The sequence below is a fragment of the Theropithecus gelada genome, chromosome 3 (genome assembly GCF_003255815.1).
Source record: "Theropithecus gelada isolate Dixy chromosome 3, Tgel_1.0, whole genome shotgun sequence".
NCBI lineage: Eukaryota > Metazoa > Chordata > Mammalia > Primates > Cercopithecidae > Theropithecus > Theropithecus gelada.
In genome coordinates this window covers 54,500,528-54,572,616 of record NC_037670.1, presented here as the reverse complement: position 1 = coordinate 54,572,616, position 72,089 = coordinate 54,500,528, and the positions used below count along the sequence as shown (strand labels likewise).

Genomic DNA, 72,089 nt, shown 5'->3' with positions numbered 1-72,089 from the left:
AGGAAGGGGGTCTAATTGAGCTGGTTAATACAAGCTGCCTATAGACGGGAAACTTAAGAGAGCATCCTGTAACACACGCCCACTGGGGCTTCAGGAACTGTAAACATTTACCCCTAGACACTGCGGTGGGGTCGGTCTCCCTGTCTGTACGCTTCCCTAGAGCAGTGGAGCACCGAAGAAGTGAACCACACCCACATCACATGCCCTGTGAGGGGGACAAGGGAACCTTTCCCGTTTCAATGCCAGTGGGCTCTTTCAACCACACTGCCTTTTTCCTCTAATTGATGTGGTTGTGTTGTGGTCTCCTCTGTTAATCTTAAGCTATCTCAGATAAGGTGATTATTTATTGCACGACTAAGACCCCCCTTTTTTTCCTCTGCAATGGGAAATTCTCTTCTGTCCTCCCTACTGGAAGCAACATGTGGGAGGCAAAAATGATGACAATGTACAAACATATTTCCTGCCATGTGGCCTCCGTAAGCAGCTTACAGCATGGCCCATGTAGAAGTCACTTACTTCCAGCCCACCTGGGATGTTTTTTTTTCATGCGTCCCTTTCTCTTAAAAGCAGCTCTGATTCAGTTTAGCCCAATCAGGATAATCTCCCTTTTGATGAACACAAAGGCAACACACTAATAACCTAATTTTATGAATGATTTTCCACCACAGTCACACATTATTTTACAATCAAGGAAAAAGGATTCCACAGCAGGTGTGCAACAGACTGGCAATACTGGGAAATATCTTTAAATTTTGCCTACCCACCTGAATAGACTTTTAAAATCATCTTTTAGTTGCTTTTGTTAGCAAACAAAGATATCATCTGCAAATAATAATTAACTACTTTCCAATTTTATTCATCAAAATATTAACTAACATATTTTTCTGGCTTATTTCTTATGTACCATTTGATACATTCGCAGACACACAGAACAATGAAAATGTATCTATTCAATTTTTGTTAATTTTTATTAAAAGTGAGTGTTGATTGTTTTTTTTCTGGTTAAAGAGGGTTTTCATTGTTGCACTCAGGAGTGTTATCTCTGGAGACACAGTTGCCTGAGTTTTAATATTCTACTATTATGAGCAAGTCATTTCTACCCATGGCTCCGGTTCTTTCTCCGCAAAATGAGGATAAGTGTAATACCTATGTTATTGAGTTACTGTGAGAATTACATTTATTAACACATAAATAGTATTATGGTTAGTGCTCAGTACAAATTAGCTATTATTAATAAGATATTTGTATGCTGAATTACAATATGTTCTTTAACACAGAAATATCCTTCCATAACATCAGGTTTTCAATAAATAAATATATTTAATTTTTTTTTTTTGAGACAGAGTTTCATTCTTGTTGCCCAGGCTGGAGTGCAATGGTGCCATCTTGGCTCACTGCAACCTCCGCCTCCTGGGTTCAAGTGATTCCCCTGCCTCAGCCTCCCAAGTTGCTGGGATCATGGGCACCCGCCACCACACCCAGCTAATTTTTGTTATTTTTAGTAGAGATGGGGTTTCACCATGTTGGCCATGCTGATCTTGAACTCCTGACCTCAGGTGATGCACCTGTCTCAGCCTCCCAAAGTGCTGGGATTACAGGCATGAGTCACTGTGCCCGGCCTTTTAAATTAATTAAAAAAATATTGGATAGATACACAATGGAATACTGTTCAGCCTTTATCATTTGAAACAATATAGATGAATTTAGAAGACATTATGCTAGATGGAATAACCCTGGCACAGAAAGACAAATACTGTAAGAATAAAGTTTAATTCAGAAAGTAGAAAGTGGAATAATCTTTACCAGAGGCTGGGTGTAGTGGGAAGAAAACAGAGTTGTTGATCAAAGAATGCAAAGTTCCAAATAGACAGGGTAAATACATTTTGATATCTATTGCAAAGCAGGGTGACTACAGTAAACAATAATGTACTGTATATTTTAAAATAACTAAGAGTAAATTTCAAGTGTCTCACACAAAAAGTGATAGGTGAGTTGATGTGTTATTTAACTCAACATAATCCATAATCATTTCATATTATGTACATATATTCAAACATCACGTTGTAGCTCATAGTGTACACAACTCTTATTTGCCAATAAAAATATTAAGTTTTTTAAAAAAGGATAATATCATAAACATTTGACTACTATTACAGCCCCGGACTGACTAGAATAAACCTGAGTTACAAATCACTGATGTGGCCACCTTGTTTTCAGGCTTAATATTGATCAGGATCTTACAGAATCAACAAATAAGTGCTAATAAATTTCCTGTACACTTGTTATGTGCTGGACAAACTTTGGGCACCTTTATTTGTACTAATTGCTTTAATTTTACCAAAACCCTACGATTTAGGCAGTATAATCCTCACCGTACGGATGAAGAGTTAAGCACAGAGAGGTCAAGGAACTGTATACAGCCCATAAATGGCAGAACTGGAATGCAATCAGAAACCACCTGATTCTAATTTTCAATTTTTTTTTTTTTTTTTTTTGAGACGGAGTCTCGCTCTGTCGCCCAGGCTGGAGTGCAGTGGCCGGATCTCAGCTCACTGCAAGCTCTGCCTCCGGGTTCCCGCCATTCTCCTGCCTCAGCCTCCCGAGTAGCTGGGACTACAGGCGCCCGCCACCTCGCCCGGCTAGTTTTTTGTATTTTTTAGTAGAGACGGGGTTTCACCGTGTTAGCCAGGATGGTCTCGATCTCCTGACCTCGTGATCCGCCCGTCTCGGCCTCCCAAAGTGCTGGGATTACAGGCTTGAGCCACCGCGCCCGGCCTAATTTTCAATCTTAACCATTATGTCCAAAACTCTCTCACCCAATTGTTATTCCTGATCTAACATTTTGGCTTTGAATTTTCTAATTTAGTAGAAATAAAGATGAATTTTAAAATCGGTTTTTTGACAAAAATAGCAGACAGGAGGCAGAAATAGATTGAAATAGATTGCAGCTCCCACTCAGAGCAGTGTGTGGAAACTCACATCATGAGCTTTTGCTTCAGAACTACTGCAGGAATAAACCAGGAAAGCTGAGAGAATCCACAGACTTTCTGAAGGAAGCAAATTTCTCCTGCAGGATCTCAGAGACAGCCCAAATACTATGAGTGCCCAAGATGTAAAAGTGGGAAAAAGGAATCATCTGCTCTCATACACACACCCTCACTTGGGAACCTGAAAGTCTAGATCATGGGATAAGGACCTGACCTTACCTCGAGCTGAGTCAATTTAGAGAGATGAGCTAAATACAGAGGTAGAGGAAGCAGAAAAAGCCCTGTGGGCTCTCTGGGTATTCAGGAAAGCTTTTAAGACTTGTTTCAAAGGGGTCCTTGGAGAAGTCTGTCAAGGGAAGTGGGAAAAGACCACAGCGAGAAGGAAACTTCCAGCTGAACTTTGTAAAAATTCTAACCAAACATGAATTCACCTGGCCAGAATTTGTGAGAGGGCATGAATCAGGTGTGCAGACTGCAAAGTCAGTGAGGCACAAAAGGCCTGCTCGCTTCTGCAGCTAGGAGGCTGGTAGCCTGGGGAAAGTTCTCAGCCCTGCTCACCCACTGCCTGAAAGAAAACTTGGTGCTCTTGGTGGGGAGCATGGTGGGAGTGAGTCTGGTCTTTCAGGTTGTGTGGGAACTGGGTGGGACCTGTAACTGTTGGCTTTCCCCCACATCCCTGACAACCTTCATGACAGCCGAGGCAGCCACAATCCTCCTGGGAAAATAACTACATCGACCTGGGAACCACGCCACCATTTCCTGCAGCAGCTGCAGCAAGCCCCGCCCAAATAGAGTCTAAGCTCAGATATGCCTAACCATCCTCAACCTGATGGTCCCTCCCTACCTATTCTGGTAGCTGAAGACAGATAGCTTATACTCTTGGGAGCCTTAGGGCCCCACTCACCACCTGATCCTCCCTATACTACCACAGCCTATGCTCCCTTGAAAGCGCCACCTTCTGGCAGGTGGCCAACCAGCACAAAAATAGTGCACTAAACAACCAAACCTAAGGACCCTCAAGAAGTCCATTTCACTACCTGCCACCTCCACTGAAGCAGGTGCTAATATCTATACCTGAGAGACCTGAAGACAATTCACATCACAGGACTCTGTGCAGACAACCCCCACTACCAGCCCAGAGCCTGGTAGACTTGCTTGGGGGCTAGATCCAGAAGAGAAATAACAATAACTACAGCTCAGCTCTCAGGAAGCCACACCCCTAGGAAAGCGGGGAGAGTACTACATCAAGGGAATACCCCATGGGACAAAATAATCTGAACAGCAGCCTTCAGCCTTAGAACTTCCCTTTGACATAGCCTACCCAAATGAGAAGGAACCAGAAAAACAATTCTGGTAATATGACAAAACAAGGTTCTCTAATATCCCCCCAAAATTATGCTAGCTCACCAGCAGTGGATTCAAACCAAGAAGAAATCTCTGATTTATCTCAGAAAGAATTCAGAAGTTCAGTTATTAAATGAATCAAGGAGGCACCAGAGAAAATGAAGTCCAATTTAAGGAAATCAAAAAACATACAAAAATGAGGGAAGAAATCTTCAGTCAAATAGATAGCATGAATAAAAAGCAATCACAACTTCAAGAAATAAGGAACTCAGAGAAATGCAAAATATTCTGCAAAGTCTCAGCAATAGAATCAAGCAAGCAGAATAATGAACTTCTGAGCTCAAAGAAAATGTTTTTGGATTAACCCAATCCAACAATGACAAAGAAAAAAGAATAAGAAAGAAAGAAAAAAAAACTTCCAAGGAATTTGGGACATAAGTGACCAAACCTAAGAATAATTGGTATTCCTGAGAAAGAAGAGATATCTAAAAGTTTGTAAAACATATTTGGAGGAATAATTGAGGAAAACTTTCCTGGTCTTGCTAAAGACCTAGACATCCAAATACAAGAAGCTCAAAGAACATCTGGGAAATTCATCTAAAAAAGATCATCACCTAGGCACTTTGTCCTCAGGTTATCTAAACTCAAGATGAAGGAAAGAATCTTAACAGCTGTGAGGCAAAAGCACCAGGTAACTTATAAAGAAAAACTTACCAGATTAATGCCAATTTCTCAGCAGAAACCCTACAAGCTAAAAAGAATTGGGGCCCTATCTTCAACCTCCTTAAATAAAACAATAATTAGCCAAAAATTTTGAATCCAGTGAAACTAAGCTTCATAAATGAAGGAAATATACTGTCTTTTTCAGAAAAACAAATACTGAGAGTAGTCACCACTACCAAGCCAGCACTACAAGAACTGCTAAAAAGACCTCTAAATTTTGAAACAAATTCTGGAAACACATCAAAACAGAACCTCTTTAAAACATAAATCTCCCAGGAGCTATAAAACCAAAATACAAATAAAAAAGGTATATAGACAACAAATCACACAATAAAAGGAATAGTACCTCACATCTCAATACTAACATCAAATGTAAATGGCCTAAATGCCCCACTTAAAAGATACAGAATTGCAGAATGGATAAGAATTCACCAACTAGTTATCTGTTGCCTACAAGAGACTGACCTAACATACAAGGACTCACATAAATGTAAGGTATTGGGGAGGAAAAGGATATTCCATGCAAATGGACACCAAAGCAAGTAGGAGTAGCTATTCTTATATCAGATGGAACTTTAAAGAAATACCAGTTAAAAAAAAAAAAAAAGAGGGACATTTTATCATGATGCAAGACTTTTTCCAACAGGAAAATACCACAATCCTAAATATGTATGCACCCAACACTGGAGCTCTCAAATTTCTAAAACAATGACTACTGGACATAAAAAATAAGGCAGACAGTAACAAAATGATAGTGGAAAACTTCAATACTCCACTGACAGCACTAGACAGGTCAACAAGACAGAAAGTCAACAAAGAAACAATGGACTTTAGCTATACCCTAGAACAAATGGACTTAACAGATATTTACAGAACATTCTACCCAACAACTGCAGAATATGCATATATTTTTAAAAGACACATGGTTTCGCCATGTAGGCCATGCTGGTCTTGAGCTCCTGACCTCAAGTGATTGTCCCACTGCAGTTCCCCTAAGTGCTGAGATTACAGGCATGAACCACAGGGCCCAGCCTATAGACACAAAAATCCTTAACAAAATACTAGCTAACTGAATCCAACAACATATTAAAAAGATAATCCACCATAATCAAGTGGGTTTTATAGCCAATGATTCAGGGATAATTTAACATACCCAAGTCAATAAATGTGATACACCACATAAACAGAATTTTTCAAAAAAAAATTACGTAATTATTTCAATAGATGGAGAAAAAGCATTTGACAAAATCCAGCATCCCTTTATGATTAAAAGCATCAGCAAAATTGGCATACCAAGGACATGCCTTAATATAATAAAAGCCATATATGACAAACCTACTGCCAACATAATACTAAATGGGGAAAAGTTGAAAGCATTTCCTCTGGGAACTGGAACAAGACAAAAATGCTCACTCTCACCACTTCTATTCAACATAGTACTCGGCATCCTAACCAGAGCAATCAGACAAGAGAAAGAAATAAAGGGCATCCAAATCAGTAATCAGTAAAGAGGAGCTGAAACTAATTGTTTCCTTATGATATAATTGTATACCCAGAAAACACTAAAGTCTCCTTCAAAAATCTCCTAGAACCAATAAATAAATTAGCAAAGTTTCAGAATATAAAATCAATGTGCACATATTAGTAGCTCTGCTATATACCAAAAGTGTCCAAGCTGAGAATCAAATTAAGAACTCAACCCCTTCTACAGTAGCTGCACAAAAAATAAAATACTTAGGAATATACCTAACCAAGGAAGTGAAAGACCTCTACAAGAAAAACTACAAAACACTGCTGAAAGAAATTGTAGACGACACAAATAAAAACACATCCCATGCTCATGGATGGGTAGAATCAATATTCTAAAAATGACCATACTGCCAAAAGCAATCTACAAATTCAATGCAATTCCCATCAGAGTACTAACACTATTCTTCACAGAACTACAAAAAAAAAAATCCTAAAATCCATATGGAACCAAAAAAGAGCTTGCATAGCCAAAGCAAGACTAAGCAAAAGAAACAAATCAAAAGGCATCATATTACCCAACTTCAAACTATACAATAAGGCCACACTCAACAAAACAGCACAGTACCAGTATAAAAATAGAGACATAGAACAACAGAACAGAATGGAGAACCCAGAAATAAACACAAATACTTACACCCAACTGATCTTTGACAAAACAAACAAAAACATAAAGTGGGAAAAGGACACCCTATTCAACAAATGGTGCTGGGATAATTGGCAAGCCACATGTAGAAGAATGAAACTTGATTCTCATCTTTCACGTTATACAAAAATCAACTCAAGATGGATCAAGAACTTAAATTTAAGACCTGAAACTATAAAAATTCTAGAAGATAACATCAGAACACCCTTCTAGGCATTGGCTTAGTCAAGGATTTCATGACCAATAACTCCAAAGCAAATGCAATGAAAACAAAGATAAATAGCTGGGACTTAATTAACCTAAAGAGCTTTTGCATGGCAAAAGGAACAGTGAGCAAAGTAAAAAGCAACCCACAGAGAGGGAGAAAATCTTCACAATTTATATATCTGACACAAGACTAATGTCCAGAATCTACAACAAACTGAAACAAATCAGCCAGAAAAAAAAAAAAATCTCATCAAAAAGTGGGCTAAGGATATAAATAGACAATTCTCAAAAGAAGATATAAAAATGGCCAGGAAACATGAAAAAATGCTCAACATCACAAACGGTCAGGGAAATGCAAATCAAAACCATAATGTGATGCCACCTTGCTCCTGTAAGAAGGGCCATAATAAAAAAAAATAAAAAAATAATAAACGTTGGTGTGGATGGAGTGAAAAGGAAACACTTCTACACTGCTAGTGGAAATGTAAACTAGTACAGTCACTATGGAAAACAGTGTGGAGATTTCTTAAAGAACCAAAGGGAGAACTACCATTTGATCTAGTAATCCTACTATTGGGTATCTACCCAGAGGAAAAGAAGTTATTATTAAAAAAAAAAATACTTGCACACGCACGTTTATAGCAGCATAATTTGGAACTGCAAAAATGTGGAAACAACTCAAATGCCCATCAATCAGCAAGTGGATAAAGTGGATAAAGAAACTGTGAATATTCGAATACTACTCAGAAATGGAAAACCAAACATCATATGTTCTCACTCATAAGTGGGAGCTAAGCTATAAGGATGTAAATGCATCAGGTAAAAGACTACAGATTGGATTCAGTGTATACTACTCAGGTGATGGGTACACCAAAACCTCAGAAATCACCACAAAAGAATTTACTCATGTAACCAATGCCACCTGTTCCAAAAAATTAGTGGAAATAAAAAATTAATAAAAAAAAAGACTGAAAGGGAACCCTGAGTTCATCCAGCCTTATTTTTCTCATTTTGCAAAGGAAGGACAGAGGTTGGAGACAGTGCCAACTTCACATAGCCTTTAAGAGATCAACTCCAGACCTCAAATCACACCCTCTGACCCCAAGCTCAAGGTACTTTTTTGCCTCCTAGTATTACTCCGTCTCTTCAAACAACAAGAAACAGCCAAGCTGAGAAGGAGAATGGTCACACCCAACCTAGATTCTATTCTCCTGGGCACTGCTTTCCCTGTGGGACCTACCTATTTAATTCCCAGTGCTCATACTATGCCTAAACCCTGGAAGAATGTGACCTTTGAATCTCTGTGCACCACAGGAACTAGCAGACATTAAAAGTAATAATAATGGGCTGGGCACACAGGTTTCTGCCTGTGGTCTCAGCTATTCAGGAGGATGAGGAGGGAGAATATGTTAAGCTCAGGAGTTCCAGGCTGCAATAAGCAATGTTTGCACCATTGCACTCCAGCCTGAGAGTGCAGAAAAAGTTATAATGACAAAATAAAAAGAGAAATTTACCAATTACTAAGGAAGTCTAGAAAGGCTAGGTGTACACCCTCTAAATCTAAAATAACAGTTTTAAAATAAAAATATTTTATTTAGTAAAAATAAATAAGATAAAAACCACTTTCTTTTTACCCTGAGATAGTAGGTAGAACTTGATTTTTGGTTCAAAGCGCTTATTACTAAGCCTAACACAAATAATTTGGCAAATAGGTTTTACCAATAATAAGTCTCTCATTACTTTAAAAAGTCACTAAATTATTTTTGAAACATATTTAATTTTTATATTAAAGCTAAGATGAGCCTATTCATACCTAGAAAATTTGTGGTCTGGAGGCAGTTTGAAGATGGCCAAATCGGAACAGCTCCAGTCTACAGCTCCCAGCATGAGTGACACGGGAGACAGGTGATTTCTGCATTTCCAATTGAGGTACTGGGTTCACCTCACTGGGGCTTGTTGGACTGTGGGTGCAGGACAGTGGGTGCAGCCCACCGAGTATGAGCCAAAGCAGGACAAGGCATCGCCTCCTGTGAGAAGCACAGGAGGTCAGGGAATTCCTTTTCTTAGCCAAGGGAAGCTGTGACAGATGGCACCTGAAAATTGGGTCACTCCCACACTAATACTGCACTTTTCTAAAGGTCTTAGCAAACAGCACACCAGGAGATTATATCCTGCACCTGGCTTGGTGAGTCCCACAGACACGGAACCTCGCTCATTGCTAGCACAGCAGTCTGAGATTGAACTGCAAGGTGGCAGTGAGGCTGGGGGAGGGGCGCCCACCATTGCTGAGGCTTGAGTAGGTAAACAAAGTGTCCAGGAAGCTCGAACTGGGTGGAGCCCACTGCAGCTCTAGGAGGCCTGCCAGCCTCTCTAGACTAAACCTCTGGGGGCAGGGCATAGCTGAACAAAAGGCAGCAGAAACCTCTGCAGGCTTAAATGTCCCTGTCTGACAGCTTTGAAGAGAGTAGTGGTTCTCCCAGCACAGAGTTTGAGATCTGAGAATGGACAGACTGCCTCCTCAAGTGGGTCCCTGACCCCTGAGTAGCCTAACTGGAAGGTACCCCCCAGTAGGGGTAGACTGACACCTCACATGGACTGGTACCCTCTGAGATGAAGCTTCCTTACAGAGGAACGATCAGGCAGCAACATTTGCTGTTCAGCAATATTCGCTGTTCTGCAGCCTCCGCTGCTGAAACCCAGGCAAACAGGGTCTGGAGTGGACCTCCAGCAAACTCCAAGACCTACAGCTGAGGGTCCTGACTGTTAGAAGGAAAACTAACAAGCAGAAAGGACATCCACACCAAAACCCCATCCATATATCACCATCATCAAAGACCAAAGGTAGATAAAACCACAAAGATGGGGAAAAAACAGAGCAGAAAAGCTGAAAATTCTAAAAATCAGAGCGCCTCTCCCCCTCCAAAGGAACGCAGCTCCTCGCCAGCAATGGAACAAAGCTGGATGGAGAATGACTTTGAAAAGTTGAGAGAAGAAGGCTTCAGATGATCAAACTTCTCCAAGCTAAAGGAGGAAGTTGGAACTCATCACAAAGAAGCCAAAAACCTGGAAAAAAGATTAGATGAATGGCTAACTAGAATAACCAGTGTAGAGAAGTCCTTAAATGACCTCATGGAGCTCAAAACCATGGCGTGAGAATTATGTGATGAATGCACAAGCTTCAGTAGCTGATGAGATCAACTAGAGGAAAGGGAATCAGTGATTGAAGATCAAATGAATGAAATGAAGCGAGAAGAGAAGTTTATAGAAAAGAGTAAAAAGAAATTAACAAAGCCTCCAAGAAATAAGGGATTATGTGAAAAGACCAAATCTACATCTGATTGGTGTACCTGAAAGAGATGGGGAGAATGAAACCAAGTTGGAAAACACTCTTCGGGATATTATCCAGGAGAACTTCCCCAACCTAGTAAGGCAGGCCAACATTCAAATTCAGGAAAGACAGAGAACGTCACAAAGATACTCCTTGAGAAAAGCAACTCCCAGATACATAATTGTCAGATTCACCAAAGTTGAAATGAAGGAAAAAATGTTAAGGGCAGCCAGAGAGAAAGGTCGGGTTACCCACAAAGGGAAGCCCATCAGACTAACAGCAGATTTCTCAGCAGAAACTCTACAAGCCAGAAGAGAGTGGGGGCCAATATTCAACATTCTTAAAGAAAAGAATTTTCAACCCACAATTTCATATCCAGCCAAACTAAGCTTCATAAATGAAGGAGAAATAAAATCCTTTACAGACAAGAAAATGCTGAGAGACTTTGTCACCACCAGGCCTGCCTTACAAGAGCTCCTGAAGGAAGCACTAAACATGGAAAGGAATAACCGGTACTAGTCACTGCAAAAACATGCCAAACTGTAAAGACCATCGATGCTAGGAAGAAACTGCATCAACTAATGAGCAAAATAAACAGCTAACATCAAATGACAGGATCGAATTCACACAATAATATTAACCTTAAATGTAAATGGGCTAAATGCTCCAATTGAAAGACACATACTGGCAAATTGAATAAAGAGTCAAGACCCATCAGTGTGCTGTATTCAGGAGACCCATCTCATGTGCAGAGAAAACATAGGCTCAAAATAAAAGGATAGAGGAAGATCTACTAAGCAAATGGAAAAAAAAAAAAAAAAAAAAAGGTAGGGGGATGCAATCCTACTCTCTGATAAAACAGACTTTAAATCAACAAAGATCAAAAGAGACAAAGAAGGCCATTACTTAATGGTAAAGGGATCAATTCAACAAGAAGAGCTAACTATCCTAAATATATATACACCCAATACAGGATCACCCAGATTCATAAAGCAAGTCCTTAGAGACCTACAAAGAGACTTAGACTCCCACACAATAATAATGGGAGACTTTAACACCCCACTGTCAACATTAGACAGATCAATGAGACAGAAAGTTAACAGGATATCCAGGAATTGAACTCAGCTCTGCACCAAGCAGACCTAATAGACATCTACAGAACTCTCCACTCCAAATCAACAGAATATACATTCTTCTCAGCACCACATCACACTTATTCCAAAATTGACCACATAGGTGGAAGTAAAGCACTCCTCAGCAAATGTAAAAGAACACAAATTATAAAAAACTGTCTCTCAGATCACAGTGCAATCAACTAGAACTCAGGATTAAGAAACTCAATCAAAACCTCTCAACTACATGGAAACTGAACAACCTGCTCCTGAATGACTACTGGGTACATAATGAAATGAAGGCAGAAATAAAGATGTTCTTTGAAACCAATGAGAACAAACTCAACATACCAGAATCTCTGGGACACATTTAAAGCAGTGTATAGAGGGAAATTTATAGCACTGAATGTCCACAAGAGAAAGCTGGAAAGATCTAAAATTGACACCCTAACATCACAATTAAAAGAACTAGAGAAGCAAGAGCAAACACATTCAAAAGCTAGCAGAAGGCAAGAAATAACTAAGATCAGAGCAGAACTGAAGGAGATAGAGACACAAAAAACCCTCCAAAAAATCAATGAATCCAGGAGCTGGTTTTTGAAAAGATCAACAAAATTGATAGACCGCTAGCAAGACTAATGCAGAAGAAAAGAGAAGAATCAAGTAGATGCAATAAAACATGATAAAGGGGATATCACCACCGACCCCACAGAAATACAAACTACCATCAGAGAATACTATAAACACCTCTATGCAAATAAACTAGAAAACTTAGAAGAAATGGATAATTTCCTGGACCCTCACACTTTCCCAAGACTAAACCAGGAAAAAGTTGAATCCCTGAATAGACCAGTAACAGGCTATGAAATCGAGGCAATAATTAATAGCCTACCAACCAAAAAAAGTCCAGGACCAGATGGATTCACAGCCAAATTCTACCAGAGGTACAAGAAGGAGCTGGTATTATTCCTTCTGAAACTATTCCAATCAATAGAAAAAGAGGGAATCCTCCCTAACTCATGTTATGAGGCCAACATTGTCCTGATACCAAAGCCTGGCAGAGACACAACAAAAAAAGAGAATTTTAGACCAATATCCCTGATGAACATTGATGCAAAAATCTTCAATAAAATACAGGCAAACTGAATCCAGCAGCACATCAAAAAGCTTATCCACCACGATTGTGTGAGATTCATCCCTGGGATGCAAAGCTGGTTCAACATGTGCAAATCAATAAATGTAATCCAGCATATAAACAGAACCAAAGACAAAACCACATGATTATCTCAATAGATGCAGAAAAGGCCTTTGACAAAATTCAACAGCCCTCCAGAAATTAGGTATTGATGGAACATATCTCAAAATAATAAGAGCTATTTATGACAAACCCACAGCCAATATCATACTGAATGGGCGAAAACTGGAAGCATTCCCTTCGAAAACTGGCACAAGACAGGGAGGCCCTCTCTCACCACTCCTATTCAACATAGTGCTGGAAGTTCCGGCCAGGGAAATCAGGCAGGAGAAAGAAATAAAGGGTATTCAGTTAGGAAAAGAGGAAGTCAAATGGTCCCTGTTTGCAGATGACATGATTGTATATTTAGAAAACCCCATTGTCTCAGCCCAAAATCTCCTTAAGCTGATAAGCAACTTCAGCAAAGTCTCAGGATACAAAATCAATGCACAAAAATCACAAGCATTCCTATACACCAATAACAGACAAACAGAGAGTCAAATCATGAGTGAACTCCCTTTCATAATTGCTTCAAAGAGAATAAAATACCTAGGAATCCAACTTACAAGGGATGTAAAGGACCTCTTCAAGGAGAACTACAAACCACTGCTCAGTGAAATAAAAGAGGACACAAACAAATGGAAGAACATTCCATGCTCATCGATAGGAAGAATCAACATCTTGAAAATGGCCATACTACCCAAGGTAATTTAGAGATTCAGTGTCATCCCTATCAAGCTACCAATGACTTTCTTCACAGAATTGGAAAAAAACTACTTTAAAGTTCATATGGAACCAAAAAAGAGCCCACATTGCCAAGACAATCCTAAGCAAAAAGAACAAAGCTGGAGGCATCACACTACCTGACTTCAAACTATACTACAAGGGTACAGCAACCAAAACAGCATGGTACTGGTACCAAAACAGAGATACAGACCAATGGAACAGAATAGAGCCCTCTGAATTAATACTACACATCTACAACCATCTGATCTTTGACAAACCTGACAAAAACAAGAAATGGGGAAAAGATTCCCTATTTAATAAATGGTGCTGGGAGAACTGGCTAGCCATATGTAGAAAGCTGAAGCTGGATTCCTTCCTTACACCTTATACAAAAATTAAGAAATAGATTGGAATTACTAATCAGTCACTTACAATGTAATTTTAAATGTTATTTAATGAACACGTGAAGTTTTTAAAAACTCATTTGAATAACTTATTTCTATTGACTTTTTTCTATTAGAAAATATATTAAAATTTCTGTTACTATAAACCTATGAATATGAATTTTATTCAAATCTAAATATAGTGCTAATTTTAAAAGATCTCTTTGTTTAGGATTATGAAAGCCTATTCTCTATATACTCTTAGAAGATAAATAACTGCTTTCCAGTAAACTCAATGGGGCAACTGTGACTCACAATCATAACCTATTAAAATATTAATAATGTTATCTAGGTAAAACTTTTAGGTATCTGCATGTTCAGGTTGTTTAACTTATATAACTCAGAAACTATAAATTTTTATAATCTATAAAAACAATTAAAAAGATAAAGTATCAATTTCTTTTTCTCAGTTTTGAAATACATTATTTCTAGTCGACATAACACTAGAATTCAAATATTGTGGCTGTAGAAAATAGAAATGTCATGGTTTGCTTGGTTTTATTTCCTGCCTTCCTATTTCACACAAACAAAGCAGCACAAGGGAAGCCAGAAATGCTGCACCTTGATTGCAAACAAACCAGAACGCTTCTAGGGACAATATATGTGTCAGCATAATAACTTGAAATTCATGGCATCTTTTATTGAAGGAGAGGCTTCAACAAAAGGCTGAATTAATCAACAAAAGGCTGAATTAATTTGCATTCTCACAACGAGTGTGTAAACATTCCCTCTTCTTCACATGTTATTTATTTATTTTTTTTTTTTACTGTTTAATAACATTGTAACTGGTGTGAGATGGTATCACATTGTCATTTTGATTTAATCTCTTTAATGGCTTGGGATACTGGGCAATTTTTTGCATGTTTCTTGGCAGCTTCTATGTCTTCCTTTGAGAAGTATCTATTGATATATTCTGTGCTTTTATCCTATTACATTTCTTAAAGATTTAATATATTAATTTTTTGTTGTATGCAGTTTGCAAATATTTTTTTCCATGCTGTAGGTTGTCCATTTACTTTGTCAAATTTCTTTTGCTGTGCAGGAGGTCTAGTTTAATTAGGTGTCAATTTTTATTTTTGTTGCATTTACTTTTAAGGTGTTAGTCTCAAATTCTTTTCAGAGGCCACTATCTACAAGAGTACTTTCTAGGTGTTCATCTAGGATTTTCATAGCTTGAAGCTTCACATTCCGTTTTTAATCTATCTTGCGTTACATTTTTCACATGGTGAGAGGTAGCGGTTCAGTTTTTTTCTTCTGCAGATGACTAACCATATAGTCCACTATTTATCAGTATCATTTATTAGATGGAAAGTTATTTCCCCTTTATTTTTGTTGACTTTGTCAAAAATAAGTTGGTTTTAGGAGTGTAACTTTATTTCAAGTCTCTCTCTTCTGTTCCATTGGTCTACATGTTTATTTGTGTAGCAGAACCATGCTATATTGGTTACTGTAGCTTGTAGTACAGTTTGAAGTCAGGTAATGTGAGGCTTCCAGGTTTATTCATTTTGTTTAAAGATGCCTGGGCTATTTGGGCTCTTTTATTCTTCAATATGAATTTAAAACCATTTTTTAATTCTACAAAAAACTGCATTGATAGTTTGACAGAAAGAGCATTTAATTTACAAGTTGCTTTAGGCATCATGGACATTTTTATTATATTGATTCTTCAAATCTATGAGCATGGAATTTTTCCATTTTCATGTGTTGTCCCTGATATCTTTCAGCAGTGTTTTGTAGTTCTCCTTCTACAGATATTGTACCTCCTTGACTCAATCCATTCCTAGGTATATTATTTTTTATTTGTGGCTATTTTAAATAGAGCTGTGTTCTTGATTTTGTTCTCTGCTTAAATGTTATTCAAGTGTTGAATGTTATTCAGGGTGTACAGAAATGTCATTCATCTGTGTACATTGATTTTGTATCCTGACACTTTCCTGAAGTCATTTTTCAGGCTTGGGAGTCCTTGGGAGAAATCTTTAACGTTTTTCAAGTAGAGAATTATATCATCAGTGAAGATAATTTGACTTCCTCTTTTCTTATTTGGATGCCTTTTTCTTTTTTCTTTATCTTGTTGGATTGCTCTGGGCTAGGACTTCCAGAACTATATTAAATGGGAATATTTAGAGTGGACGTAGTTATTTTTATTCGTAGAATGCATCAAGCTTTTGCCTGTTCAGTATAATGTTGGCTGAGGATTTGTCATAGATGACTCTTATTATTGTGAGGTATGTTTTTTCAATGCCTTGTGTGTTGAGAATATTTTTATGAATGAGCATTAAATTTCTCTTAATGATTTTTCCACATCCATTGTAATAATTATATGGTTTAATCCTTTTAATTGTCTTTATGTGGTGAGTCACACTTATTGACTTGCATATGATAAACACCCTTGCTTTCATGAAATAAAACTCACATGATTATGGCAAAATAACTTTTTGATTTGTTTGTGAACTCAGCTTGTTAGTATTTCATGAAAGATTTTTGTTTCAATGTTCATCAGGTATATTGAACTATAGATTTTTTTGCCATCTTAACTAAATTTTGGTATCCAGATAATACTGATTTCATATAACGACTTAGGAAGGATTGGTACAAGCTCAACTTTGTATATGTGGTAGAATTTGGCTACGAATTCATCTGATCCAGGGCTTTTTATACTATGTAGGGTTTTTTTTAAATTATAAATTTAATTTTATCATAAATTTTTCCTCTGTTCAAGACTTCTCTTTCTTCCTGGTTCAGTCTTGGGAGATTGTGTGTATACAGTTTATCTATTTTTTTTTTTATTTTCTAGTTTGCATGCATAGAGATATTTATAGTAGTATCTGAGGATGTTCTGTATTTATATGGGATTAGTTGTGATTTCACAACTCTAACATTTAAATAAATACAGAATAAAAGTTTCAAAAAATTCAACATTTCCTCATGATAAATCTCTGAAAAAAAATAGGTACAGGACAAATGCATCTCAAGCCAATAAATGCCATGTATAACCAAAAAATTCAAAGCTAACAACATACTAAACAGGAAACGGTTGTAAGTTTTCACTCTAAGAGCTAGAACAAGACAAGGATGCCCACTTTCTTCAGATTTGCTGAATGTAGTACTAAATATTCAAGACAGAGAAATTAGAGAATAAAATAAAAGGAATCCAGACTGAAAACACCAAAAAGTTAAACTATCCCTCTTTGCACATAACATAAAGTATAGAAAAGACTAACACTTCACTAAGAATCACCAGAACTAATAAACAAATTTGTTAAACTTGTAGAATTTAAAATCAACATTAAATAGTATCATCTTTACACATTAAAAATTATCTCAAAATGAAATTAAAAAACAATCCCATCTACAATAACTGCAGTAACTATACTTTGAAATAAATTTAATCAAAATGTTAAAACACCATACATTATAACCTAAAGAACATACAAGTAAAAATTAAATAATAAATAAATGGAAAAGTAGTACTTATTCATGAATTGGCCTTATTAATACTGCTAAATATCTGTGTTACACAAAATGATCTATAGATATAATGCAAACTCTATCAAAATACCAATTACACACTTAATAGAAATTTTTTAAAAAATCTAAAATTTGGCAGGGCATGGTGGCTCAAGCCTATAATTCCAACACTTTGGGAGACTGAGGTGGGTGGATCACCTGAGGTTGGGAGTTCGAGACCAGCCTGACCAACATAGAGAAACCCCGTCTCTAGTAAAAATACAAAATTAGCCAGGCATGGTGGCACATGCCTGTAATCCTGGCTACTCAGGAGGCTGAGGCAGGAGAATTGCTTGAATCAGGTAGGCAGAGGTTGTGGTAAGCCAAGATCATGACATTGCACTCTAGCCTGGGCAACAAGAGTTAAACTCTGTCTCAATCAATCAATCAATCAATCTAAAATGTATATGGTACCACAAAAGACCCTGAATAGCTAAAGCAACCAAGCAGAAAATAAAAAAAATAAAAATAGGCTGAAGGTATCACTATACCTGACTTTGAAATATCCTACTAATTATAATAACCAAAAACAGTATGGTACTTGAATAAAAACAGACACATAAGTCAATGGAGCAGAAAAGAGATCAGAAATATATCCACATATTTAAGCTAACTTATTCTACAATTTCTTCAAAAAAAGGACAGCATCTTCAACAAATGAGGTTGAGAAAACTTTATATCCACATGCAGAGGAACAAAATGAGACCCTCTTCTCACACCAAATATAAAAATCAACTAAAATTAGATATTTAAATGTAAGGCTTAAAACTCAGAAATTACTAAAGAAAATAAAGAGTGAAAGCCCATAACATTGATTTAGGCCATGACTTTTATTATTTAACCTCAAAATCCAACAAAATCAAAAGAAAAATAGATACGTTAGATTACTTGAAATTAAAAAGCTGCTTCATGGAATCTGACAAAATCAACAAAATGAGACAACTGGAAAAAATGGGAGAAAATATTTGCAAATCATACGTAGGACAAGTGGTTAATAACAAAAACATATAAAACACTTAAATGACTATAAGACAAAAGACAAATAACTATCAAAATGAGCAAAAGGCTTAAATAAATATTTTTCAAGAAAAGACAAATGGTCAAGATATATAAAAAATGCTCAATATCAACTATTATCAGGAAAGCAAAAAGAAAAACTAGGAGATTATCAACTCACTCCTGTTAGAATTACTCTTATTAAAAAGAAAAGAAAGGGTTAGTCAAAGTATGAAGAAAAGGGAATGCTTGCACACTGTTGGTTTGAATGTGAATAAGGAGAGTCATTATGAAAAATGAAAATTTGTCAAAGAATTTAAAGTTAAACCACAATATAATACAGCAATTTTACTGATATATATCTGAAACAAGTGAAATCAGAATTAAGAAACATATTTGCTTCTACGTTGTTTGCAACACTCTTCACAATTACCAAAATACAGAACCAACAGTTCAACATTTATGAGTAAATAAAGACAATGTGGTATATATACACAATGGAATACTATTTCTTTAAAAAAGAAATTTCTATTATTTTCAATCACATGAATTAACCTGGAAGACATTATATTTGTCTAAATGAGCCAGGCACAAAGATTATTTTTCATGATTTTACTTACACAGGGAGTCTTAAAAGCTTAATCCCATTAAAGTAGAGAGTAAAGTGGTGACCACCAGACATCAAGGTATTTAGAAAAAAGGGGGGTTTTGAAAGATGTTGGTCAAAGAATACATAATTATAGTTGAATAGGAAGAATAAGTTTAAGAGATCTTTTTGTACAACATAGTGACTACAGATCATAACAATGTAGTTGTGTTTTTGAAAAACGCTGACAATGTCACATACTCTGATCATAAAAATGTTAGTGATGTTAGGTAAAGCCTTAATTACCTAGAATTAAGCATTTGACAACATATACTTGCAAACATCATGTTGTGCAGAATAAGTACACATTTATTTATTACAGATGGTAATAGCATGAAAGACACTAAAAGGGCAGGTGTTGCTTATGGTCTCATGACTGGCCACCTTGTGAACACAAAAAACAAATTTGCATAAATATAACAGAAAATGTTTAATCCAAAAGCTGCCATAATCTTCAAAAGTTTTCTAGAGAAAATGACCAAGAAGCTGACTATAGTTAGGTGACAAAGAACAAAAACTGTACACTCACCTTCACCCACTAAAAAAAAAATGAGTGAAAAATTCCTCAAAATTGTAATATCAATATAAAAAAGAAATATTATTCCAAATATCAAATCCACAGAGGTCATTTTATTATTTTGCAACCTTTAAATTTCACATTTAAAAATAAAAGATTCTGCATGGAAATGAATGTTGTGCTATATCATAGAAAATTAAATTTTAAATTCTTCACTTACCATTAGCTCTCTTATAAATTAATTTCTAAGATGTATTTTCTAGCAAATTTTATATTTGTCACAACATATTTGCACTACAGCCTGGGCAACAAGAGTGAAACTCTGTTTAAAAATTTAGTAAGTTTTTCCTTTTACAAACAGAAAAGAAAAAAACAATGCTAACTGATTTAATCCTCTCACCTGTGGACAGTGAATGCCTTTTATCTTAATTAACTGATCAGAAAGTTATATTGATAAGCACTCTCCAGTGAAAAGCGATTTTTGAGTGCATTAAAAATACCAACTTTCTCATCAAAACCTACAAAGTACCATATAAAATGACATGGCATGAAGACAACAGTGAGAAAAGTGGAGCCATCACATAGAAAAAGAAGAAGGGCTGTGATGAATACACAGAAGTCACATAATAAGACAAACGAAACTAAAGGTAATTAGGAAATAAAAGAACCAAAATTTCTTTTTAAATTCAGCAAGATTTAGCTTTGCAGCATGGAAAAAAAGCGTTATCTGCACATGAAGAATCAATATTATTTCTTCACTATTGGTATTTTCCATCTCTGACTTGAAGTTACAAACTAACTCCAGCAGGAATGTTTACAGCCTATTATGGAGCATCTGTTACACAGCAACCACTGTCATATTTGTTTGCCACATTTATATATAAAAACATCCTCATAACTTATGAAGTATTCCTAGTTCTTACCTGAACAAACTGGCTCAGTAAATAAATAAACTTACGTCAATTATAACAAGAGAAAAGAATAAGAAATATAGGCTTATATAGGATTCTCCATTTAAAAGAACAAATGGAATGTTCTAACTAAATACAATATAATTAATAAACAATTTTGGAAATACATCTAAAATTATCTTGTGTGCAGTATTAAATTTTATAAAAATCATTCTTACAATCCATGAACAGCTCACATAATAAATACCTCATAAACTATAAAAGAAAAAAATGGTAAGAAACAAGAAAATTATAGGTCTAGCATGACTAAGAGGCAAGTAAAAACAACATTTGCATGGAGAGATTCTGAATCATAAGTCAGAAGATTTGAAAGTAATGAATTCAATACAAAGCAGAGTATATATTTACTTTCAGCATTTTTGAAGTTTTCAGTGGTCTAGTAAATTACTTTATTAAAATATTTGTTTTGTTCCAATATTGCTCTTTTCTTTTGAAAATAGGTACAAACTCACACTCACACAAAACCACTCCATAATTTTCTGGCACCTAAGGTTTATTTTTAGGGTAACATATGTGTATAGTTAACTCTATGTAAACCAATACTAAAATTCTGTTATGTTTGCAGGCAGAGAGACATGTTCAAAGAAAAATACATAACAAAATTTTAAAAATGTTTAGGCAGAACTCAGAATTTTAAGACTCGGGATTTTATTTATACTTGTATATAATTTTTATTATGCCCATGAAAATGACCCTATAGTCAACAGCAATTTACTTGTACATTTTAAAGTAACTAGAAGTATAGAATTGGTTTGTAATACAAATGATAAACGCTGGAGTTGATGGGTACTTCATTTGCCCTAATGTGATTAATATATATTTATATGCCTGTATCAAAATATGCCATATATGGCATAAATATACACATACACTATGTACCCATAAAATTTAAGAAAAATATGTTTAAATAAGAAAAAAGAATAAAAATTTAACCTATGGGAACAATGTTCTTTAATTAAGTTCTTTAGTTTAAAGTCACTGGCAAGAGAAATTATTAGAGATGTTAGTCCACTATGTTATTAAACAGTACAATGTCACTATCTTTTACCTACACCCTTGAGTAAGGTGGGATAGGTTAAAGTTAGTGGCGTAATAACACTTCATTGAATGCACAATGGTCTTAACACGTTAAAAAAAAGTTTAATTAAAAAATTAACTTCACAATAATCTAAAATTTTTTAAATGTGCTGCATTTTATTACATAGAAATACAATTAGTAAAATGATATACTACTAATTTTAATTTAATTTTAACTAAAACAAAAGATATTTTCAGTAGAATGCAGAAGAATATTCCTCTGAACACCTCCCTCATATATCAATCAATATTATAAATTAAACACAAAGTGCCTGTCCACTTAGATTTTTATCATGCATCCTACATTGTAATGTCTTTACTTTTCCATAGGAAAGGTCAAAAATAATGCCCACCTAACAAAAAAGAATGTCTCATGTCTTTGATGAAGCAACAATTGATCACATGCTTTTACATGTGAATACAATAGGAATGAAGAGCATGAAGTAATTTGAGTTGAATTACATCACTCACTTTTTAAAAATTCTGTAATTTTTTCAAAGAAAAAAGTATACTTTAAATGTAATTATAACTAAAAATATTTCTACCTCTTTTAAAGTTATATACAAATAATTTATCTATCAACTTTAATTTTGGAGCATTTTCTGTACTCAGCACACTGATTAAGTGCAATGTCTGAAGTGTCAGTGCCTTAGATATTTCTACTGTGAATTCTCTGATATTTACATCCAGTTAATTTTGCATTAAATTTATTTTATACTTACTGCATCTTCAAAAATATATTTTAGTATGAGTCCCCTGGTGTTTTCTAAGCAGTAGTTCCTGAAAAAATGTTTTTCCAAATATATTACATTTGCAGTTTTTCTCCAATATAAACTCCCTGATGTTAATCAAAATTTGATCACTGCTTCAGGATTTTCCTGTAGTACATAATGTGTACAACAAAATCTGTGATACAAGTAAAGACACTACAACCCTCTTTATGTTCCTAATGTTTGTCTTCAAACTGCTTATATCTCTTTAAAGGCTTATATTTGTCAGGCACAGCAACTCACACCTATAATCCCAGCAATTTGGGAGGCAGAGGCAGGTTGATCATTTGAGGTCAGGAGTTCAAGACCAGGGTGGCCCACATGGTGACAGTCAGTCTGTACTAAAAATAAAAACAATTAGCCAAACGTGGTTGGTGTGCGCCTGTAGTCTCAGCTACTCTGGAGGCTAAGGCAGGAGAATTGCTTGAACCTGGGAGGCAGAGGTTGCAGTAAGCCAAGATCACATCACTGCATTCCAGCCTGGGTGACAGAGCAAGACTCCATCTAAAAAAGAAAGTTTTTGTTTTCTGAGTTTTTTACACTAACTGCATTTATAATGCTTTTATTAAGCAACAACTCTCTAATGTTGAGTAAGATGTAACCAGGTATTAATGGCTTTTCCACATTTATATTTGTACAATTTTTCTGAAGGGCTTTCCTGTGCAATAAGGTGTGAAAATTAATTAAAATTTTTACCACATTCTTCGCACTTCTGGGAGTTTTCTCCAGTATAAATTATCTTCCTTATAATCAAGTGTGACAACCATTTAAAGGCTTTGTCACATTCTTCACATTTTTAGGATTTCTCACCAGTATGATTGCTTTTATGGTTAGAAAAGTTTGAAGGTGTTTTCAAAATCATTGTCTCATCTTTTAGGTTTGTAAAGTTTCCAGTATTAATTTTCTTACGTTTAGTAAAGTTTGAGATTTAGTTAAAAGCATTGCCACATTGTTCACATTTGCAGGGTTTCTCTCAAGTATGAATTGTCTTACGTGGAGTAAGGGTTGAGGATAGGTTAGCTTTGCCATATTCTTCACATTTGTAGGGTTTTGCTCCAGTATGATTTTTCTTATGTGCAGTAAGGTTTGAGGATAAGTTAAAAGCTTTGCCACATTCTTCACATTTGTAGAGTTTCTCTCCAGTATGAATTATCTTATGTACAGCAAGGTGTGAGAACTGTTTAAAAGCTTTACCACATTCTTTACATTTGTAGGGTTTCTCTCCAGTATGAATTACCTTATGCTTAGTAAGAGTTGAGGACCAGTTAAAGGCCTTGCCACATTCTTCACATTTGTAGGATTTCTCTCCTGTATGAATTTTTTTATGTTCTGTAAGGTTTGAAGATCTGTTAAAAACTTTGCCACATTCTTCACATTTGTAGCATTTCTCTCCAGTGTGAATTATTTTATGTGTAGAAAGGGTTGAAGACTGGTTAAAAGCTTTACCACATTTTTCACATTTGTAAGGTTTCTCTCCTGTATGAATTTTCTTATGTGTAGTAAGTTTTGAGGATTGACTGAAAGTTTTGCCACATTCTTCACATTTGTAAGGTTTCTCTACTGTATGAATTCTTTTGTCTATAGTAAGAGTTGACACTTGGTTAAAAGCTTTGCCACATTCTTCACACTTGCAGGGTTTCTCTCCAGTATGAATTTTCTTATGTGTATTAAGGTTTACGTATAAGTTGAAAGTTTTGCCACATTCTTCACATTTATATGGTTTCTCTCCAGTATGAATTATTTTATGTGTAGTACGGGTTGAGAACTGGTTAAAAGCTTTTCCACATTCTTCACATTTGTAGGGTTTCTCTCCAGTATGAATTTTCTTATGTTTAGTAAGGTTTGAAGATCGGTTAAAAGCTTTGCCACATTCTTCACATTTGTAGGATTTTTCTCCAGTATGAATTTTTTTATGTTCAGTAAGGTTTGATGATCGATTAAAAGCTTTGCCACATTCTTCACATTTGTAGGGTTTCTCTCCAGTATGAATTATCTTATGTGTAGTAAGGGTCAAAGATCGGGTAAAAGCTTTGTCACATTCATCACCTTTGTATAGCTTCTCTCCAGTATGAATCATCTTATGTTTAGTAAAAGTTGAGAAATTATTAGAAGTTTTGCCACATTCTTCACACTTGTAAGGTTTCTCTCCAGTATGAATTTTCTTATGTTCAATGAGTTTTGAGGATCGGGTAAAAGCTTTGCCACATTCATCACATTTGTACTGTTTCTCTTCAGTATGAATTATCTTATGTGTAGTAAGTGTTGAAGATCAGTTAAAAGCTTTGCCACATTCTTCACACTTGTAGGGTTTCTCTCCAAGACGAATTTTTTTATGTGCAGTAAGGTTGGAGGACAGGTTAAAAGCTTTGCCAGATTCTTCACATTTGTAGGGTTTCTCTCCAGTATGAATTATCTTATGTCCAATAAGGGTTGAAGATCGGTTAAAGGCTTTGCCACATTCTTCACATTTGTAGAGTTTCTCTCCAGTATGAATTTTCTTATGTGTACTAAGTTTTGAGGATAGGTGGAAAACTTTGCCAGATTCTCTACATTTGTAGGGATTCTCTCCAGTGTGGATTATCTTATGTGCACTAAGGGCTGAGGACTGGTTAAAGGCTTTGCCACATTCTCCACATTTGTAGGGTTTCTCTCCAGTATGAATTAGCTTATGTCTAGTAAGGTTTGAGAGTTGGTTAAAAGCTTTGCCACATTCTTCACATTTGTAGAATTTCTCTGCAGTATGAATTTTCTTATGTTCAGTAAGGTTTGAAAATCAGTTAAATGCTTTGCCACATTCCTCACATTTGTAGGGTTTCTCTCCGGTATGAATTTTTTTATGGTAAGGTTTGAAGATTGTTTAAAAGCTTTGCCACATTCTTCACATTTGTAGGGCTTCTCTCCACTATGAATTCTCTTATGTGTAGTAAGGGTTGAGGACTGGTTAAAGGCTTTACCACATTCTTCACATTTGTACAGTTTCTCTCCAGTATGAATGCACTTATGTTCAGTAAGTTTTGAGGATCAGTTAAAAGCTTTGCCACATTCTTCACATTCATAAGGTTTCTCTCCCATATGAATGATCTTATGTGTATTAAAGGTTGAGAACTGGTTAAAAACCTTGCCACATTCTTTACATTTGTATGGTTTCTCTCCAGTATGAATTAACTTATGTTCAGTAAGCTTTGAGGCTTGCTTAAAAGCTCTATCACATTTCTCACATTTGCAGGGTTTTCCCCCAGTATGAATCGTATTATGTGTAGTAAGAGTTGATGACTGGTTAAAGGCTCTGCCACATTCTTCACATTTGTAGGGTTTCTCTTCAGTATGAATTCTCTTATGTCTAACAAGGTGTGAGGTCTGGTTAAAGGCTTTGCCACATTGTTTACATTTGTAAGGTTTTTCTCTCGTATGAATTCTCTTATGTTTATTAAGGGTTGAGGACCAGTTAAAGGCTCTTCCACATTCTTCATATTTGTAGAAATTCACTCTAATATGGATTCTTTTATGTTGAGTTAGGTGTGAAAGCATGCAAAATGTTTTGCCACATTCTTTACATTTGTAGGGTTTCTCTTCAGTATGCCTCATCTTGTGTCTATTTGAATTTGAAATTTTATGGAAAACTTTTACATATTTATCACATTGAAATATTTTGCTCAAGGTAGTTTTCAAACATTGGTTAAGTCCACTATAATCTCCTTTGTGCTGCTTACACTCAACCACACTTTTACAGCCTTTTCTTAACTTTAAATTCTCATATCCACATTTTCTGTATCTTCTTAGGGTCACTTTTTGGAAAGAATCTCTTACATTCTGCTCTGGCCAAAGGTGTTGGACAAAATAATAAAACATAACTGAAAGAAATAAAAATAAAAAATTACTTCACTTGCTCAACTCAGATGAATATACTTTACAAATCTAACCCATAAAGTTACACAAACTACATAAGCAAGATGGCATAGCAAAATACCACAGGTTTGAATTCCTTCATAGGCACATAAATGTAACAAAAGCATACTGACCAAAATGCATTTGTGGAAAATTTATAAATGAGTTAAGTGTGTGTAGTGTTCCAGGTTAGCACAATGCCAAAAGTTACATCAAAGGAAAAGAAAAGTCTGTTACATTTACCCAACACAGTTCTTTCTGTTTCTCAATATAACATAGTGTCTTTAGAAGTAAATGACCAACTTTTGCTTTCTTTTTCAAAAGACAAGAAAAATAACACACCCACATCTTTATTTCTGACTTTATTAGGAGCTTTTGCTGACACTGGTTTCTGTCTCCTACAACATAAAGTGCAAAAATTAACAGTGGTATACTTTGGAATGACATTTTGAGTCTGCTGAGATCAAAGGTAAATGTTACAGCAGGAAAGAGACTATACTACAGACAGAGAACAGTTGTAGCAAGTGATGACTATTAAGAAGAAACATTAATAAAGTCTTTTAACTAAAAAACAACTAGAACATTTCAGACAAGACACATCCTAAGAACGTATTTGAAAGACTCTCAGGATCTCTAGCTAAGACAAACGGTTTCAGACGTTGCCAGGACAAAGCTACATTATAGACACTGTGATAGGTAGCTTGTTTTCAATGTTCAAATTTAAATTAAAGATTACAATGTATACAAAATTTTAGGGCAACATAGCTCTATCAAATATTATAAAATTTTCAGAAAGCAACCATTAAAAAAATTAATTTTAAAAAGTTAACATAAATTGAATAATACTCCATGAATGAAATAGGAACACAGACAACTATTAAAAATCAGAAAAATTGGGATAACAGAAATACTAAAAATATCAAAAAACAGAAATTGTGAAGGTAGAAAATACAAAAAAGGAACTGATATATTATAAGAAAAAATGATGTAAAAATGAAAAAGCTTAACAAAGAAACTAGATACATGCAAAGATATTTACAATAAGAACATATATAAGCACAATTTTAAAAGTCACAGACAAGAGAATCTTGTGAGTTTCAAGATAAAAATGATGTGTTATTTATAAGAATAGTCTTATGAGGTAATGAGTGAATTTCTCAAGAAAATTTTGCAAGGCTAGAAGGGAACTGTGTGACATTGTCAAAGTCCTCAAGAAAATAGCTGTAGCAAATACCAGCAGCAAATCTGTCTTGCCAAATAAAAAGAAAAAGCCAATCCAAAATAGCCAAATCCTGAAAATGTATACTGGCACTGCGTATGTCTTACATATGCAACTATATTTCAAAACCATAGTAGTAAAAACAGAATGGAATACACAGAAAAATAAACAACAACAACAACAAATAACAATGGAACAGAAACCACTATTCACACATTTCAGACTTGATGCAAAAAGAATTTAAAAAACTGTTTAACGTAGAGTTTCTCAAAATTATGCACATTTGTGTATCCCCCAAAACAACAACAACAACAGTCAGATTGTGCAGTCTTTTATATCCCATGAAGAGGACATTGGCTTTCACTGTGAAACTGAAGACAGATCACTAAAGGGAAAAAGGAATCCTTAGAGAACTGAAAAACAAGACAGAAAATGTCCTATGCGAGAGAAAAAAAAAACAAAACAAAACTCAGGTTTTCCAGAAACTATTTCCTTTGGAACACAGCTTACCAAATCACATTTTAAGCAGTGGCCTTCTCCTTGGCCTTTTGACCTCTTCTCTGTGCCATCTGTGTATTCACTCTCACTTACCTGAATGTTTAGCTACCATCTCAGGTCTCTTCATATCCCAGGGCTCTTTTTCTTGCTCCAGACAGCTAATCAGGTCTGGCTTACAGATAGCAATACCTGTTTTATTGAAAATAAATAACATAAATCTTGCACATATTATCCAATTACCAACCTAGTAGTGTGCTCAGTAAAGAGAATGTAATAGAATATTCTAGTACATTAATCCCCAAATGCTAATTTATGACAAAAATTTCTAAAGATTTAGAAAATATTTTAAATTTGTAGTTTCTTAATTTCACTACCTGGTACTACTGAATCAAAACAATTGGTGTTGGGAGTTAGATTTTAAGGTATGGGCAAAAATATTTTATGCCAATAAATTTCAAAAATTACCACTAATCAAGACTGAATGATAAAGATCAGCTCAGGAATGCAGGAAGTTATGGTAAAGATGAAATATCTTGAAGAAACTATTTTCTACAATGACAAATCTGAAAGATTTTTTTTGAAAACAGGGATCCAAAACTCATTTATGCAAAGCATAAATCACCAAAAAACATTCTAGAAAAAAGAGAAATAAAACCTTTAGGATATATTAGAAAATGTGTATCGAAGTTACCCTCACCCAAGAAAACCAGGTTTCTGTAGTTCTCTAACATCACATGCCTATATAAACTCTGCTGTGCACTGTCCAGGCACTGCCACTCCTCCAAAGAGAATTCTATGGCCACATCCATAAACGTCAATGGTCCCTGAAAAACACAAAAACACACACACACACACAAAATCACATATATTTGCCAAGTGACCATGGGCGTAATTTTAAATTTCAAGGTAAAATAAGACAGTAAAGAAAACTGGTTCTGACTTACAGGAGTGAATGAAATTATCCCTAAAATAATTCTTAACATAGAAATATTTTCTAATGTATTATCTAACCCTGAGAAAAGAAAGTGGCATAAGAGCCACAACATGTGTGTATATATGGTACTTTTCCGGTTAATAGAGTATAAATTAGGGCATAAACACAAACATATGTTATGCCCAGACCGTTTATTCCCCAAAGAAGACCACCAGAGTCCAGAGTCAAAGCTAAGCAGCAAGGATCTTTATTACAGGTTCGAACCTGGAACTCTCCCTCGCTCACGAAACGAGACGGGCAGGAGAGCTCCCCCACTGAGCTCCGAGCAGTGTTATATAGTCTAAGAAAAGTGGGCATAGAGTTATTATACAAATCAGATATATGATTGGCTAGTATTTGAACAAGGCGATTTGGCTAACCATGATTGGTTCCCGCCATTTCTGATATTTCGGTTCAACCTTTGAGGCGTGAGAGCAGGTTTATGGCACCAAGAGTTTATCTTACTTAAACACGTCTTGTGACCTTGCCTCAGAATTTACAAAATCTCTGGTACGTGCAGAAAAACAGGTACTCACAGAACTTACGAAATCTCTGGTATGTGCAAAACAAAATCTCTGGTACGTGCAGAAAAACAGGTACTCACAGAACTTACGAAATCTCTGGTATGTGCAAAGATTAGAGAGCAGAACAAAGGGTGTAGCGGGGGGGGCGGGTACACATCTATCTTTGTGTCCTTTCACATATCTATTTTTAAATGCTATATCTGCATCATACAGAATGAGTTGTGTATATTTTTGAGATGAAAAAGACATGTTGAGTTAAAAGGTGCCTCATGGCTGGGCGCACTGGCTCAAGCCTATAATCCCAGCACTTTGGGAGGCCGAGACGGGTGGATCACGAGGTCAGGAGATCGAGACCATCCTGGCTAACACGGTGAAACCCCATCTCTACTAAAAAATTAAAAATACTAGCTGGGCGAGGTGGTGGGTGCCTGTAGTCCCAGCTACTTGGGAGGCTGAGGCAGGAGAATGGCCTAAACCCGGGAGGCGGAGCTTGCAGTGAGCTGAGATCAGGCCACTGCACTCCAGCCTGGGCAACAGGGTGAGACTCCGTCTCAAAAAAAAAAAAAAAAAAGGTACCTCACAAGTTTTAATGTGTACGATAAACTTGAGATCTTGTTAATGCAGATTATCTTTTCAGAAGATCTGGAATCGTTTGATATTCTAAATTTCTAACAAGTTCAACAGTAATGTCAATGTTTTTGGCCCACTTACTGTCAAATATCCAGTAAGTGGATGAGCCCATGTTTTCCCAGTTTCTCTGGCCTGTAAAAAGGGATGACAGTTTTCATTTTCCTAAGGCAGATACATGCACAGAAAACCTAAGAAAGGCAGCTGCCAGATTAAATGTTATGGTTTATGCACATCAGCAGCATAAAGATACTTCATAATGAAGAGAAAAATAATTATAGTAAAGAAATCTGTCCAAGAGCTCTTTAACCAAGTGAATCATTAACATCAACTGCACTAGGACAAATTTTTGTAATGTGCTGATGCACACAGAAAAATGCAGCATCACTGCTGTGATACTGATCTCAAAAGTAAATTAGAGTTTGAATTTAACCACAAAAAAATTAATTTTATGAGAACTTCAAGATACAGATAATTCGCATGTTCTGTAATTTTTAATAGTGATTTTAAGTAATCTTTCTTTAGCGCCCTAAAGAGCAGGTATCCATCTCCTAATAATTTGTTACAGAACTTTCTGAGTAATAAATGCCATTCTGTTTGAAAGAACATTTTGTTAATCGTGTTCTGCATAGAGCTAATGGAGAACAGAGATGGAACCTCAACATTACATGTTCTCCTTCTTTACTAAAGACCCCAGCTTTTCCCCAATAGGAATCTTGAGTAGTCACACCTTCCCATGTTCAGCAGCCACAGAGGGAACATTTTTCATGTTGCAGATTATAAACTCATAATGAGATTTCTACATAGCATATAAAGAGCCATGACGTAGAGATGTAGAGAAGCCTCTGGTACGTAGGAAAAAACATTTTTCAGGGACCCTTGACTACCACAAGAATTTTAAAAAGTAGTTAAAACAAACTCATTAGGGAGAAACAACACAATTAGAGAAGTAAAGGTTTGCAAGAACTAAACGCATGGCATCCCAGGAGGCAGAGTGGACACAGCTCTCGATCTGAGACACGTTAAGCTAAAAAAAAAAAAGGGCCATTTTTTCCTCTTTCTCCTCTTTCTCTGGGATTCCTTTTAAGATGAGATTCTATGGACAAATTACACCTGCATGTTGGGAATATGCTTTTAAAGGTGTCAGCACCACCTGTTTACTTGCTACCACCACACCCACAGGCAGAAGGATCAAGACCTGCAGAAAAAGTCCACCCATTTTTGTCCTTTATAACAGAAGAAATTCAGGAAATATAATCTGCTCCATGGAAATAAAAACGTAAGTTTCCGATCAGGTATGGTGGCTCACGCCTATAATCCCAGCACTTTGGGAGGCCGAGGCGGGCAGATCACGAGGTCAGGAGATCGAGACCATCCTGGCTAACATGGTGAAACCCCATCTCTAGTAAAAATACAAAAATTAGCTAGGTGTGGTGGCGGAGTCCCAGCTACTCTGGAGGCTGAGGCAGGAGAATGCCATGAAACCAGGAGGTGGAGCTTGCAGTGAGCAGAGATCACGCCACTGCACTCCAACCTGGGCAACAAAATGAGATTCTATCTTAAAAAAAAAAAAAAAAAAAAAGTAAATTTCCCTGTTCCTGTCCTAATGTGCCCTCCACTGCCACAGACACCAGTAATTTCTGCTACGGTAATGGAAATATGGGCCACACTGCCCTCTTCCTAACAAATCCAAATAGGTACAGCCCTGTGACCACCCTTTATTGCAAAAGAAAACTTAACTTTCAGGCTGGGCACAGTGGCTGACAACTCTAATTCCAGCACTTTGGGAGGCAGAGGCGAGTGGATCACTTGAGGCCAGGAGTTCAAGACCAGCCTGGCCAACATGGTGAAACCCTATCTCTAACAACAACAAAAAATTAGCAGGGTGTTGTGGTAAATGCCTGCAGTCCCAGGTACTTCAAAGGCTGAGGCAGGAGAATCACTTGCACCTGGGAGGTGAAGGTTGAAGTGAGCAAAGATCATGCCACTGCACTCCAGCCTGGGTGACAGAGCAAGAGTGGGTCTCAAAAAACAAAACAAAACGCAACTCAATTCACATGAATGTATCTTGAACAACTCATACCTGATTCTGTCTTCACCTTGGAGTCACATGAGAAACTTAACTAAAACAACATGGATGCTTCCACCCAGAGTAATAAACATGTGGAAAGGGCACGAGTAAAGAAATTTCTGCAAATTGGTCATGTAATCCTAATTAGAAGCCTGGGCTAATAACCACTTAGCTAAGCATTGCCTTCCAAGCATTGAGCTTATAAATCACTTGCTGATTTTGGCCCCACTCTATGTAATGAGATTCTGCAGGTTTGGAAAGGGTTCATGAATGGGTGTTTCAAACAAGTCCCCTGTGAATGCTCCTCCTGGGCTCGTTATTAGCATTAGTTAGAGAAAACAGGCACAGCACAGTCCCTTACACTCAGCATTCTTGTCACGACACAAATACTTCTAGGACAAATGAAGACAATCAACTTTCATATTCTTTGCTGGCTCTAAAGTTTACAGAACAAACAGAAGGCAGCCGTATCTGAATAAATCTGCATTTGAAAAACATTTTCACATGTACTAATGCAATGCTTATAAAGCAGGTACTGTGTGCTGAAGAGGATATTACAGAGCACTTTACTGGGAATTACACATGTGATTTAATCCTCACAACACCTTGGGAGCTGGTACTAAATGTTTAATAATTCTCAGGATTTACATTAAAAGTGCAGCATTTTTGTTTGTTCTGTTTCTCTGTCACTGATTTTATTTAAAAATGTACAGAATAAAAGCTAAATACAGACAGAGGAGAAGGATACAGAAAGAAAAAGTTTAATGTAGCTTAAATAAATTTTTATTGTGTTTATATTTATTTTTTGTGACTTGTGGAGCAACTACTGCATCTGCAGGAATAGAAAACAGTTTGCTAAATGGAATATCTCTGCAAGCACTGGTTTTAATAAAAATTTAAAAATTAAGATTCATACATTTTTTTCTATTTATCTGCTTTTGGGTTTCAGAAAATTGTGTGCACTGGCTCTAGAAAGGCTGCAGGATTCACTATCCAATACTCTGATCTCTTCTAATCAGTTCTGTGAGACAAGGCTCCAGGGTGGGGCCAGACCTAAATAAGGCCTCCAAAAAGGGTGAATCTGAACAGGGCTGGGGCAGAGAGTGGACCCTATGTAGAATTCTGCTCTCTATGCCCCTGGGGTATTTCCAGTTCTGTTTTTCCTAAGTTTACCTAAAAGAAAACTAAATCACACAGTTGTGAAATTTTAATCTTTTGTAGCCACTGCCCTGTTAATTTTATAACATATGCTAATAAGCAATTTAAACAAATCTCTTAGGGTTTTGTAGGGTAATTTTATTAGAAGATAAATATGTATTCTTAGCAAGGTATAAGAAATAAGAATAATAAAACAACGCTTTTGTCCGTAAACATCCACTCAAATGATGACATCAGAAGTTACAAAAATATAAAGAAAGTTGCCCAAATAAGCCCCCCCCTTTTTTTTTTTTTTTTTGCACACATCTATTCATTGTGCTAACCATATGATGCTTAATTCAACCAAGTTGAATTCAGTTGCTTGTCTAAACTAACAGTTCCTGGATGGTAGGGACAATAATGCTTCATCTATTTTTCTAATGGCCATATGAAATGGTAGCAATTAGTTTATCTGTTTGAGTCTCCAGACCTCCTCCTTGTTTTTCACTGACGTACCAGGGAACTGGAGAAACTCTCATCTGGGTACCAAGCAAAGACATCTCTTGTATGAGGGGAGGGACAAACACAGGATGACTCATTTCTCTTACACTGAGAGAGAAGCTGAATTAACTGTTTCTGTCAGCCTGACACAGTTCTGCTGTGGACATCCTCAAATGTCTGAGAGATGCCTAGGTGATTGTGAGAAGATTCCCAGTGACCCTGGGCTGATTGCTTAAAGATAAGCTAAGCAGGGCAGACTCGGGCTGATTCTAAATAGAAAATGGAACTGCCCTGGTGGACCTCCAGAACCTGGATCACCTGTCTTGATTGGCAAGCTCTTGGGTAGGAAGGACAAGAATACTCCAGTATCCTATTTTACAGGTAGGTATAGTTGTGGCCATGGCTCTGGATACTTTGTGACCTTGATCTCTCACTCCTAAGATGCCTGTTTACACTTACAGATTCTGCCATCAGATTCTATTTACATCTGGAACCTCTTACATTACTGTAGCAGGTCATTGAACAAGATCTGAAAAGTTCAAAGAGCCACGCTCTTAAAGGGGGGGCTTTAAGATGTCTATGTTGACATCTCACAATGCAGAAAATGCCTCCTGCTGGTTTCCTGTACATTCTCAATCCAAAGTCTGGCCCTGCTTTATAAATATTAGGCAGAGGCCAGACCTTTTATGCAGATTCTAGGTCGAATCAACCTGGCTCTGCATTCTTGAGTGTTACAGCAAGCAGAGTACAACAAAAAAGAGATTCCCTCTTAGAGGCTGCTCTAGCACATTCTAAATGATATGTCTACCTAAAAGGAAATCACTGATGCAACATGAATAGTTCATTTGAACCAACCCAGAGGATTGTAACCTGAGGATTGTAACCTGGGAGCAAAAATTCAAGTTGCCTGGAATCTACACTTGGATGAGTAGCAGTTACAAGTGGATTTGTGAAGGCAAAATGAGAGGACAGAGAGTGGGCTCATACATATTGGTTTGTCAGAAATTCTTTTTATTCACAAAAATTAACATTGACTACTAATTGGATATACATTGTTAAGCTATAGGGTGTGAGTTATAGTGTCCAGCATGTCATTATTAGTTTAATTTATACCTACTTGTGGCAATAGCAAGCAGTTTCAACAAGTAAATACACAGTTCAAAGAAGGGAGAAAGACATACCTGTGGTCTAATTTTAATGTCTCTTTGAACCTTATAACTAAAATAATTTGCATTTCTCAAATAAAGGTTTTTCTCCCCCCAAATCTCAAGACCGAGATTCAGAATTTGGAGCTGCAAATTTAGGTCCTGGATGGGTGGAGTAGCAACAGGTGTCATCTACACATTTGTGGGCATTTTAAAAAGAGGAGAAAGGGGAAAGTGGAAAGTCTCATGCCTACATGTCTAGTCAATGCATGAATGTTACTCTAACTGGGTTTCTGGGCCCCATGGCCTCTGAATCAGCTTAAGGTCTAAAGACACGAGAGTTACTGAAAGAGGTAAAATGGTTGATTGCTGTTCTGTGAAGTATTTAGACATCGGGTCTAGCTTCTCTAGATGTGATTATACAGGACTAGATACCAAATAGGCAGAGGCATGATCTGCCTGCATATTCAGGGGACAGCATGCATTTTGCAGAACAATTGTGAGTTGACTGGAAACCTGAGATAGAAAGACCCATCTAGATTAAAGCATGGTTGGCACCTTATATGTTTATATCATGTGTGGTAACTTAAAACAGTGTTTGGAATATAAAATTAAAAGTTTTCTGCAGCCCCAGAGTAACTCCACAATGACACAACAGAAAGAAAACTGTTTCATTACACAATTAAACCAGAATGTGACATGCATCACAGTCAATCTGCTTAAGAGATTGCAAAGACATACTTGTATATTAATTGGTTATAATCAATGACAAAATAACTTTTCACATCTTTATGACAAGAGGTAATTTTGCAACTTGAAGCCAGGTGCCTGCTGAAGGTACGTTCTCCCTTTCCTACAGAAATGTTTGAATAGCGTTGAATATCTTTATTTTTTTTTTTATTTTTTTCTCCACTTAAATTTTATTTCTTGCAAATATTGTTCATGTTGAAGTGAACCTATACAAACACTTCTCTCCAATGTTCAAAACCATCTTGATTATTCTTTTTTTATTATTATTATACTATAAGTTCTAGGGTACATGTGCACAATGTGCAGGTTTGTTGCATATGTATACATGTGCCATATTGGTGTGCTGTACCCATTAACTCGTCATTTACATTAGGTATATGTCCTAATGCTATCCCTCCCTCTTGTCCCCTCCCCACAATAGGCCCCAGTGTGTGATGTACCCCTTCCTGTGTCCAAGTGATCTCATTGTTCAATTCCCACCTATGAGTGAGAACATGTGGTGTTTGGTTTTCTGTTCTTGCAATAGTTTGCTGAGAATGATGGTTTCCAGCGGCATCCATGTCCCTACAAAGGACACAAACTCATCCTTTTTTATAGCTGCATAGTATTCCATGGTGTATATGTGCCACATTTTCTTAATCCAGTCTGTCACTGATGGACATTTGCATTGACTCCAAGTCTTTGCTATTGTGAACAGTGCTGCAATAAACATACATGTGCATGTGTCTTTAGAGCAGCATGATTTATAATCCTTTGGGTATATACCCAGTAATGGGATGGCTGGGTCAAATGGTATTTCTAGTTCTAGATCCTTGAGGAATTGCCACACTGTTTTCCACAATGGTTGAACTAGTTTACAGTCCCACCAACAGTGTAAAAGTGCTCCTATTTCTCCACATCCTCTCTAGCACCTGTTTCCTGATTTTTTAATGATTGCCATTCTAACTGGTGTGAGATGGTATCTCATTAAGGTTTTGATTTGCATTTCTCTGATGGCAAGTGATGATGAGCGTTTTTTCATGTGTCTGTTGGCTGTATGAATGTCTTCTTTTAAGAAGTGTCTGTTCATATCCTTTGCCCACTTTTTGATGGAGTTGTTGTTTTATCTGGTAAATTTGTTTGAGTTCTTTGTAGGTTCTGGATATTAGCCCTTTGCCAGATGAGTAGATTGCAAAAATTTTCTCCCATTCTGTTCACTCTGATAGTAGTTTCTTTTGCTGTGCAGAAGCTCTTTAGTTTAATTAGATCCCATTTGTCAATTTTGGCTTTTGTTGCCATCGCTTTTGGTGTTTTAGTCATGAAGTCCTTGCCCATGCCTATGTCCTGAATGGTATTACCTAGGTTTTCTTCTAGGGTTTTTATGGTTTTAGGTCTAACATTTAAGTCTCTAACCCATCTTGAATTAATTTTTGTATAAGGAGTAAGGAAAGGATCCAGTTTCAGCTTTCTACTTATGGCTAGCCAATTTTCCCAGCATCATTTATTAAATAGGAAATCCTTTCCCCATTTCTTGTTTTTGTCAGGTTTGTCAAAGATCAGATAGCTGTAGATGTGTGGTATTATTAATGAGGGCTCTGTTCTGTTCCATTGGTCTGTATCTCTGTTTTGGTACCAGTACCATGCTGTTTTGGTTACTGTAGCCTTGTAGTATAGTTTGAAGTCAGGTAGCATGATGCCTCCAGCTTGGTTCTTTTGGTTTAGGATTGTCTTGGCAATGTGGGGTCTTTTTTGGTTCCATATGAACCTTAAAGCAGTTTTTTCCAATTCTGTGAAGAAAGTCATTGGTAGCTTAATGGGGATGGCATTGAATCTATAAATTACCTTGGGCAGTATGGCCATTTTCACAATATTGATTCTACCTATCCAAGAGCATGGTATGTTTTTCCATTTGTGTCATCTTTTATTTCACTGAGCAGTGGTTTGTAGTTCTCCTTGAAGAAGTCCTTCACATCCCTTGTAAGTTGGATTCCTAGGTATTTTATTCTCTTTGAAGCTATTGTGAATGGGAGTTCATTTATGATTTGACTCTCTGTTTGTCTGTTACTGGTGTATAAGAATGCTTGTGATTTTTACACATTCATTTTGTATCCTGAGACTTTGCGGAAGTTGCTTATCAGCTTAAGGAGATTTTGGGCTGAGACAATGGGGTTTTCTAAATATACAATCATGTCATGTGCAAAGAGGGACAATTCGACTTCTTCTTGTCCTAACTGAATACCTTTTCTTTCTTTCTCTTGCCTGATTGCCCTAGCCAGAACTTCCAACACTATGTTGAATAGGAGTGGTGAGAGAGGGCATCCCCGTCTTGTCCCACTTTTCAAAGGGAATGCTTCCAGTTTTTGCCCATTCAGTATGATATTGGCTGTGGGTTTGTCATAAATAGCTCTTATTATTTTGAGATACATTCCATCAATACCGAATTTATTGAGAGTTTTTAGTATGAAGGGCTGTTGAATTTTGTCAAAGGCCTTTTCTGCATCTATTGAGATAATTATGTGGTTTTGTCTTTGGTTCTGTTTATATGCTAGATTATGTTTATTGATTTCCGTATGTTGAACCAGCCTTGCATCCCAGGGATGAAGCCCACTTGATCATGGTGGATAAGCTTTTTGATGTGCTGCTGGATTTGGTTTGCCAGTATTTTATTGAGGATTTTTGCATCGATGTTCATCAGGGATATTGGTCTAAAATTCTCTTTTTTTGTTGTGTCTCTACCAGGCTTTGGTATCAGGATGATGTTGGCCTCATAAAATGAGTTAGGGAGGATTCCCTCTTTTTCTATTGATTGGAATAGTTTCAGAAGGAATAATACCAGCTCTTTCTTGTACCTCTGGTAGAATTCGGCTGTGAATCCGACTGGTCCTGGACTTTTTCTGGCTGGTAGGCTATTATTGCCTCAATTTCAGAGCCTGTTATTGGTCTATTCAGGGATTCAACTTTTTCCTGGTTTAGTCTTGGGAAAGTGTGAGGGTCCAGGAAATTATCCATTTCTTCTAGATTTTCTAGTTTATTTGCATAGAGGTGTTTATAGTATTCTCTGATGGTAGTTTGTATTTCTGTGGGGTCGGTGGTGATATCCCCTTTATCATGTTTTATTGTGTCTACTTGATTCTTCTCTTTTTTCTTATTAGTCTTGCTAGCGGTCTATCAATTTTGTTGATCTTTTCAAAAAACCAGCTCCTGGATTCATTGATTTTTTGGAGGGTTTTTTGGTGTCTCTATCTCCTTCAGTTCTGCTCTGATCTTAGTTATTTCTTGCCTTCTGCTAGCTTTTGAATGTGTTTGCTCTTGCTTCTTTAGTTCTTTTAATTGTGATGTTAGGGTGTCAATTTTAGATCTTTCCAGCTTTCTCTTGTGGGCATTTAGTGCTATAAATTTCCGTCTATACACTACTTTAAATGTGTCCCAGAGATTCTGGTATGTTGTATCTTTGTTCTCAATGGTTTCAAAGAACATCTTTATTTCTGCCTTCATTTCGTTACGTACCCAGTAGTCATTCAGGAGCAGGTTGTTCAGTTTCCATGTAGTTGAGTGGTTTTGATTGAGTTTCTTAGTCCTGAGTTCTAGTTTGATTGCACTGTGGTCTGAGAGACAGTTCGTTATAATTTCTGGGGTTTTTTTTGCATTTGCTGAGGAGTGCTTTACTTCCAACTATGTGATCAATTTTGGAATAAGTGTGATGTGGTGCTGAGAAGAATGTATATTCTGTTGATTTGGGGTAGAGAGTTCTGTAGATGTCTATTAGGTCCACTTGGTGCAGAGTTGAGTTCAATTCCTGGATATCCTTGTTAATTTTCTGTCTCGTTTATCTGTCTGATGTTGACAGTGGGGTGTTAAAGTTTTCCGTTATTATTGTATGGGAGTCTAAGTGTCTTTGTAAGTCTCTAAGGACTTGCTTTATGAATCTGGGTGATCCTGTATTGGGTGTATATATATTTAGGATAGTTAGCTTTTCCTGATCTTCTTGCTAGATCTTCCTCCATCCCTTTATTCTGAGCCTATGTGTGTCTCTGCATGTGAGATGGGTCTCCTGAATACAGCAAACTGATGGGTCTTGACTCTTTATCCAATTTGCCAGTCTGTGTCTTTTAATTGGACCATTTAGTCCATTTACATTTAAGGTTAATGTTGTTATGTCTGAACTTGATCCCGTCATTATGATATTAGCTGATTATTTTGCTCGTTAGTTGATGCAGTTTCTTCCTAGCATCGACGGACTTTACATTTTGGCATGTTTTCCCAATGGCTGGTACTGGTTGTTCCTTTCCATGTTTAGTGCTTCCTTCAGGATCTCTTGTAGGGCAGGCCTGGTGGTGACAAAATCTCTAAGCATTTGCTTGTCTGTAAAGGATTTTATTTCTCCTTCACTTATGAAACTTAGTTTGACTGGATATGAAATTTTGAGTTGAAAATTCTTTAAGAAGGTTGAATATTGGCCCCCACACTCTTCTGGCTTGTAGAGTTTCTGCCAAGAGATCTGCTGTTAGTCTGATGGGCTTCCCTTTGTGGGTAACCCGACCTTTCTCTCTGGCTGCCCTTAACATTTTTTCCTCCATTTCTACGTTGGTGAATCTGACAATTATGTGTCTTGGAGTTGCTCTTCTTGAGGAGTATCTTTGTGGTGTTCTCTGTATTTCCTGAATTTGAATGTTGGCCTGCCTTGCTAGGTTGGGGAAGTTCTCCTGGATGATATCCTGCAGAGTGTTTTCCAACTTGGTTCCATTTTCCCTGTCATTTTCAGGCACACCAATCAGATGTAGATTTGGTCTTTTCACACAATCCCATACTTCTTGCAGGCTTTGTTTATTTCTTTTCACTCTTTTTTCTCTATGTTTCTCTTCTCGCTTCATTTCATTCATTTGAGCTTCGATCACTGATAATCTTTCTTCCAGTTGATCAAGTCGGTTACTGAAGCTTGTGCACTTGTCACGTAGTTCTCGTGTCATGGTTTTCATCTCTATCAGTTCTTTTAAGGTCTTTTCTGCATTGATTATTCTAGTTATCCGTTCATCCATTCCGTCTTCAAGGTTTTTAGTTTCTCTGCGCTGGTTACGTAGTTCCTCCTTTAGCTCTGAGAAGTTTGATTGACTGAAGCCTTCTTCTCTCAACTTGTCAAAGTCATTCTCCGTCCAGCTTTGTTCCATTGCTGGCGATGAGCTGTGTTCCTTTGGAAGGGAAGATGTGCTCTGATTTTTTGAATTTCCAGCTTTTCTGCACTGCTTTTTCCCCATCTTTGTGGTTTTATCTGCCTTTGGTCTTTGATGATGGTGACGTACTAATGGGGTTTTGGTGTGGATGTCCTTTCTGTTAGTTTTCCTTCTAATAGTCAGGACCCTCAGCTGCAGGTCTGTTGGAGTTTGCTTGAGGTTCACTCCAGACCCTGTTTGCCTGGGTATCAGCAGCGGAGGCTGCAGAAGATAGAATATTGCTGAACAGTGAGTGTTACTGTCTGATTCTTGCTCTGGAAGCTTCGTCTCAGGGTGTACCCAGCCATGTGAGGTGTGATGTGTCGGTCTGCACCTAGTGGGGGATGTCTCCCAGTTAGGCTACTCAGGGGTCAGGGACCCACTTGAGCAGGCAGTCTGTCTGTTCTCAGATCTCAACCTCCGTGTTGGGAGAACCACTGCTCTCTTCAAAGCTATCAGACAGGGACTTTTACATCTGCAGAGGTTTCTGCTACTTTTTGTTTAGCTATGCCCTGTCCCGAGGTGGAGTCTACAGAGGCAGGCAGGCCTCCTTGAGCTGTGGTGGGCTCCACCCAATTCGAGCGTCCTGGCGGCTTTGTTTATCTACTTAAGCCTCATAAATGGTGGGTGCCCCTCCCCCAGCCTCGCTGCCGCCTTGCAGTTAGATCTCTGACTGCTGTGCTAGCAATGAGGGTGCCTCCGTGGGTGTGGGACCCTTGGGGCCAGGTGTGGGATATAATCTCCTGGTGTGCCATTTGCTAAGACCCTTGGTAAAGCACAGTATTAGTGAGGGAGTTACCTGATTTCCCAGATGTTGTGTGTCTCAATTTCCGTTGGCTAGGAAAAGGAATTCCCTTCCCCCTTGCACTTCCCAGGTGAGGCGATGCCTCGCCCTGCTTCAGCTCTTGCTGGTCGGGCTGCATCCATGGACCAGCATCAACTGTCCAACACACCCCAGTGAGACGAACCCAGTACCTCAGTTTAAAATACAGAAATCACCCGTTTTTTGTGTCACTCACACTGGGAGCTGGAGGCTGGAGCTGTTCCTATTTGGCTATTTACATTTAAAAGCAATGGCTCTCTACTCCCTGAGCACTGGGCTATAGCACTCCTGCTTGCTCTCTCCTGGTGGCTGGTATCCTCTCTTGACTCCTACACCATCTTTCCCTGAGGCACAACCCACAGCACAGAGCTCACAGCTGGCAGAACACATCTTAGGTTATCACCAACTGCCACAGCAGCACTCCAGTGCCACATTGCAGAGTGAAGCCTGAGCTGCAGGAGGAGAGCCTGCAGGCTTCCCAGGTAGGAATGCACCTTCACAATAATGGGAATAGGAGCACTGTTTCAGCCTCAGTTTCTATTTATAACAGAGATAAAGAAAAAATACTGCTGGATTTTCAGCATGAGTCCAGACAGAGATAGCTCCAAGAGCTCTGTGATAGCCCATCTCATTCACAGACATCATGGGATAGTAATGGGGCCTCTGAAACAGAAACCAAAAGAGAAAAACAGCTCTCACTCTGAGAAAAGCTGTATTGAGAGAAAAACAGTTAAAACCATCTTTTAAAAACACAGGCTAGATATATAAGTTTGATCAGGTCAGTCAGAAAATATTCCCCTAATCAATTTTTTTAAACATCCAAAGTACACAGCTACTCTCAGCATGAGAAACATGAGCATTATGAAGGGGTCGTATTCTCAGCTGACTTTTATAAGGATTCTCTTCCATCTCTGCTGCTCTCTCTTCTCCTAGCCATTAAATGAGAGATTTATAATGGAACATATTTGCCAATTTCCAAAGAACACGTCTTTTTTTTTTTTTTTTTTTGAGATGGAGTCTTTTTGCTCTGTTGCCCAGGCTGGAGTGTAGTGGTACAATCTCAGCTCACTGCAGCCTCCACCTCCAGGGTTCAAGGGATTCTCATCCCTCAGCCTCCAGAGTAGCTAGGATTACAGGCATGCGCCTCTATGCCCAACTAATTTTTGTATTTTTAGTAGAGATGGGGTTTCACCATGTTGGCCAGGTTGGTCTTGAACTCCTGACCTCAAATGACCCGCCTGCCTGGACCTCCCACCACTGTAACTTTCCAACGAAGAACTGGAATATTACTTTATTCATATAGTGGAATACATTTGAGTTTGCATCATGGTGAAATGTAGAGCCATTATGGTTTTTGGGTGGCCAAATCATTCTTGTTTACTTTTCCTGTAATAGCAGCATTCCAATTTAGTGAAATGATAGACACTAAAATCATGTTTACCTATAATTAACTTTACTGGATAAATTAGTAAGCATGTCATACTAATACTACTGTAATAGTTTGGTAGTAAATTTTATTTGAATATTAGATATAAACATCTAAGTATATATAATGTACTAGTCATAATGTACATAGGATTTTAAAAAATTGTCTACAACCATAATTCAATTAAAACACTTTTTATTTCAAAAGTATGAATATAACATTATTTATTATTTATTTATTTTTTTTTGAGACAGAGTCTCACTCTGTTGCCCAGGCTGGAGTGCAGTGGTGCAATCTCGGCCCACTGCAACCTCCACCTCCCAGGTTCAAGTGATTCACCTGCCTCAGCCTCCCGAGTAGCTGGGATTACAGGCATGTGCCACCACACCCGGCTAATTTTTGTATTTTTTAGTAGAGACAGAGTTTCACCACATCGGCAAGGTTAGTCTTGAACTCCTGACCTCAGGCGATCCACCCACCTTGGCATCCCAAAGTGCTGGGATTACAGGCGTGAGCCACGGTGCCTGGCCGAATATAACATTATTAAAATGACTAAGGGATTCATTAAAAGTAAATATTTTACAGTTATATTCACACTAGTGTATAAAATACTGTTTAATTTATATGAATGCAGTTTGTCTACAAACACTACATATAACTATGCTAACTGTACTCAAGAAATAAATATAAACCAAAGCACAACTACAGACTCCACTGTTCACTTCATACACTGAACAATGCTTTTGCAATAAAAGTACTTCAGCCTGCAAATATTACCTGATTACCTTGGATAATCTGTAGTCTATGAAAGGAACATAGTATCTTTTAGTCTTTATCATTTTTTATTGTTAAATTTAATCCTATCTTCATGTTCAACTTATGTGTGCTCTTAAAATGAACTTTAATCTAAACAAATCTGTGTCTACTTTAAGAGACAACAAATGGAGAAAATAAACCTTTGCCAAAGCAATGAACTTGAGGTCCTAGATAAAGACAATCCGAAGTCAAAAACAGTGACAAAGGTTTAACTGTTAATATGATTTATGTATCTTTCAAACAACAGAGAAAAAACATACATATAATTTAAATGCTTTAAGGAAAAATCAATTAAGCAAATATACTCCTGGCCGGGTGTGGTAGCTCCCGCCTGTAATCCCAGCACTTTGGGAGGCTGAGGTGGGCAAATCATGAGGTCAGGAGTTTGAGGCCAGCCTGGCCAACATAGTGAAACCCCATCTCTACTAAAGACACAAAAAATTAGCCAGGTGTGGTGCTGTGTGCCTGTAACCCCAGCTACTCAGGAGGCTGAGTACACTTGAACCCAGGAGGCAGAGGTTGCAGTGAGCTAGCTCGTGGCATTGCACTCCACCCTGGGCAACCAGGCAAGACTCCATCTCAAACAAAAAAAAAAAAGAAAGAAAGAAAGAAAGAAAATATCCATCCTCCCTTTTTTCACGTGGAGAATAAAGCTTCTTATTTCTAATTTGTATTTTCCATTATAACAGCCAGGTCTCTGGACATGTTTTTGAACTATTGGACATCTTAATTTTGCACACCATGTGCACTTGAGATACGTTTATGGGGAAAAAAAGTAGAAGAAAGGTGTCATTAAAAAGAATCCATGGGTGTGTCAATCAAGAAAAATGACAAGAAAAGTCTCAATCATTTTAGGAAGTTTATTTCCCAAAGTTAAGAATGCACAGCCAGGAGAAAGGCCTGTGTCTTTCTCCCAAGAAAATTTTGGGGGCTCCAAATTTAAAGGGGAAAGGATGAGATACTAAGAAGTACAAAACTGTTATGTAAGAGGGAGGTAGGGAAAAATAGTCATTGATGCCATTGTCTGGCTCAGTGAATCTGCATTTTTTTTTTACATAAGATGACACAGACAAATGGGGCAGAGGAAAAATGCAGGTAATCTGCATTTTTACATAAGATAACATAGACAAAGTGGGGCAAGGGAACAATCAGATATGCATTTGTGTCTGGTGGAACCTATAAAGATATGCTATCAATTTACATTTCCATGGTAAAATTTTTATAGAAACACCTTAGGGCAAAGATCTTGCAGCTCACTAGAAATTGTCTTGTGGGCAAAATATGGGGGAGTCATGTAACTTTTCATCTTGTAGCCGTCTTGTTTAAGAACCAAAAGGGTAGGTGGGTTTGTGTGACCCAGTTCCCAGACTAACTTTTCTTTTTGGTTTAATGAGTTTGGGCTCTGAAGATTTAATTTTCTTTCACAGGTACACATGAATAAGCCAAGTTCTAAGAGATCTATAAAGATATTTAGATTCTGACACAATAATTGTGGGAGACTACAACACCCCACAGACACTATTAGACACATTTTTGAGGCAGAAAATTAATAACGATATTAGGACCTAAACTCAATACTTGACCTAATAGTCCTAATAGACATCTACAAAACTCTCCATCTAAAAGCAATATAATATACATTCTTCTCATCACCACATGGCCCATACTCTAAAATTGACCACACAATCAGAAATAAAACAATCCTCACCAAATTCAAACATCCCAAAATTATACCAACCACACACTCTGACCACAACTTGATAAAAATGTAAATCAATACAAAGAAAACCACTTGAAACCATACAATTACATGGAAATTAAACAACCTGCATCTGAATAACTTTTGGGTAAATAATAAAATTAAGGCAGACATCAAAAAGTTCTTTGAAACAAATGAGAACAAAGTACAACATACCAGAATACCTGCAACACAGCTAAGGCAGTGTTAAAAGAAGAATTTATAGTACTAAATGCTCACATAAAAAAGTTAAAAAGATCTCAATTTAACAACCTAATATCATAAACAAAATGAGAGATGCAAGACAAAACCAATTCCTAAGTAGCAGAGGGCAAAAAATAACTAATCTGATCTGTACTGAAGGAGATTTAGATGTGAAAAACTATACAAAAGATCAAGAAATCCAGGAGTTAAATCTTTGGAAAAAATTAGTAAGCTAAATAAACCACTAGCCAGATTCATAAAGAAAGAAGATTCAAATAAACACAATTAGAAATGACAAAAGGGACATTAACCCTGACCCCACAAAAATACAAATAACTGTTGAAGTCTACTATGAACACTTCTATGAACACAAACTAAAAAATCTGAAAGAAATAGTAAATTTGTGGACCAATACATCCTCCCAAGACTGAACAAGAAAGAAATTGAATCTCTGAGTAGACCAATAACAAACTCCAAAACTGAATTAGTAATGAATAGCCTAGCAATCAAAAAAAGTCCAGGACCAGAGAGATTCACAACTGAATTCTACCAGATGTACAAAGAGGAGCCGGTACCATTCCTTCTAAAACTAATCTAAAAAAACTGAGAAGAAAACACTCCCCTTCAACTCATTACATAAGAACTCCATCATTCTGACACCAAAACCTGACATAGATATAACAAAAAGAAGAAAACTTTAGGCCAATATCCTTGATGACCATTGATGCAAAAATCTTCAACAAAATATTGGGAAATTAAATTCAACAGCACAACAAAAAGCAAATCCACTATGATCAAGTAGGCTTTATCCCTGGGATATGAGGTTGGTTCAACATACACAAATTAATAAATGTGATTCATTACATAAAAATAAAACCCACCAGATTATCTCAATAGATGCAGAAAAAGCTTTCAAGAAAATTTAACATCTTTCACGTTAAAAACCTGCAACAAACTAGGCATCGAAGGTACATACTTCAAAATAATGAGTTCTCTATGATAAACCCACAACCAACATACTGAATGGACACAAGCTGGAAGCATTTCTCCATGAAAACTGGCACAAGACAAGGATGTTTTCTCTCATCACTCCTATTCAACATAGAATTGGTAGTCCACACCAGAACAATCAGACAAGAGACAAAAACAAAAGGCATCCAAATAGGAAGAAAGGAAGTCAAACTTCCCATTTTTTGCAGACAACATGATTCTATATATAGAAAACCCCATAGTCTCCGCAGAAAAGCTCCTTAAACTGAAAACTGAAGCAAAATTTCACAATACATAGCAAATGTACAAAAATTAGTAGCATCCCTGTACATCAATAACATCCAAGCTGAAAGCCAAATCAAAAACACAATCCCCTTCACAACTGCCACAAAAAGAATAAAACATCTAGAAATACAGCTAACCAGGGAGGAGAAAGACCTCTGCAACAAGAATTACAAAACACTGCTTAAATAAATCAGATATGACACAAATAAATGGAGGTTTATTTTATGCTTATGGATCAAAAAGATCAATATCATTAAAATGGCCATACTGTTAAAAGAAATTTACAGATCTAATGTCATTCCTATCAAACTACCAAAAACATTCTTAATAGAACTAAAAACAACTATTTTAATATTCATATAGAACCAACAAAGAGCCCGAATACCCAAGGCAATATATATATATATATACACACACACACACACACACATATATATAAAAGACTCATAGAACAATGAAACAGAATAGATAGCCAGTAAATAATGCCACAATGCCACACACCTGCAACCATCTGATCTTCAACAAAGCTGACAAGAGCAATGCGAGAAGAATTCCCTATTTAATAAATGAGGCTAGAATAACTAGATAGCACTATGTAGAAGATTGAAACTGGATGCCTTCCTTACACAATATATAAAAAATCAAGATGAATTCAAGACTTAAATGTAGAACTTAAAATTATTTATATATATATGTTTATATATAAAAATAAATATTTACTTTTATAAATATATATATTTAATGTCTCTCATATATATATATAAATATATATATATAACCTGAAAATAACCTAGAAAACTCTAGACATAAAAACTGGCAAAGATTTTATGATGAAGATACCAAAAAGCAATTGCAACAGAAGCAAAAATTGACAAATGGGACCTAATTAAACTAAAGAGCTGTTTCACAGCAATGGAAACAACTAAGTAAACAGACAACCTACAGACTAGAAGAAAATATTTGCAAACTATGCTTCTGACAAAGGTCTAATATCCAGCATCCATAAGAAACTTAAACAAATTTATTAAAAAAAAAAAAAAAGCAGCAGCAGCCAGAGGTGGTGGCTCACGCTTGTAATCCCAGCACTTTGGGAGACTGAGGCGGATGGATCGTGAGGTCAAGAGATCGAGACCATCCTGGCCAACACGGTGAAACTCCGTCACTACTAAAAATACAAAAATTAGCTGGGTTTTGTGGCACGCACCTGTGATCCCAGCTACTCGGGAGACTGAAGCAGGAGAATCACTTGAACCTGGGAAGCGGAGGTTGCAGTGAGTCGAGATTGTGCCACTGCACTCCAGCCTGGTGACAGAGCAAGACTCTGTCTCAGAAAACCATAACAAAAACAACAACAAAAAACCAAAAACCTAATTAAAAAGTAAGCAAAAACATGAACAGATACTTTTCAAAAGAAGACATACATGTGGCTAACAAGCATATGAAAACAAAATTCACATTGTTAATTATTAGAAAAAGGCAGAGATACCATCTCATCCAGTCAGAATGCCTATTGTTAAAAAGCCAACAAGAGATGCTGGTTAGGTTGCAGAGAAAAAGGAATGCTTATAAGTTGTGGGAATCAGGAGGTCGGGGAGACCACTGGGTGGAACAGGAAGATTTTATTTAGGTGGCCACCAGCCCAGCAGATAAACATCCAAAGGCTGAGCCCTGAACAAAGACAGGGCTTGACTTTTATACATGCATCCAGCAGGGGCGAGTCAGGTTTTTGGCGCAAAACCTGTAGGCGGGAAAGCAGTCTTACAGAAGCAGAACAAAGGCAGTTAATCATACTGTGACAGGTTTTACAACAGGCTTTGCAACATGAGCGTACCTTACTTAAACATGTCTTGTGACCTTGCCATGCTACAGAAAGAAAAACAGGAACTTACAAAATCTTTAGAATTGCAGAAATAGTTACAAAAATAGTTGTGAGAGCAGAACAAAGAATAATGGTATGGGGAGAGAATTTCAAATGGGGAAACTGATAAGGAGAACTTGTTTTTCTCATCCCTGCTCCTGAAGCCCATTCTTTCGGGGCCCCTGTCTGGCCTTGCAGATCATTATCATAGCTCCAACAGGACTTTGGAGTGAGTCAGACTGGTCAGGGAAGGACTTGTTTTCCCTTTTATATTTCCTGCTTCATTCCCTCCTTTGATACTTTTTATAAGTAAGGTTTAATAGAAAGCATCACTATCTTCATTTAGTTCTTCAAGAGGAAGTACCTATTTTCTTGGCAGGGGTTGATACTTAGGGCCATTAGTCAAGTGGTAGTCTGTCTGTCCACAAGAGCCTCTATGGCTGTTTGGATATTTTTGACAATGAGGGGTAAGAGACAAGGGAGTGCAAGGCAGACTCCCAATATGGCTAGAACTACTCATACTAAGGTTTTAAATCCTCCAAGGGATGACAACCAACCTCTGAAGAGGGAATCTGGAGACTATCCTTTCCAAGACTGAACTGGGATGTGGGCTAACTTTTGGATTTTTGCAGTTATTTCTTCGATGACCTTTCCATTGTCATCAATTTCCAGGCAGCAGTTAGTTAGGTTGAACTTTCCGCATACTCCCTCTTCCTGGGCTAGGAGGTAGTCTAAAGCCAGTCTATTTTGATAAATGGCATTTCTCATTTTTGTGGCTTGCTGGGCAAGCAGATTCAAGGCCCCTGCAGTTTCATTGGTAATGATTTCTAGTACTGCCTGCAATCTTATAATGCGGTTGAGCATGTAAATTGGGGTGCGGTATCCCCACATTCCATCTTCTGCCCAGGTGGCTGGGCCATAATATTGAATTATTCTTTCAGGAGGCCATTCATTTTCCTTCCAATCTCCCAGAGTTATGCCTCTTCTGCTTTTCCTTTTAGTTTCATCATAGATGGGGTATCCTAAGACTTCTCCCTGTTTTAGGGGGATTAGGAAGAAGGACGGCCTAATTGTCCCCAGTACACAGGCCCCTGACCACTTAGCTGGCAGCTGTCGATATGCCCGTGGCCCACAGATCCAGTAGAGGCCAGAGGGTGCCTGCCAGGTATTTGGAGCTTCAAGTTGGTACCAAGAATGGTTTAAAGATGGGAAACGAGAGAATGGGCTTGGGTGCGGTGATTCAGAATTATTGCTTTTGCCCCTCCATAAAGTCTTTCCTAGTGTCTCATTGTAATATTGTTGTCCTAGGCAAGTTAACTCTCCTACTGGGTCTGTAAAGGCCTTTCCCCAGCGAGCAATACAGAATTTTCCAATAATGGAGGTTTTTAAGAACCAGATGCTCTGACTTGACAGTGCAGGTTCAAGGGAAGAGGCAGTTAGAGTGAAATTATCTTGGGGCATTAGCTCCCTTGCTTCCCACGGCCATTGGTCTCCCACGTTCGTTCCCCCACAGACATAACATGAAGCGACGTGCAGGCTGCTGGCTATGTTTTCAGCCAGTTGGGCGAATAAATTTCTGGCCAAGGGAGGGGACTCAGGCAATTTCTGGTTAACATGCTCATAGAATGACTCGAAAACTCGGAACTGTTGGGTTGAGCGGGTCCGAGTTTTCTTTATTACATATAGATAGACATAGGCTCCTGGGTCAATTTCTTTACCGCTGACTCGTGCCCCTAGTGGTGCTTTTAAACCTGTTGTCCATATGGGCTGATCTGGCTCTAAGATGGTAAGATTTACAGAATTGCAAGTGCCTGTTTTACAATCTGGTTCCAATGATATTTTGGTAAGCATAATTGGCCCCAGTGATTGCTGGCTGCTGGACCACGTTGTGCAGTCCCAGCAAGTTGTTACTGGGGAATCAGTGGAACAAGCAGGGGGTGCACACCTATTTTTATGGCAGCTACTATAGTACTCCATGGAACTGAAGATTACGGGAAAGAGTGAGCCCATGGATGCTATCCGGCAAACATCAAAGTATAAGGATACAACACCCTTGCTGGAGGGAAAGACCTTGGTTTGGTTTAGAAGATCCCCTTCCTTTGACCCGACATGAATTTCAAACCAGGTCCCAGGTGAAGACTTAGGGTCATAACACACATAAGGCTGGCCCTTTCCTGGGTCACAGACTGAGTAGGTTGTCTGGTTGTGAATACAAGTTCCTAGGCAGGTCCCAGCACACTCATAGTAAGTGTGATACAACAGGGTTTTAGTCATGATGCTCCCCGACCATGTAGTGTGGGTGCAGTGGAGGCATCCCTCCCAGGGTTCTCCTTTTAACATGGATAAGGGAAGTAGCAAGAACAAAGTGATGAGTAGCATGTTCACACCCAGCATAGACAGAAAAAGCTTTTACCCAGGGGAGAAGGCTGAGCAGTGACAGCTTAATAGCAAAATAATTAGTATTACAAGGAAAATTACTGGACTTCAGATTTCTAACCACATTTACTTCCCTGATGATGACTCAAGCTTCGGCCGTGCATAGACTAGTCAGCCTCCGGGGTGACTAGAGCAGGGCTGTTGTCTCCTCAAGCTTCAGCCGTGCGTGGACTGGTCAGCTTCCGGAGTGACCAGAGCAGGGCTGTTGTTGTCTCACTGGCACCTTGGTCCTGTCGTAGAATCAGCTGGGTTGTATGGTCTAGGTCCTGTCGGCTGGTCCACTTGTCCTGGGCTGCTAGTTTCAGCTGACTGGATGGATGGATCCAAGGCACAATTCCTGCAACTTTAACAACAGTGGGAATAGACAAGATTACAGTATGGAGACCATCCCATATGGGTCCCAGAGTGGTTGGGTTTTATTTTTTGACCCAGAGAGTCCCCGGGTTTAAAGGGGTGTATTGGATCTATCACACTATGGGCATTCTTTCCTGGACCCAGCTATGGACACTTTCCATGGCTATCCCCAAAGCCTGCATTTGCCTCCTTAAAGTTAATTCCCCTAGTTCACAGAGATTACCCTTAATTTGACTTATGATTGGGGGTGGCTGGCCAAACAGTATTTCATAGGGCAAATACCCAGCTTGTTTGGTGGTGGTGCACCTGACTCAAAGGAAGACCATGGGCAGGACTTGATCCCATCTCAGAGGGGTTTCTTGGCAATATTTCTTCAGAAGCTATTTGAGTGTCCAGTTCATGCACTCTACTTTTCCTGAGCTCTGCGGCCAGTAGGCTGTGTGTAATTTCCATTTTATTTTTAACAGCCATGTTCCTGAATTATTTCAGCTAGAAATGCCAGTCTGTTGTCTGACCCTAGAGTCAGAGACAGTCCAAATCTGGGGATAATGTTTCTTAATACTATTTTAGTCACTTCTCATGAGTTCTTGCTTCTGGTGGGGAAAGCCTCGGCCCATCCTGAAAAGGTGTAGACAAGTATTAACATGTACCGATAGCCCCCTCCCTGGGGCAACTCGGTAAAATCCATGAGCAGGTTTTCACAGGGCATGGTTCCTATTTCCTGAATTTCGGGGGGCTGAGTGGCCCCTTGTCTTGGGTTGCTCTGGGCACAGGTTAAATATTGTTCACAAACAGCTTGGGTGATGGCAGTGAGTCGCGGCACACAGAAATGGCATCCTAGTAGCATTTCTAGTGCCGTTTTTCCCATATGAGCTCCTTGATGGAATTGCTTTACGAATTTGGGGGCCACCATTTTGGGAATGGCCAATCTCCCATCGGAGAATTTCTACCATTCTCCTTCGGTATATTTTCCAGTTTCTTGGACAAAACTGGCCTTCTCATTTGGAGAGTAACTTGGGACCTCCTGGAGGGGAGGCTCTGGGAGGAGGGGCATAACTAAGGCTTCTTTTTTAAAATGAGGTGTAACCACTGCTGCCCATTTTGCCTCCTTGTTTCCCTTTGTTTCCTTTTGCCTCTGACATGCCTGCCCTCTAGTGTCCCCTGCCGTGCATAGCTGCTACTTCCTCTGGGACCCATACAGCATCTAAGAGCTGTAGAATTCATTCTTTGTATTTTATTTCTTTGCCCCTGGCAGTTAAGAGTCCTCTTTCTTTATATATAGCTCCATGAACATGCAGTGTGGCAAAAGCATATTTGGAATCCATGTAAACATTGACCTTTTTGTCTTCTGTCAGCTGGAGAGCCCTCGTTAGGGCTACTAGCTCTGCCTTCTGGGCTGATGTTCCAGCAGGCAGGGGCTAAGCCTCCACCACTGAGTCTAAGATCACCACTGCACACCCAGTCCAGCAGACCCCTTCCAGCTTAAAACTGCTTCCATCTGTGAAGTATTCTATATCTGGGTCCTTAAGGTGCTGGTCTGTAAGGTCTCCTCGACTGGAGAATACCTTGTCCACTGTTGCCACACAGTCATGGAAGATGATTCCCGGTTCAACTGGGAGCAGAGTAGCTGGTTTAAGGGTGTTCACTGTTTCTAAAGTTATGTGGGGATTTTCGCATAGGAGCCCTTGGTATTGAGTCATCCTTGGGTTTGATAACCAATGCTGCCCTGTCTGATCCATTAAAGTTATAAACGAGTGTAGTACCCGGATGGTCAGTTGTTGCCCCAGGGTCAGTTTGTCAGCTTCTTGTGTCAATAGGGAGGTAGCAGCTAGTGCTTTACAGCAAGGAGGCCACCCTAGCGCCACAGAGTCCAAGTGTTTAGATAAGTACGCCACTGGGCGATGCCATGATTCTGACTTGAGTCAGGACCCCTATAGCCATTCCCTTTAATTCACAGACATACAGAAAGAAAGGCTTAGTTGTATCTGGCAGTCCTAAGGCTGCAGCCTGAGTTAGGGCTTCTTTGATTTGTTTAAATACCTTCTCCTGGTCAGTCTTTCAGAGGAGGGGTTCATTTTCACCCTCCTTTGTGGCTTCATATAAGGGCCTAGCGATAAGTGAGAAATTTGGGATCCAGATATGGCAGAACCCTGCTGCCCCTAAGAATTCCCCTATTTGGTGCCAGGTGGTTGGAGCTGGCCGTGCACAAACAGCTTGCTTTCATTCATGGCCAAGCCGGCGTTCCCCTTGGCTTACTATGAAGCCTAAATATTTGACCTTTCATGGCAAATTTGGGCCTTCTTTTTGGATACTCTATACCCTGCTTTCCATAAGAGATGGAGGAGGTCCTGGATTCCCAGATAACAGTCCTCTTGGGTTGGGGCTGCCAAAAGAAGGTCGTCTATGTACTGCAACAAGGCGCAGTTGTCATTTGGTGGGATGTATGCCTTGAGGTCTGAGGCCAGTGCTTCCCCAAAGATTGTGGGAGAATTCTTGAACCCTTGTGGGAATCTAGTCCAGGTGAGCTGTCCCCCCATGCCCGTGACTGAATCATCCCATTAAAATGCATAGATGGGCTAACTGGTGCCAGGCAGAGACAGAAGAAGCATCCTTTAAGTCCAGGACTGTAAACCAGGTGGCAGTTGCTGGAATAAATCCCATTAAAGTATACAGGTTTGGTACTACTGGGTGTATGGTCACTGTAGCTTGGTTTACAGCATGTAAGTCCTGCACCAGTCTATACTCATCAGATCCTGGTCCTGGCAATGGTTTTCATACCAGCAAAAGTGGAGTGTTCCAGGGTGACTGGCATTGGATTATGGTCCCATGGTCATAGAGCCACTTTAAATGCTTATAAACACCCCAAATAGCCTCTTGGGAAAGTGGGTACTGACAAACCCGAACTGGAGTTGCTCCCAGTTTCAATTCTACCACTACCAGTGCCTGATCTACAGCCAGCCCAGGTGAGTGGTCTTCAGCCCAAGCTCCAGGAATTTGATCAATTAGCCTAAATAATAATTTCTCTTCCTCCTGCATACAAGGCTGCATTGGTGCCTGTACTTCCTTTGTGTATAGTCTCCATTCCTCAGCCTATGGGATGGTGAGGGTTAACACCATGGCCTTTGCTTGAGTTAGGCTTAAATATCTCCTTGTGACCCAAAGGTAATCTGTGTGTGCAACTTTTGGAGTAGGTCTCTTCCTAGTAGGGGCACTGGATAATTGGGGAAATATAGGCATTTATGTTGGACCTCTCATCCTCTGATGACACACCTCCTTGGCTGACAAAACAGCCTCTTCTGTGGGACGCCTGTAACCCCAACAATAGTTGTATGATCTTTAGATAATGGCCCTATGGGCTGGGTCACTTCCGAGTGTTCAGCCCTGGTGTCTACCATAAAGTTCATTAGCTGGCCCCCTACTTCTAATGTGACCACGGGCTCCTGGGGGCCTAAAGAGAAGGAGCCCAGTCTGGCCTAGTCTTCATATTCTCCAGTTCTTGCCAGCCTGGTCAAGTCGGTATCTGACTCCCTTGGGACACGATAGCCCTTGGCTTGCAGTTTTCCAGTTTTATACTCTCTGTCATTTTCTTCATTGTCCTTTGGACATTCACCTTTCCAGTGTCCCCTCTTTTTGCACTGCGCACATTGATCCCTACATACTCTTGGCTGACTTTCAGGTCTCTGACCTGAACCCTTCCATATCCGCGGCCATGTCTGCACCCTCTCACGACACTACTTTCCCTTTCTGTGAGGGTTGCCACTAGCAGATTGGCCTTTTTCTTAAGTCTCAGATCAGGCTCTCTGTGTCTCCTGGTTATGGTTAACGTATATCTTGGTGGCCACTTCTAAAAGCTGAGCGGCACTGATGCCCGTGACAACTCTCTAGCTTTTGCAGCTTTCCCCTGATGTCTCTCTGGGCCTACCCTACAAACGCTGTGTTCACCATGTGCTGGTTCTCAGTAGCCTCAGGGTCAAACGGGGTGTAAAGCCGGAATGCTTTACAGAGTCTCTCATAAAACTGACTAGGACTTTAATTAGTCTCCTGCAGCACTTCCAAGATTTTCCCCATGTTGACTGCCTTTTCCCCACCTTCCTTTAGCCCTTGCAGGAGTGCCTCCCAGTACCTCTGTAGGTACTATAATTGGGCTGCATCATTTGGGTCCCAGTGTGGGTTGGCTTCTGGGAATTGGCCCTGAGCATATGCCTGGACATTAAGTGTGCCTTCTGGTGCACTGTGTTCCAGCCAGCGGAGGGCTGCCTGGCTCACCCTTTGGCATTCCTCGGTGTTAAAGAGCATCAGGAGGAGCTGTTTGCAATCTGGCCAAGTTGGATTTTGTGTCTGAAAAATGAACTGCATCAGATCTGTGAGGGCTTGGGGCTTCTCCATGTAGGAGGGAGTATGGTGTTTCCAGTTTAGGAAATCAGTGGTTGAAAAAGGCTGGTAAATAAAAGTCAGTTGTCCCCCTTGGACCTGCCCCTGTTCATAATAGATAAGTCCCCATGTTTCACGGAGGAGCATCTGCAACACTCTGGCGTGGCCAGATCGAAGGTGGTCTGCTTGATCATCCTGATTTTCCTTCTTGACCTCCTGGGGCGGGCGCTCAGATTTCTCCCTTTGAGGTGTAGCCTGGGGTGTGTCACCATCTGAGACTGGCTGTTCAGGGGCTGCCCTTGGTAAAGGGGAGTAGATTGGCACATAGGGAGGAGTGGTTTCTATCTCCTCTGGTGGTTCCCGCAAAACGGGTTTTTCTTGTAGCTTTGTCTCTGTAGCTGACGGTGAAGCTGATTTTTCTTTCACTTTAGGCTTGGCTCAAGCTATGAGCATTTTCCAATAAGATGCCAGGCAGGGCTACAGCCATGCAGGTCGAGTTTGAACTATATTTAGCCATGAGTCAATATAAGGAAATTGGTCTGGATGCCTTGGCTGTCCTCCGACCCCAGTCACCACCTTAAATACACGGCCAATTGTTTCCCTATCTATAGTTTCTTTGGCCGGCCATCCAACATTGAAAGAGGGCCATTCTATTTCACAGAGAGTTCTCAACCTCTGGGGGGTCAACTTGATCCCATAATCCCCCATATAATCTTTCTTAAAGTTCCTTAACATATATTCTAATGGGGTGGGTTTCGACGACTTCCCTCCCATTTCCTCCCAGTTATGGCATAACACACTCACTCATCCTTTTGCTTCAGACTGATTAGACCGTGTCCCTCGCAGGAGTATTTCAGACACCACTTAGCTTTCATGGAGGGTTTGTATAAGTCCTGAACACAGACCACTACAATCTATAAATTGTGGGGCACCTCCCTAAGCCATATGCCGTAGCCCCAGAGGACGTTTGCCACTAGTCCCAGTCAGTTCCACACTTCGCTCAGATCGTACAGTCTATGCTAAGAGACCTGCAGCTCCACACACGTCACTCACCACATTGGTTCCTTGTGGAACCATCTCTTTCACATGCATTGACACACCTCCCCATTTCCAGTTTCCTTTCTTAACCGACCTAGCGAGCCACTCTCACGTCCTGGGTCAATCGGGGTGTAAGTTTCTTCCAACTTTGCAAGCCCCTCTCATGTCCTGAGTCGGATTACTAGATACATCCCAGGAGGTGATCAGGCTCCCCTTCCGTCCTTATGGGATGGGTCCTGCCTTGAACCCAAACCTTACTGCAGTCCTGTAGTGTACAGTCCTGGAATCGTCCTGTAGCCCCTTAGGTTCCATTGCACTGTCAGGGAGGGGCTCCAGGTCGTGGGAGAGCTGATCTCCTCTCTGGGTTGAAGGTCTCCCAATGGTGCCTAGGGTCACGGGTCTCCCCCGGCCTGGGGCTCCAGTCCCACAGGCAAAGGAGAAAGTAAACCTGTAGTCTCCCCTCCTGGCTGGCTCGTCAAAATGTTGTGGGAATCAGGAGGCTGGAGAGACCACTGGGTGGAACAGGAGGATTTTATTTAGGTGGTCACCGGCCCAGCAGATGAACATCCAAAGGCTGAGCCCTGAACAGAGACAGGGCTTGACTTTTATACATGCAACCAACAGGGGCAGGTCAGGTTTTTGGTGTGAAACCTGTGAGGCAGGAAAGCAGTCTTACAGAAGCAGAGCAAAAGCAGTTAATCATACTGTGACAGGTTTTACAACAGGCTTTGCAACACGACCCTATCTTACTTCAACATGTCTTGTGACCTTGCCATGCTACAGAAAGAAAAACAGGAACTTACAAAATCTTTTCAAACTTGCAGAAATAGTTACAAAAATAGTTGTAAGAGCAGAACAAAGAATAATGGTATGGGGAAAGAATTTCAAAGGGGGAAACTGACAAGGAGAACTTGTTTTTCTCATCCCTGCTCCTGGAGCCCATTCTTTTGGGGTCCCTGTCTGGCCTTGCAGATAATGTTACCATAGCTCCAGCAGGACTTTGGAGTGAGTCAGACTGGTCAGGGAAGGACTTGTTTTCCCTTTACTAGTTTTTCCTTTTATATTTCCTGCCTTATATACACTGTCTGTAGTAGTGTAACTTAATTCAACCATTGTGAAAAGAATTGTGGGAATTACAGAACTAAACATAGAATTACCATTTGACCCAGCCACCTCATGATTGAGTTTATACCCAAAGAAATATAAATTATTCTATCATAAAGACACAAACACAAGTATGTTCACTGCAGCACTACTCACAATAGCAAAGACATGAAATCACCATGAATACCTATCAATGGTAGACTGGATAAAGAAAATATGATATGGCACGGTGGCTCATGCCTGTAACCACAGCACTTTCTTTTTGTTTTTGAGATGGAGTCTTGCTCTGTCGCTCAGGCTGGGAGTGCAGTGGCGCCATCTCTGCTCCCTGCAAGCTCCGCCTCCTGGGTTCATGCCATTCTCCTGCCTCAGCCTCCCGAGTAGCTGGGACTACAGGCGCCAGCCACCACGCCAGCTATTTTTTTGTATTTTTAGTAGAGATGGGGTTTCATTGTGTTAGCCAGGGTGTCCTCAATCTCCTGACATCATGATCCGCCTGCCTCAGCCTCCCAAAGTGCCTGGATTACAGGCATGAGCCACTGCACCTGGTCAATCACAGCACTTTCACAGGCCAAGGCATGTGGATTGCCTGAGGTCATAAGTTTGAAACCAGCCTGGGCAATGTGGCAAAACCACATCTTTACAAAAAGTACAAAAACAAAAATTAGCCAGGCATAATGGTATGTACCTGCAGTCCCAGCAACTTGGGGGGCTGAGGTTGAAGAATTGTTTGTGCCACGGAGATTGAGGCTGCAGTGAGCCAAGATCACATCACTGCACTTCAGCACCCTGTCTCCAAAACTGAATAAAATAAAATAAAATATTTAATAAAAACAAAATATGGTACATAAATATATTGAATACTGTGTGGGCATAAAAAAGAAGGATTGTGTCCTTTGCAGAAACATGGAAAGAGTTGGAGACCATTATCCTTAGAAAACTAATGCAGAAACAGAAGACCAAATGCATGTTCTCATTTCTAAGTAAGAGCTAAATAAGAATACATGGACACAAAGAGAGAAACAACAGTCACTGAGGCCTAGTTTAGGGTGGAGGGTGAAAGGACAAAAAGGATCAAAGAATACCCATTTGGTGCTATGCTTAGTATCTCAGTGACAAAATAATCTGCATGCCAAACCCCCCGTGACACAATTTCATCTACATAACAAACCTGCATGTGTACCCCTGAACCAAAAATTAAAAATTCATGGGTAGGAGATAGTGTAATGTACATGTAAGGACTGGTTTGTGCTACAGATAGTGGCCCAGGTGGGATTGTCCTCTGATTTATTTGTGTGTTCATGCAAGCAGATGCGATTATGAACAGGTAGTCCAGAACCCTAGATTGGTAGAGAAAACAGGCTGCTGCTGCAGATTCAGTGCCTGGGAATAGGAATATGTCAGGAGACTTGTAGACACTTTTGTGGGTTTTTGGCAAGAAACACCAGGATGAAAAATGCTGTAGTGAAATTCCTGAGGGTAGTGCCTAGTCCTGGGAGGGGTGTGGACACATCAATGTCTAGTGGGTGTATTTGTGAGTGGGTGGAAATCCTGAGGGGGCAGCGGTGGGAAAAGGGGGTTTGTTATAAGAGCTCCTTTCCTTTCCTCTAAGTTTTTAGTCCTCTCTCACAGTGGGAGGAGACCTCAAATCCCAGGACAATGGGCAGTGTGACAGCCTCTGTACAGGACAGCAGAGTCTCTCATTCCCAGATACCCAGAGTTCCATTCCAGGCCAGGCTTCTGAGATGTCTTTCTTCTGGCACCAAAATTGTAATGTTTGCTGAACACCAAGCAATTCTTCAAAATCAACACATTGTCTAAAATTGGAATTTTGGCCCCACTCAAGAGTCAGCACAGACCTTGATCCAGGGCTCAATCCCACAACACTGTCCTCACTGCAGATGCCAGTCACAAACCCTATGGGCCCATCTATGCTTTTGAGATACTGTTTAAAAATTCAGGACTCCCATAAATCTCTCAAGTTCAATAATTTTATAGAGCTACTCACAGAACTCAGCAAAACACTGTAGTTATGTTTACACATTTATTATACAAAATACAACCCAGAAAACTCAAGTGGAATAAATGTATAGGACAAAGAAAGGACGTGGGGAAAGATGAAGCACATGGATAATCCTGGCAAACAGCGTTAATAAAATTCTCTATCCTTTGTGTTCTCCAGGAACAGTTTATGGAAAGACACATCCTTTCACTATCACTTAGATGGTGCTCTCTTGTCCGATCTATCACATAACTAGACACTGACTCTGCACATTTTCTTCTTTGTTGTATTAAAAAATTAGCAAAATTTGTCTTCAGTGGTCAAAATAAAATGCTTTTTTGTTTGTTTTTTGAGATGGAGTCTCACTCTGTCACCCAGACTGGAGCGTAGTGGCACGATCTTGGGTCACTGCAACCTCTGCCTCCAAGGTTCAAGCAATTCTCCTGCCTCAACCTCCAGAGTAGGTGGGATAACAGGCACATGCAACCATGCCTGGCTAATTTTTATATATTTTTTTAGTAGAGACGGGGTTTTGTCATGGTGGCCAGGCTGGTCTCAAACTCTCGACCTCAAGTGATCCACCCACCTTGGTCTCCCAAAGTGCTGGGATTACAGGTGTGAGCCACTGCACCCAGCCTAAAATACTTCTTTTTTTTTTTTTTTTTTTTTTTTTTTGAGACAGAGTCTCGCTCTGCCGCCCAGGCTGGAGTGCAGTGGCCGGATCTCAGCTCACTGCAAGCTCCGCCTCCTGGGTTTACGCCATTCTCCTGCCTCAGCCTCCCGAGTAGCTGGGACTACAGGCGCCCGCCACCTCGCCCAGCTAGTTTTTTGTACCTAAAATACTTCTTAATGAAACTTTACTTAAGTTTATCTCCTTTCCATAGGCTCCTGAACTTTGAGCTACCCTCAGTCTGAGCCAACATACAACCCCATTTTATGTTCCTCCTAAAAACTTGCTGACTTCATGGTAAAACAATTTCTGATCTAAAATCTGATTTTTTTTCATCCTCCATTTGCTATTCCCCTCTGACCTTCTAATCTTTTTCGCTCCTAAGAAAGAAAGCCTCTATCTGTTTAAACTTTGCAATCCTTAAAGCTCTTATAGTTGGTACTTCCTTCTGTTGCAATATTCTTTTAGAATTCAATTTTTTCTTTTACATAAACCTAATTTAGCTCTATTTTACAAAGTGTAGAAACTGCCTCAAAACAGCAACAATTTCATCTTCAGTAAGACCTTCCCAATCCCATTCTATCTTAATGTTAACTGCATATGCCTGTGGGTCCCCAGCTTTCCAGGGCTCTGTAGCTTCTCTCAATATAAAGGTTTCTTCCATGACTGGGGTCAGCAGGCTGGGACATCTGCAGGGAAGGTTTCCTAGAAAGAACGAACTGGGCCTTTAATAACCTCCCTCCCCAGCTGGGTGCAGGGGCTCACACCTGTAATCTTAGAACTTTGGGAGACCAAGGATTACCTGAGGTCAGAAGTTTGAGACCAGCCTGGATAACATGGTGAAACCTCGTCTCTACTAAAAATATAAAAATTAGCTGGGTGTGGTGGCACCTGCCTGCAATCCCAGCTACCTGGGAGGCTGAGGCAAGAGAATTGCTGGAACTGGGAGGTAGAGGCTGCAGTGATCCAAGATCTCGCCACTGCACTCTAGCCTGGGCAACAGAACAAGGCTCTGTCAAGAAAAAAGAAAAAGAAAAAGAAAGAACGAACGAACCTCCCCTCTTTTTGCAGGCTCAATGTTAGCATTAGCTTGGGGTCACTGGGCACAAGCTTTAATTTCCATGTCAGAATTATTCACTTGGTTTTTGAAACTGAAAAATTCAGAAAAATTACTCAAACACAGTGTTTACATAAGGGAAGGAAATTTTAAGGTACTTACATTTCATACCTCAATAAGAAATACAAAAGCATTTCTTCCTTTAAGACAATATATTATTTTATTATTTCCATTAAAAATCATGTAGTAAACAGTTATATGGGAGCACTTCTAGGAGATACCAAGTTTCATCTCATAAAATTTAGCATTAACATCACATTATCAAGATGATAGGGTATAGAACAGAGGTATTCACTATAACAAATGTATCCTGCAAAAAGAGGAACTGATGTTTTCATGAATCCATGTAACTCACCAATTATCTACCACATTTTCTTGTGGAAATGTATTCATTTTCTATAGCCAAAACGGAAGAGAGATTTTCCCTATTCTTTTCCTTCGTAGCACTCTAAAAACTAAACCTTGGAATTCTGTTGGACGTCACCTAGTCATTAAAGAAACACACCTGGCTAGGCGCGATAGCTCGCACCTGTAACCCCAGCACTTTGGGAGGCCAAGGCGGGGAGATCGGGCAGATCACCTGAGGTTGGGAGTTCAAGACCAGCCTGACCAACATGGAAAACCCTATCTCCACTAAACATACAAAAAATTAGTTGGTGCATGGTGGCGCATGCCTGTAATCCCAGCTGCTTGGGAGGCTGAGGTAGGAGAATCACTTGAATCCGGAAGGCAGAGGTTTCAGTGAGCTGATATTGAGCCACTGCACTCCAGCCTGGGCAACAAGAGCAAAACTCCGTCTCAAAACAAAACAAAACAAAACAAAAACAAAAACGAAAATACACACCTGAGAAAATTTCTAAACTCGGTGTGGGAAAGAAAAAGGTAAATGAGTTTTGTTTTTGTTTTTGAGACAGAGTCTTCCTTAAATGAGTATTCTTAAGAAATGGAATATAGGATTAGATACTGATTTTCTTCTGATCCCTACCTCTTTTATGCCCTTTGTAAATATTTTCTTATCTTTTAAGTCCTACTAATAAAATGCAAGTTACAGTTAACCCAGGGAGCAGCGGTGCTCATTAAAAAATAGATGTGTCTGACTCATGTGTCAAGTCAGGCCACCCAATCACTTGAGAGATTCTCCCACCCTCATCCTGCTCACTTAAGTGCTCAGTGACCACCCTCTCTGGAGACACTGCACTAGGTCCCAGTGAGTGCCCCAAGGTGTATTTCACTTTGCAAGTTGTTGCACCATCTCACTAGAGCCAGGTTTGATTTTGTTTTTTTGTTTGTTTGTTTGTTTGTTTTTTGTCTTTTGGGATACTATTTTCTCTTTCAGAATTCTTGGAGAATCCAGGTGGCAGTAATTATTTGTGTTTTTCCCTCAATACCAACATCTGATTGGCTGACCAGCAATGCGTCTCGAGAAATTGAAGCCGGGTTGGTTTGAAGACAATCTTAACTTCTCAAAGGGTTTCCTTTTCAAAGGAAGAATATCCCAGGAGACTCCTTTCGGCCCCCGGGGCATCCACCTAATCCCTTGAAAGGCTATACTCCAACTTCAGGCTGTCCTATGTCTCCCATTCCCAAATACTAGGAGTTTCATTCCAGGCCAGGAGCTGAAATTTACTAGACATTCTAGCATACATAGCCACAGCGGATATCTTGATTTATCCCCAGACAGTACTGAAACCCAGAACCAGGGAAAAAACTGAAGGGTGGCTGAGGACACATTACCTTATAAAGTTTCCAAAGGGAAACCTTGACCCAAAAATATTCTGATAAGGTTTCTGTGCCTACAGGCAATAAAAGGAAAGGAGGCACTGAACAGTGTTTACAATACAGTGTCAGGGGATTATTCTTTGCTTTATTCTCTTGGGAAATATTTACAAACAGAAAACAAATCTTCTTAAAAATGCCATCCAATGCTTTGTAAAAAAATGATGAAAATATGGTACTAAGGCCGGGCGCGGTGGCTCACGCCTGTAATCCCTGCACTTTGGGAGGCCGAGGCGGGCGGATCACGAGGTCAGGAGATCGAGACCATCCTGGCTAATACGGTGAAACCCCGTCTCTACTAAAATACAAAAAATTAGCCGGGCGTGGTGGCGGGCGCCTGTAGTCCCAGCTACTCGGGAGGCTGAGGCAGGAGAATGGCGCGAACCTGGGAGGCCGAGCTTGCAGTGAGCCGAGATCGGGCCACTGCACTCCAGCCTGGGCGACAGACTGAAGACTCCGTCTCAAAAAAAAAAAAAAAAAAGAAAATCTGGTACTAAAATGTACACTAAAGTGTACATTAAAGGACAAATAGTTGATAATGTGAATTAGGGAGGGGAAATTGGCATTTGGGAATGTCAGAAGGAACTGGAAATTTAGTATTTTACTGCAAGCCAGAGTTAGGTTGGAGGAATGGGAAATGGGCAGGAGTCTTGAGACCCTGCTTGCGAAAGAAGTGAAAAATGCAGGGGAAAATCAGTCCCCTGTGGAGTGTGAAAATAATTAAATGGCAGGCAATTAGACTGAGGTGGCTCCAGTCCTAGGGTTGCTTCTTTCAAAAAAATCTAACTCGAATGCTTTTTTTCTAAAGTATTACATTGGGGGAAAATAAAATTCAGGCTTAACCAACTGTAAACTGCCAATTAACCTCTCATTACATGACCAGGAAATTTCCACCTTGATCGTACAAATTAAGAAACTACATAACTCTACCTAACCAATTATTAAATTTGCTTTCCTTTATCATGAACCTTATAAAAGTGTTTTCTTCAAGTCCCTTCCATAAACCACAAACTACAAAACATAGCTTGGTGCTCTGCAATTCTTGAATTACTCTTTAATTCTTTAATATTTTTGCGGTGACTTCCACAAATTTTAATAGAAAAAAAGGGGGACTGGGAACCCCGCGGACCAAAGCTCTTCCCATTCATGAACTCCATACCCCGAGTCAGTGTTCTCCCCTGACCACCGTCCCGTGGTCCCTGCACAATAATCGGGGAGAGATGCGGCAGTGGGGGCAGAGCTGCCCAGAGAGGACTCCAGGCCAGGGCACAGTCACTCCGCAGGGAGGAGACAGGACGCCCGGGGTCCCTGCTGCCAGCCCGGCCGCCATCCTATGGCTGAAGGGGACTGACGGCCGAGCTGCGCCAAGAAGAACTCTGGGCCGAGGATTTTGGAGCCAACTGCGGGTAGGCCAGAGTCCCGCCACAGCCACTTCCCACCAGTTCCAACCAGCCCCGCCCCTCTCTCGGGATGTCGGACCCGGCACTCTCACCATTTTTAGGCTTCCAGGGGGTCCTGGGGTCTTAGCTGTGCATCTCTCAATACCTGCAGGTAACGGGGCCACAGAGACTGGGCCTCTGGGAGCAGAAGACACACAACAGCGAAAACTAGACCAGGAGCTCCGGCTGCAGCGAGAGACAAAGGCCCCGCCAAATCCGGAAGCCGTCCTGTCTGCTCTTGCTGCCTGCCTGATTGGACCGGTCCCAGCCCAGCGTCCCTGATTGGATAATGCCTAGGGCCCCACCCCCTCAGGCCCTGATTGACAGAAGATGTGCTCAGATGCTGGGCTGAATGTAGAGAGAAACCTAAGCCTTTTCAGGCAGAGCTTCCTCCCTAAGCTGACCCAGGCCCTCCCCAGACGGCATTTGCCTTGTAAGGCAACCCTCTGAAATAAAATGTGAACCATATGTGAATTCCAAATTTTCTACTAGTTAAGAAGAAAGAAGAAACAGGTGAAATTCATTCTAACCATTTAATAACCCAATATATCCAAAATATTATTTCAGTGTATGAGCAATATGTAATTATTAATGTACTGTACATATTCTTGGAACTAAATCTTTAAATCTAACTCTATATTTTACCTTTGTAGCACATCGCAGTTCAGACCAGCCATATTCCAGGCATCCTGTAGCCACACATGGCCAGTAGCCACCACATTGAAGTGCAGCTCTGACGTCAGGAGGTTGAAGGGCCTGAACATCCCTTTTCTGCCAAAGGTGAGGCAAGAGCCTCTCCCTACCAACATCTCTCTTCAGTTCCAAGGATGAAACAGATACTGGCCATAAAAAGAGCAGAGGACAGCAGGAATAAAATTACCTCAGGTACTGAGGTTACAAGCACTGCTGGCCACCAGTTGCTTACCTTTCTTCAAGAGATTAGACAGTGAACAAAGAATGATGAGGTCACAGGAGAAGAAAACTCTATGTCTTTAGATCTGTATATAGTATAGACCTCCAATGTTTAGAAACAGAGAAAATAGAAAAAGGCAAACTCATTTTGCTGTTTGGCCTTGGCCCTAATGGTCAGGCTGTGGTTTTTCTGTTTTCTCCTGTTGTATGTGGTGCTGTGTGAGTATAACCACCAATCACATGTATATATGTCCACATGTATTTCTGCATTTTTCAACATTATCTTACAAGACATTCAACTTTAAATCAGGGGGGAAAACTTAGTACTTTTAGGGTAACTAAATTAGAGGGTAACTAGTAATCAGTCTGTCATTAAGGCCTGGAATCTTATCTGCACTGGGTGCATGTATTAGTTGGCTGTTATAGTGTAACAAACCATCCAAAGCTTATTAGCATCATAATTGAGATGGTCAGGCTTTTAGACTGGGCTCAGTGGGACCATTCTTCTAGTCTCAACTGAGCTCCTTCAGACATGTATTATCAGCTGCTTGTTGACTAAGCAGCTATGCTTCTGGGAGTGAGCTTCTGCTTCTGGGGCTGTCAACAGAGGCAACTTGCTTCTCCTCCCCATGGTATCTTGTCTGGCTTACATGGGCTTTTTTTCATGGAAATGGCAGCATTCTGAAAGAAAAACAGAAGCATTCAAGAACTTTTGAGCCTACGCCTCAAACTAGCACACTGTCATGTTCACTGGTTTCCACTGCCCCGAGCAAATAAGGCCAGCCAGATCCAGGGACTGGAAAACAGATTCTGGGTCTCAATGGGAACAGCTGTAAAAGCACCTGGCAATGGGCATGGATACAGGAGGGATAAAAAATTGCTACCATTTTTGCAATCAGCATCATTCTGCCTTTTTGTGCATATGTAGTTTATAGAACTGTTCCACATCAAAAAATTGTCCAAAGACCCACAGTGGCTGGGCTGGGACTCAGGATCAACTCTGTGTGACCCTTGAAATCCTGGAGAGTGACACTTCTAAAACAGAAGTCAGATTTATTTTAGATTTGTGCCCATATAGTACTGCTTATTATTAGAATAATCTTAAAATGGCTGGGCATGGTGGTTCACGCTTGTAATCCCAGCACTTTGGGAGGCCGAGGCAGGTGGATCACAAGGTCAGGAGTTCGAGACCAGCCTCACCAACATGGTGAAACCCTGTCTCTACTGAAAATACAAAAAAATTTAGCTGGGCGTGGTGGTGGGTATCTGTAGTCCCAGCTAGTTGGGAGGCTGAGGCAGGAGAACCTCTTGAACCTGGGAGGCAGACATTGCAGTGAGCTGAGATCACGCCACTGCACTCCAGCCTGGGTGACATAGTGAGACTCCATCTCAAAATAAATAAATAAATAATCTTAAGGAATTGCAGAAACACACGGTGGTTCACACCTGTAATCCTAGCACTTTGGCAGTCTGAGATGGGAGAATCACTTGCACTCAGGAGCTCAAGTGCAGCCTGGGCAACATAGTAAGATCCTGTCTCCATAATTTTTTTTTTTTTAAATTAGCCAGGCATGACGAGGCATGCCTGTAGTTCCAGCTCCTCAGATAGCAGAGGTAGGAGTATTACTTGAGCCTAGAAGGTCAAGGCTGCAGTAATCCATGATTGGTTACACCACTGCTCTCTAGCCTGGGTTATAGAGTCAGACCCTGTCTCAAAAAAAAAAAAAAAAAAAAAAAAAGGAGAAGAAGAAGAAGAAAGAAATTGCAGGAGCATTTGAAAAGGGCATAGAATAATTTGGAAAAAATAGCTGAAAGATGAGTTGAGAAAATCAAAGCCAAACCACACATTACTTATTTTTTATCATTGAAAATTAAAAAAAAAACTCTAGAGAAATTAAATGTTACAGAGTTTAATTGAACAAAGAATGATTCACAAATCAGGCAGCCTGTGGAGCCAGAGTAGGCTCAGAGAAACTCCAGCACAGCCACATGGTAAAGAAAGACTAATGAACAGAAAAAGCAAAGTGACATACAGAAAATGAAAGTGAGGTACAGAAACGGCCAGATTTACAGTTTGGGATTTGCCTTATTTGAACATGGTTTGAAGATTTGATATCCTTTTATTGGGAAAATCACAGTGGTTAGTACAGGAATGGGTTACAGTTAGGTTTCAGTTTACTATGTACAGAAAGAAAAAAACCTATTGACCAAAATTAAACATGAAAGGGGACAGCTTCGGGCTATAACTAATTTAACAATTTCTTGCTTTTGGTTATCTTCTCAATTTTGAGAGATAAACCACAACTTTATACATTATATTCTGCCATCATCAAAAATATACTTATTTAGTCTCAAATCTCACTGTGAAATAGCAGAACTGTGAGTTTTATAAAGTGGAAACGAGGACTTGAGGATATTAATATTTTAAGAATTACAGTAGGGGGGCCTCCTTATGTTAAAATTTGCTTCTTACAGAATAAAAACAAAACCTGGCCTGTTTTAGCATCTACCTATTTTCTTAAATTTTTAGTTTGAGTATGTCATATTTAGCATGAGTGACTCCATTTTGGTTTGGTTTGGTTTGGTCTGTTTGGACCTAGTGCATAAATTCAGTCCAGAATGATAGCCTCCAATAATTTCTTTTAAAAATTCCCCCATTTTGGTTAAGTTTTCACATAGGTCAGAGTGTGACCAAAACATTGGGCCTTAGTGCCTCTCTCAGTTTCCATTATTTTGGGTTTTTGTCCTTATCATATCATTCATAGGTTATGGTGTCCTCATGGTCACATATGTCTTTGAGTTTTCATCATTCCCATTAAAGAAAGGTCATTTGACATTCTAGAGATGACTGCATGCAAACATTTATAACTTTTGAGAGAATACAGTGCAGTAGGGAGACTACTATTTTGACTGTTGGGAGGATAACACCAAGAGTTTGAAGTATGCTTTTTAACCAGAGTCCCCATGAACAAACCAACTAAACTTAAATAGATCAAATAATCAGCTAAATAAGTGGTCTACTTATTTCAACCAAGGAGTCTGCTTCTTTTTTTCTTTTTTCTTTTTTTTGAAATGGAGTCTCGCTCTGTTGCCCAAGCTGGAGTGCAGTGGTTCGATCTCGGCTCACTGCAACCTCCGCCTCCCGGGTTCAAGTGATTCTCCTGCCTCAACCTCCCGAGTACCTGGTACTACAGGCGTGTGCCACCACACCCGGCTATTTTTTTGTATTTTTAGTAGAAATGGAGTTTCACCGTGTTAGCCAGGATGGTCTCGATCTCCTGACCTCGTGATCCACCGCCTTGGCCTCCCAAAGTGCTGGGATTACAGGTGTGAGCCACCGTGCCCAGCCCAGCCTGTTTCTTAAACCCCATAATGAAATCTCTGTAATACCTGATGTATTTCTCCATGTGCAAGTACACGTCTTAGCAACTACACAATACTTTTCTGTTTATCCAGTAAGTAATCTAAAGAAATTCTATTATTTAGCACAACTTTAGTAAAAAATTTAAAGTCCATTGTGTAACCACAGCCTTTACAGTAGAATCTGCTCTTGAGACTATTATGAAGAATAAATGCCTAACTATTGCCTGATTTACTCTAAATCATGAAAGAAAAAGACCAAACAAATGATGCTTATTTAGAATAGCAATGGCCTCCTGGCAATGCTCTTTAACCTATTCTGAATAAATTATCTTTAACTTATGAAGTAGGTTAAAAGCAGTGGACCTATATTCTGCTTCTGATATTATCAGAAAACAAATGTCTCATTAGAATTTTTCAACCACGTTGGCCCTTCATCATTTATCTACCAAGGCATAAGTTTGTTCATATATAAGGTTGACTGCAAAATTCTCTACATATAAATGTATATCTCACGTGAGTGCACACAAGGGGTCTTTTAAAAAATTTTTGTTGTGTGTAAAGCCATAAGAAAAAAACTGTGAATGATGAGTGTCATGATAGCAGAGATATCTTGATTTTTTGGTCTTGTGTGAAAGGCTATCTACATCAAGGTTGCCATTTGCTTTTGAGGAGATACTTTTCTTGTTAGCTTTACCTTAAGATTTCCAATGGGTATACAATTGCAAGAGTTTGGAGGGACCCTTCTGAGTTGTAAGATTATGAACCAAGGCACAAGGTCCCAAAGTCATGCCGCACTGTAGCTGAGAAGCAGACTTAATCTCTTGGTTCTAGATTATAAAAGATTTTATTGGCCGGGCGCGGTGGCTCAAGCCTGTAATCCCAGCACTTTGGGAGGCCGAGACGGGCGGATCACGAGGTCAGGAGATCGAGACCATCCTGGCTAACAGGGTGAAACCCCGTCTCTATTAAGAAATACAAAAAAAAAAAAAAAAACTAGCCGGGCGAGGTGGCGGGCGCCTGTAGTCCCAGCTACTCGGGAGGCTGAGGCCGGAGAATGGCGTGAACCCGGGAGGCGGAGCTTGCAGTGAGCTGAGATCCGGCCACTGCACTCCAGCCTGGGCGACAGAGCGAGACTCCGTCTCAAAAAAAAAAAAAAAAAAAAAGATTTTATTGCCCTCAGTCAGTAGACTATTAAAAGCTTTCTTGTCCAAGCACAGTGGCTCATGTCTTTAATCCCAGCACTTTGGGAGGCTGAGGTGGGCAGACCACTTGAGATCAGGAGATTGAAATTGGCTTATCCTGGCCAACATGATAAAACCCTGGTCTCTACAAAAAATACAGAAAAATAGCCAGGTGTGGTGTCACACAACTGTAATCCCAGCTACTCCCAAAGCTGAGGGATGAGAATTGCTTGAACCTGGGAGGCAGAGGTTGCAGTTAGCAGAGATCATGCCACTGCACCCTGGGCGACAGAGTGAGACTGCCTCAAAAAGAAAAAGCTTTCTTTACTTGGTGAAAATATGCTTTGCCATAATGCATTAAGGCCTTGCTGCATTTAGTCATATTAGACTTCAGTACCAGAAGATACACGAGATTATAAGGCACATAGGCCTTCCAATGACATTCTATAATGGTCAACACATTTTTTCCTCTCTAAGTGGATCTGATTGTCATCAGTCTGGAATTACAAAAGCAATCCAGTCATTTTAGTTAGCTTTGCTCAATAGTATTGTGCCTACAATAACTTTTTTAACAGTTTTACAACTTGTCTAGCAAAATAAGTGTTTTATTATTGGAGAGTTTTTCAGAAATGTCCCATGAGGAAAACACATTTTCTAATATCATTTTAGGTATGATTAGAATGTCAGCCTTCTTACATGAGAAAGCTTTTATACTACCAGAAAACATGCATTAAAAAAAAAAAAATTAAGCCTAGAGGTGGTGGCTCACGCCTGTAATCCCAGCACTTTGGGAGGCCGAGGCGGGCGGATCACGAGATCAGGAGTTTGAGATCAGCCTGGTCAATATGGTGAAACCCTGTTTCTACTAAAAATACAAAAATTAGCCAGGCATAGTGGCGGGCGCCTGTA

The 72,089-nt window shown here is 39.4% G+C and overlaps 2 protein-coding genes across 2 annotated transcripts; both read right to left on the bottom strand.

Annotated features, from left to right (window-relative positions):
• Window positions 1–18,601: 18,601 nt before the first annotated feature.
• On the bottom strand, window positions 18,602–29,094 carry LOC112620178 (zinc finger protein 91-like). The gene is given in 4 exon segments (XM_025378443.1): window positions 18,602–25,602; window positions 25,605–26,612; window positions 28,457–28,552; window positions 29,061–29,094. Coding segments are annotated over 4 exon segments (3,006 nt in total). The 3' UTR covers window positions 18,602–23,734.
• Window positions 29,095–49,249: 20,155 nt separating this feature from the next.
• Window positions 49,250–65,844, bottom strand: ERV3-1 (endogenous retrovirus group 3 member 1, envelope). The gene is made up of 2 exons (XM_025378449.1): window positions 65,778–65,844; window positions 49,250–52,196 (listed from the first exon to the last, which is right to left on the bottom strand). Exon 2 carries the CDS (start codon window positions 51,809–51,811, stop codon window positions 49,997–49,999), a length of 1,815 nt encoding a protein of 604 aa, XP_025234234.1. The 5' UTR covers window positions 51,812–52,196; window positions 65,778–65,844; the 3' UTR covers window positions 49,250–49,996.
• Window positions 65,845–72,089: the final 6,245 nt, after the last annotated feature.

What these genes read in the sequence shown, in the direction of transcription:
- ERV3-1 (XM_025378449.1), bottom strand. Translation starts at nt 51,811, where the DNA reads ATGCTGGGTGTGAACATGCTACTCATCACTTTGTTCTTGCTACTTCCC.